Genomic DNA, 66,711 nt, shown 5'->3' with positions numbered 1-66,711 from the left:
AAATTCAATAGAAAACCTGAATCCACTCAAATTTATAAAACTTATGAAATTTTTATGCAAATTTTTATCCATTATACAGTGATAGGCCAATAGCGACATATCAGTGTGAAAGTAAAGCAGCACAACAAGGAGAATGGGAAGCCACCCAACTCGGAGCTGAAGACCGTTAGTTTAGACTGTGGGTTGAAGAAATTGACACTTAATTTGCGCAAAGGAACTGGTGGATTGGCTTTACCCTCTACTTGCACCATGCACAAGATCATTCATAATATTCATATATATATATATATATATACAATTCATGAGCCTGTTACATATATATTCTACCTAAGCTAGCTCAGAGGAAAAGCAGAGAGAGAACGCAAATTTAACCGAAAGAGATTGAGAAGGGAAAGAGAATGTGAAATTTGAGCACTATTTGCAAATGCAAGGCAAAAAGTGGGAAATAGTGCAATATATATGTATACATACATACATACATATATATATATATTTTATGGCGTTGGGTTTAGAAATAGTGCTGGCAATGGTGGGGCTGTGGGGGAGGTGGTTGCGGCCATTGCTGATGACATATGCTGCAGAGATGCTACAAGCGGTGGGGAATGCTATTTACCGGATTCTCAATCGCAGAGGCATGCCTTCTTTTAATGTTCACTCTGCTTTTCTTCCTAATTACTCTGATTCTTTTGTACATCCTGATATCTAAAAGCTTACAACTTAATTAACTTCCTGGGTATCAAGTACTAGTGCGTTTAACTTTACCTTTAATTCTTCTTCTGGTACTTTTAATTTTGGCAATCTTTACCTTTTATATATATATATATATATAGTTGCAGACTATATGTAGTAGAACTGTATAAATGGCCATCCCTATTATATAGTAATTAACAGTACAGTTTTGGCATCCATTTCTTAGAAAAATTATTGTTATAGCGACATATAATATTTATATAATTAATATGCAGTTAGAACTTATCATAGATTTTCTTTCTTTTCTCATCTGAAAGATCACAGATTACATATAATCCAGCATGAACGCAGTTGAATCTACCATTCAAAGGTTGCAAGGACTATTACTTCTATTCCTCCATTCTTTTTCTGTATTCTGCAAAAATCCAGCATGGATGCTGAATTACATCTAATCATGGAGCTCGAGAATGGAAGATCAATAGAGTTATCATTGTGATGGGAAAGTACTTTTTCTGAGGAAAGTCATGTATCGGCCAAATATAGAAAAATGAAGGCTATGTATCCGAAGAAAGTTAGTTAGAGCTAATGGTTTATCTACTATTTCTCTAAGATTTAGGACTTTGTCCAAATTTCTTAACCAACGTGTACAAGAAAATGATAAAAAATAAAAATAAAAAAAAATAAAGAAAGAAAAACAATGAATCTAGCTAGATCTTAGCTACAAGGTAGGTAGGATAAAGTTAGGCATGTTTTCAAAAGGTCTCTGTCAAAATGAAATTGGTTCTCAGATTTCCTAACCATAAAAAAATTCATCCCTCCCCCACAAAAACCAAAAAAATAAAATAATCAAAGAAGCAAATAGTTTTATAGAAATAAAATGAGCATCTTGTTTCTATTGTAAGCTTATGCTCTTGAATACAATTTATAACTGCTAATATTAGGAATATATATAAATAAATAAAACTACAAAATTGCTGAGAAGTTGTTAGGAAGTCAAGTGAGAAACAGCAGTAGCTGCTAAGAAGGTGAAACAGCATTTTAAATTTAAAAACTATAAATGTATTATATAATTATTGTACTATTCTTCCTCTTCCTGCCAAGACTAGTTAATTATGAAGATATGCATAGCCTGACAGATGTTCATGTAATGGTTACTGTCAAAGTCATATTAGTTATTTATTGTTTAAATTAACCAAGACCTAGAGGATATCAATGTTCTGATAATTAGAATATAATAAGGTTATAAATTAATCCCTTTGGAAAATGTAAAATTGAATTAGACTGTTTTAAATTAATTTGGTCAAATAAGATTCGATTATTTCAATACAGTCAAAATTTTCTATTTCTTGTAATATACATTTACAATTATATTCAAGTCCGTACGATTTTACTTTTTTTACATATAATTTAAGTTTTGACGTTTAATTTTATCATTTAGGCTAAAAAAATATAGGCAAAATCAGCTCAATTGCAAGAAAGCAAAGATTAACATTTAAAACTTACTTTTAACAAAATTAAATCGTTTTAAACTAAGCCTTTCGTATAACCTAATCACCATTTTATATTAGATATTTAATAATTGATAAATGTTAAAAGTTTTTTCTTGTTTAATTAAGATTTTCATATTAAATTGCTGATTGATGTATTATTTTTAACATTTGATATATTAATACGATTCTACATGATAACAGAATATTTACTATATATATATTATAATTAATTAACTTCATATACACAGATAGGGAATTTATTTGATCTGCATATGCATACAACATGTGCTCCCTGTGTTGGACTTTTTAATTTATTTTGGCCTCTATGTATAAATTAGCAAGCTTTTCAAATTGACTAAAAACATTAATTAAACTGGTTGCGAGTTTTTAAAAAATTCCAATTGACTATGGCTATTGAGTATTGACTGCCTATAAAAGTAATTGCAAAGATTTTAAGACTATTTCAAAAAAAAAAAAATGTCATTTTATGACATTCTTTCTGATTAGGACAAGTGACTTTTTTTTTTTAGGTAATTAGCACAAGCAATTGATCGCGCGTTTTTTGATTTCCAAGCTTTTATACTTATTGACCATGTCTCTCTCTATATATATATATATAACTTTAATTTCATATATTTTGCTTCCGACTTTTACTCAATTTAACTAATATGTTCTTCTATTCACCAAAAAAAAAAAAAAAAACTAATATGTTCTTCTTAACTACGAAAATATATTTTCTTCAGTCCGTGTAAGCAGAACCTGTCCCTTCAAATAAATTACTCTGGAATTTCAAAATTATTCAATATTTATGACAGAGACTAGCGCGGAGGGGATTTTGGAGCTTTATTTACTTGGCGTGTGAATAATTTACCAAAAAAATAATAATAATTAAAAATATAGATAATAGTATATATTATTTTTTATTAATATTTGGCATATTCATATTCATATATATATATATATATATAGATATATATATATATATTTAGGTTTAAATAAGTTTTTTAATATAAGGATCAATATAAGGATTTTTTTTTTCTGCTTTTTAGATCGTATCAAAAGTTAATTTAAAATTATATTTAATAATCAGTAAATTTTTATTTTTTTAAATAGAATTTTAATATATTATCAAATTCATATTTTATCATTTTTAAATTTTAAATCGTAATTTATAATTGATTCAATGGTTATCAAAATTAAATATTAATTTAATAAAATAAAATAGATCTTATTTTAGACTAACTTGTATATATATATATATATATACATATTTTACAAACATTTTGATAGGAGTAGGTATATTCCTCTATTATTTGGAGCATGGTAATCTGAGGAAAAATGATTGAGGGGTGATTCATAACAAACATCAACAGTTGTTGCAGCATATTATGCAACTGTTATTGATTGATTATATGATTAACCAATAAAGCAGATATATTTAGGGATTAAATTTATTAGTACATATTTTATATATAAGAATCTATATCTCGCAACCAATGCCGCAGAATTTTCATCGCATATAGTAGTGGTAAGAAACTAAAGAGTTACTGCATTAGAAATTTAATTTACCGTAAATGGCCCAAAAAAAAAAAGATTTATTCTAAAAGTATTACTAGATTGATGAGTTTATTTGCTGAACTGATACTGTTAATAATAATTGATTTGTATATATGAACAATACTCCACGGTCTATAGGTATATGTTTTTGTAATTAATATTTATAACCTTTTTAATTAATCATGTTCTTTTAAAATGTAATCTGAAGAAAGATTAAGAAACTAAGCATTAACTACTCTACACGTGGGATGTGGCTTTAAAAATTGCTCAGGAAAACCTTTGTTTCAAAATATCAATTTATTACAAATTTGCATTTTTTCCCTTTTTTTTTTTTTTTTTTTTGGGCTGCGATATTACAAATTGCATTGCTCTTTAACAACTATTTCCAACTAATTCGTTAATCAAAGCATCAAGAGATTAAACAAAGAAAAAAAAAAAAAAAAAAAGAACGCAGAGAGCGATCGGCACTTTAATTTATTGTTGAACTATGTACTATCAGTACACTTTACATTATTATATATATGTAACACTGCTGCTCTGATCTTTGTGCAAAGTAGCTTTAATTAAAGTATAATATATAATTATTAGTTACAGAGAAACAATAAAACAATTGGGGGAAAAAGGAACAAAATGTAGTCTACATAATTAATTCACAGACAAGTGATTTATATGCAGAACCAATGAAAGTGATTGATTAAGGATAATTTATTGTTAATGTGGGGAAATAAGCACTCTGATCGGTGATTATTTAATTTATTATTTGTAAAGGGTCAATTGAGTTTTCTTCTGTCTCTGAACCTGTTCCTCATCCTCAATCTCCATCAAGCTGTGTATGATAATATCCGAAGCACTTGTAACAACATCTGAATAATTCCTGCATCATCCAAATTTAAAATAAAAATAAATAAATAAATAAGGAATTATAATCAATTAATGTTAGAATTATGTAATTCCCAAAAACCAATTGAAAAAAGAAAAAAAAAATTAAAATCCACACGCCTGAAAAGCTTAAATTTTGTAATTTTCTTTAGCATGAAAAAAAAAAAAAAAAAAAAGTTATCGAGGATCTTGGATGAGAGAATTTTTATACCCTTTTGAGGAGTCAAACGTGAGTCCGACGGTGTTCTTAGCCTCTTCAAGAGCCCATTGGAATCTCTTGAGGTCTTTTGTGGAACAAGATTGCGCATTTCCCTGATCCACACGGAGCTGTGAAGGTTTAATGTCGCAGAAAATGGGAATCATCTTCTTCTTGGACTCCATGATGAGAGCCAATTCATGGAGGCAAAAATAGGATTCACAGTAACGTGGAGAGAAAACTGCCACGCCTACTTTGCAACTCCTTATTGCACTGTCAATTTTATCGAAGAGTTTGTCACCGGGCTTCATGGTCTTGTTATCCAAGAAAGACCTAATGTTCAACCAGCAAAGATGATCGTAAAGCAAAGTTCCGATTGTTCTCTTTGTATCTGTTCCTCTATGGTTGATGAACACTTCGGGTTTTATCATTACCCGTTTAGCCATATGTGTTGGGTTTCTTTGGTTCACAAGGTAGCGTTGGAGGTTCATGGCGTATCTGGCTGGTGAGCGATACATGGTATGCTTCTCTTTTTTTTTCTTTTTTCTCTTCAAATTCTTGAAAGACAAAAAACCCTAATTTTCACTCTCCCCAGATCTTTTTTTTCTCCTTTTTTTTTTTTCTCTTTTCTTTTCTTTTTGATGTTTTTGAGAATATTGCACCTGGGTTCTCGTTATTGCTTTATATATAGGGGTTTGAATTCTATATTCTTCAAGGCTTTGTTTCCTGATAAATTCTATTAGCATGCAGAATGTTCAATATTTTCTAGGGAAAACTTTTTACTTTCAAAGTAGTATTCAAGTTTGAAGAGGGGACTGCTATTCGCTGAAAGAAAAAATTTTGAAAATCAACAAATTAACCAACTGTTTCTTTGATTTGACAGGACATAAGAACGCATTTTTTTATTTTTAAAATATTATATATTATATATGAATTTATTTTTTTTGACCATTTCTAAAGCAACTAGTCCAGACCCGAAGTATGTGCATTTGCACTAGTACTCCTGATCCTTCAAACACGTTTTTCTCTCTCTCTTCTCATGTTGTGGCGACGCATGCAAATATAAGTATTAATTTTATACTCACAAATTTGACACAAATTTAAAATAATTAACCGAGTGAAACCAAAAACACATAGGCCACCAAATTAAATATTATTGTAGTATTATAGGCATCAATATGTTGATCAAATAAGATGATACAGTAACATATCATTATACTATTCACATATTTGTAAAATAAATATAAAAAATATATTAATAATTAAATATTATCACATCAAATAACTAAGTGATTTTAGTATTATTGAATTAAATATCATGGAAAAAGAATTATCAAACCGAATATATAAAACCAAAGTAAATTAAACTAATTTGAACAGAAACAATGAAAACGTTAATAGGAAGAAAACGATCGGAAGAAATTAACATGATATTTTTATGTGATCAGATGATTATAGGTTTTTTTTTTTTTTTTCCAGTTTTGTTTCACTGTTGTATATAACATATCTCATTACATCATTGATGTTTCATTTTCATTGGTAAAATAAATAGAAATTTAAGAATTCCACTTGCATTGATTAAAGTTAATAACTTATAAGACATTGTCTCTACACATCCTAGACAAGATCTCAAATTTGAATTATTACAGTTGCATTAATTAAAGTTATAACTTATAAGACATCGTTTCTACACATCCTAGATAAGATCTCAAATTTGAATTATTATATAAAATAATGGCGTGTTGAGAATATATTTTCAATATAAGATGATAACATATTAACATGTCAAATATTAAAGGTAACATGTGTATTGATTTTGGAGAAAAAAAACTTTAGTTTCCATTTGAAAAAAGAGCAAATCAAAACCGGCATTGCTAGAAAATTCTCCCAGCAGCTTAATCAATAGAAGTCGACCATAACCATCCAAAATTCAATTACCAATAACTTACAAACTCTGTTCTCTTTAGTTTAACCTTAATCTGACCTTTCAAATTAACATTTTGGTGTCTTTGTGTACCAACTTAACAAGCCTAAATTATAGACCAAATGGCTTTAACAAATTATAAAACAAAGTACAAAAACAGACTAAGGAAGTTGTCTATACACATCCTAGACAAGATCTCAAATTTGAATTATTATATAAAGTAATGGTGTGTTGAGAATATATTTTCAAAATAAGATGAGATCATATTAACATGTCAAATGTTAAAGGTAACATGTGTATTGATTTTTGGAGGAAAAAACGTTAGTTTCCATTTGAAACAACAACAAATCAAAACCGGCTTTGCTGGAAAATTCTTCCAGCAGCTTAATCAAAAGAAGCCGACCATAACCATCCAAAATTCAATTACCAATAACTTACAAACTCTGTTCTCTTTAGTTTAACCTTAATCTGACCTTTCAAATTAACATTTTGGTATCTTTGTGTACCAACTTAACAAGCCTAAATTATAGACCAAATGGCTTTAACAAATTATAAAACAAAGTACAAAAACATACTAAGGAAGTTGTCTCTACACATCCTAGACAAGATCTCAAATTTGAATTATTATATAAAGTAATGGTGTGTTGAGAATATATTTTCAAAATAAGATGAGATCATATTAACATGTCAAATGTTAAAGGTAATATGTGTATTGATTTTTGGAGGAAAAAACGTTAGTTTCCATTTGAAACAACAACAAATCAAAACCGGCTTTGCTGGAAAATTCTTCCAGCAGCTTAATCAAAAGAAGCCGACCATAACCATCCAAAATTCAATTACCAATAACTTACAAACTCTGTTCTCTTTAGTTTAACCTTAATCTGACCTTTCAAATTGACATTTTGGTGTCTTTGTGTACCAACTTAACAAGCCTAAATTATAAACCAAATGGCTTTAACAAATTACAAAACAAAGTACAAAAACAAGCTAAGGAAGTTGTCTCTACACATCCTAGACAAGATCTCAAATTTGAATTATTATATAAAGTAATGGTGTGTTGAGAATATATTTTCAATATAAGATGAGAACATATTAACATGTCAAATGTTAAAGGTAACATTTGTATTGATTTTTGGAGGAAAAAAAATGTTAGTTTCCATTTGAAACAAGAGAAAATCAAAATCGGCTTTGCTGGAAAATTCTTCCAGCAGCTTAATCAAAAGAAGCCAACCATAACCATCCAAAATTCAATTACCAATAACTTACAAATTTTGTTCTTTTTAGTTTAACCTTAACCTGACCTTTCAAATTGACATTTTGGTGTCTTTGTGCACCAACTTAACAAGCCTAAGTTACAGACAAAATGGCTTTAACAAATTACAAAACAAAGTACAAAAACAAGCTAAGGAAGTAACCTCTCAGCCAAAGTACCTTTGCATGGTTTCGGGTTTGGCTTGTTAATGGCTAACAGTTGTCATAATTCTCTAATAACATGTTAATTAATGATTTATCATGTCAATAGGTACTTAACATAATGGGGGAACTATGTTCTTTAGTGAAAAAATATGCTTTAGAAATATTAATAATTGGATTGCTATCTTTTCTTTTTTCTGTTTTCTTTTTTTTTCTTCTCTTGCATAGATAAATGTGCCAAAAAAAATAATGCTTTTAGAAGACTTTTTTTGCTATTTTTAAGAATAATTATATGTAAGGAAGGGGGGGAAAATGACATCAAAGATTAATTAAATAATGAAAATCTATATTGGGAAAAAAAATTCAAAAAAGTGTAACAAAAAATTTAACATATATATTTTATCTTATTAAAAAGGACAACCAATAAACTTATTGCATCGTATTACCCTTAAATTCCGTTTTGCCCATGGTAGAATAAGAGGCAGGCATGTCAAGAGTCTGTCGTTTTTCAGTTTGTGTTCTTTTCTTGGAGTCCATAATGACTTTCTTTTGAACGACAAGGTTCAACCTTTTCCACCATAATATCGCGAGGACATATAAATATAAAATAATGCATGTGGAAAATTTGCATTTAGCATGTGCGTCGTTATGCTAGCTATCTCCTAAGAATTTACTAACAAATTCAAAGCAATTTCCATTAATTATGTTCATACTTATTAAAATTAATAGAATAATACTCCATTTGCGAGTTGATCGTACACCTTAGAAAGGGTTTCTTTGACAATTTGAACAATACATTATTTATAATTCTAATCACAAAATTAAATTTCCTTGAACCGAGTAGGAAAAGTTATTCCTCTGTTTATTATTAGCTTGAAAGACTCTTTGACAAGAAAGAGACATACACCACGAATCAATAAAATATAAATTAGTAAAACTTGCTGCAGAGGAAAAAAAAAATTTTGAATATTCTTAATAATAATACTGAATTTTCATAAATATTTTTAATTTATCATGAACTTGTTTTAATTCAAATAAGCAGAAGAAAGATTTTCTAGAAATTTAAGCAGCAAGTCTAAAATGTGTGTGTATATATATATATATAACTTTTTTTTTAGTGTAGATATCCACAAATTAAAGTTTACAGATATCCGTAAATTTTAATTTGTGGACATTCATATTGAACAATATATTATTTGAAATTTTGTATAACATATTATATGTGTATTTATAAATTAAAAATTTATAGATATATACATTATTTGTCAAGTTAAAAATTTACAAATATCTATACCATAAAAAAATAATATAAATACTACATATTAAAATTAAAGTCGGAAAATTAATTTGTAAAGACAGTGTACGACTGTGACCAAACTGTCACTCCCTTTATTAAGGCATAGAAAGCATAAATTCAGAGTGCCTGTTAATATTTTGAGTCATGAATATGGAATTTTGAAACAAAATTTATCAACACATTAATTCTAGAATTGGCTGTTTTTGTATCTTCATGATGAATCTGGTCTCCTCATTGTACAAATACACAAGAATCATTTCAGTAAATAAATAAACAATCGTATTTTTATTTTTTTTATTTGTTAAATATCTTAGTATAAAGAACGTATAAGAATCGATACATTATTGTATGGAAATCATTGCTCCTAATTAATAGATATTTTTGCTATCCGCCATTAAATTTCAATAATGAAATTCTTCACCCTTGAAAAGATTTTTTTTAAATATTATTAATTTGATCTATATACAGTATATATACATAGTCTCATATGATTTCAAAGTATGGATAGATGATTAATCGTACGTGCAAGTAGATCTTTGTTGACCGATCTCTGTTGGTGCATGTCACACATTTTCCGCCGCTATTTTAAGTGGAAGACAATTAAACATAATACTTGTCTACAAGCCACATACATTAATTAATTAATTAATAGAAATGTCACACAACATGTGGGCATACACGATCAGCTAATTTCAAATTAATTTGAAAAATCGAACTTTATTTTTATTATTAAATTTGTTAACTATTCCATCTTGATTATATATATATAGTATTCCTTACATATTTTTTTTAATAAAAAAGAAATTAAAGTTAGGTTAGAGAGCATTTCATTGTTGGAAATCCTAGCTAGTGTTTAGAAGGCTTTTTTTAGATGATGAAACCTTTTTTTTTTTTTTTTTTTTTTTTTTTGCGTTGTGGGGGGAGGGAAGGGGAGGGGGATTGGGGGTTGGTTTATGGAACGGGATAATATTTTCCATTACACATACATCTATAGGAAATAGGGCAGGTTTCAGATTGAGTAGTGAGTGAGGCACATAGAAACCTAACCATCACTAATCGGCATGGTATGCAGGATCCACATGCATGAGAGCAGTCAGGCAATCTGGACCCTGCAGCAACTTGTAGTGGATGGCTTCTCTTGGTCACTTGATCATTTTGCCCACTATTCTTCTTCTTGCTTCCAATGTTCTCTTTTGTCTCATTCCATGGTGTATTTTCGCCATTGTTATCATGGACTGTCAAAACCGTCAATGTTTTGAAATATAATTAAACAAATGATAGGTATTCTGATATCATGTTAGTTTAAATCAAAATTTTAAAACTGTGGATCAACATTCTCTATAGATATGGAAAATGCAATGCATATAAAATTAGAAGCTTTTGAGCTTACATGTATGAACGTGTTGTGAAAACACACTAGCTGGAATGAAGAGGAGAACGGCAAGGAATGCTGCAATGAAAGAAATCCCCATGTTGTTTTGTGTCTCTCTTTAGGCTTTCCAAATTAGTATATATATATATAGATAGATAAAGTGTCAATTGGTGGTGAAGGATTAGTATTATATACATATAATGGAGGAGGGATGAGGTGGAAGATAAAGATATTGAAGTGTATCACAGGGCGTATAAGGGAAGGGTCACATGAAAATGGAGAGGGCAGTGGAAGTGGTGAAAAATAGCTCACAAGGTTTAGTGTTCCACAATCAAAATGCTTGGTTATTAGTATCACATGGACATGGATGCTGATGATTGATGAATGACGATCATGTTTTTATGAGCCATCCAAACGCTTTTTTGGGTCACTGCTGATGGTCCATTGCCTTTTCTCATCATGTTGGGCTCACTGATCTCTGGTCCAGTCTAGGTAGAGACCAGCACTTTGAATTTTTAATGCGATTTTGGCCCATCAATTTGATGACAACTTTAGGATTATTGATTTATTTTTTTCTTTTTTCTTTTTTATCTTTTGTTTTTTTTTTTTTAAAGAAATATAATTGTTGATTTCAAAATGGGAATTTTACATTCCAAATTAATCAACTTCCCAGATGAAAAAAAAAGTTTCAAAAAAAAAAAAAATGACAGATAGAGATCGTGTTTAAAGAACGAATAATGCCAGAAGACTATACCTCATTGGTATCTCAAACCGTTGACTGTTTAGGATAAAAAATTATGCATACAATTTGGGATTTGAACTTTCTGTTATGCTCAAATCCTTCATAGTTTTAAAAATTCAAATTAAACATAAAATAATTTGGGAATCCTATGTTATTCAAGATATGATACCTTTAGAATTTCTTTCCTCTTTTTTTTTTTTTTTTTTGAAAAAAAAAAGTTACTAGCTATTTGGATCCGAATAAAATTAATTAATGTAAATCTTGTTGTACAGTCTATATCACATTGATTAAATTGGAAGCAAGAACTAAGAATTAGTGGTGGTTATTGAACACGACGAACATTCTATGAATGCCACAAAATCTTTTAATATGAGTTACAAGTCAACCGAGAAAATTCTTGGAATAATTTGCATCTGTTTATGCAAAATGCTCGCACGTACAACTATAGGTCAACCTTTTGCAAAATCATTAATCAAGGTCATTTTTACACTTTGGTGAATCATATTCTTGGTACTTGACCATATTCTGAACGGAGGTGAATGAAATTTATAGAAAATCACTTTTTGCTTATTAGTAAAAGGAATAAAAAGTATACAAAGGTTACATTATATATATGCTTAATTAGCTAAGATTTCACATCTTAGGATCCAAAGAGATTGATGAGATTATTATTGTGGGTCATGTGCGATTAATTTTGGAGGTTTTTTGGGTGTTTAATGGTGATGGTTGTTAGGATATTCAAATCAAAATGATTGATCAAAAGAAAACAAAAAAGAGAACAGAAAAATGGACCCGGTGCTGTCCATGGGTGAGATGGGTGTTGGTTCATAATCATCAAAGACAAAGTGTCAAACTATATCCAGCTAAGGTAGGGTACATTACTTTTTCATTATTTGGACTTTCTCAATCCAACCACTCTTTTTTTTTTTTTTTTTTTTTTGGTAGTGTAACATTTTATATAAGCTTGCAATTTTATTGGACTAACTAGTACAAATTTAAAAGGGACGCTTTGCCTGCCTTAATTTGTGATGTTTATGCCTACTCAAATCATAGCATACCCTTGTGTCCCTGCGTAGCATCCACTTAAACATTTGATGTGGAGAAAAAAAAAAAAAGAAAAAAAAATACGTGTATAAAATAGAAAAAATAAATAAATAAATTCTACAATCTTGAAATTTTTTACAAAAACATGTGAGTTTTTGTTTTCTTTTCCTTTTTTTTCCCTTTCATTTTAGATTTTATTTTTTATTCCTTATTCTTTACTCTTCAAGCAAAGGCTAATTAAAGGAGGTACATATAACTTAAAAAATAATAATAATAAAAAAGGAGGTACACAGAAGCCCACCTTTGAAGATCCTAATTTGGAGCACTTAATAGTGCTGTTATTCAAGGTGCCTCAATATAAAAGCTCAAATAATATCCCAAATCGATCACTTGTTTAACTATCTATGATGATTTTTATTCAAATATATTGTGATTTATATTTTATAAGAATATTAAACTTTTTTTTTCCCCCCCCTAAGAGAAAGAAGCGTTGTTATTATCTGGTGAATATCTGTGTTTGAAACGTCGGCAGTCTATTTGTTCTAGTCTTCTCGTGGATGCCAAAACAATCCAAAAGCAGAAATTATTATTGATGTTAATTAGTTTCCTTCAGTCAGACTCATTAGAAGATTATAATGATCAAGGTTAGCCAAGCAATTTAGAGTCTCAAAATTATTATTTTTTTATTGACCAAACTAAATGCAGATGGTCTTTGATACCAAATTTGTAGGATATGCACTTCAAAAGTTTGAAGTTAAAGAAACTAGATTAAATTGTTTGGGTAATGTCAAAGAAGCTGGCCATGTGATTGCTACAAATAATTTGCTCGTTAGGTATATATATTCCTGAGGATAAATTAATGCAAACTGTTCTGAAAGCAAAAAAAAAAAAAAAAAAAAAAAAAACCCATTAAATATATGATTATTAATATCTAATTTTATAAAATTTAATAAATTAATTTTGGTTTAATGATGGGAAACTGCAAGTACATCAATGAAAGTGAGACGTAAAGACTCTAATCAAGCTCAATCATTGAGACCCTCCCTACAGTGGGTAGAGAGGCTTTCTAACTATTTACTTAATGTTTACATATGATTATGTAAGAAAACCAAAAGGTCAAGCCTATTATCATGGCTTTTTAGGCAGATGGAATCATTGAAATTCTATCCACAATTGGAAACCAATATCTCTAGTCTATGAGTATTTTTTAAGAAATGTTTTTTCTAATCCTTAATTGATTTTGATATTTTGGATATATGGAACTTACATTGGAATAAATTTATTAATATGTCATTTTGTTATAATTTTTTAAAAATATAATAAATAAATAAATAGCAATTACTATATCTCAGAACCAAAAGAGAAAGCAAAACAAAATTCTTTCTCGCAATTTTTTCACAAAAGAAAGAACCCATGTAATGGAAGCCATCTACCTACGTTCATATATTATATGCTACAATATCTCTAACAATGTCTTTAATGCATGGATTTGCCAAGACGAGACACTTTTTTTTTTTTTTTATTCCACTTTTATTTGTAGCTTCCTTTTCTCTTTGCTTTAACAAATGGAATTTTTTTTTTATTTTTTTTTTGGGGGATATTCCGGCCGGAAATCTGACATCTAATATATATATATATTTTTTTTGGGGTCTTTCACCAATTTTTATTTTTATTTATATTTTGGATCTATATCTAACTCATAACCTTAATAGTGTTTTTGCTATTAAACTTTCCTACAAAAATTTATGGTTTTGCCATTAGATGTGATCTATCAAATTGGCTAAGGTTAGCCAACATGCTTTCCCAACACACAGAAAAAAAAAAAACAAAAAAAACAAAAAAAAAAACAAAAAAACAAAAAAGGTCGGAAAAAATGTGAGGTGGAAATTAATATTTGGGCGGCGTGGAAAAATAAATAATTTTTTATCAGCAATGACTGTTGATTATTCTTTGCCCTCTTCTTCACTCTATTACAGTTGAAGCCATGAAGAGTTTTGACAGCAAAAACTGATAAAGGCAATGCTTTTCACTCACTCACTCACACCCCTAATGTGTATATAATATATCTATCTGTAATTTATTATGTAGGAGTGAGATACACACATACACAAAGAGAAAAGAAAGCATTGCTTTGCTTGGCAATGGTTAATACTTACTGCTCTCTTCATTCACAAGCCTAGGAAAAAACAAAATAAAAATGGAAAACAAACCGACTTCTCAACCACACACTCCGTTGCTCTGCCCCACTGACTCACTCACTCTCTCTCTCTCTCTCTCTCTCTGTTACTGAAGGCAATTACAGGAAACACTTTTTTGAATAATCTCTAAAAGGATATGGGAGCGTGTGAGACTGAGCAAGGAGAGAGTTGGACTTGAGAGTTGTGTGTTTGTCTGTCGGCAAAATTTTCAGGCGGGACCCACCTTCACAGACCATCTAAAAAAAGTCTCTCTCCCTCAACTTCTCCGTGTGCCCCAGCTTCATCACCTTTCGCTGGCACATTTTCTCTCTCTCTTTCTATTCGATTCCATTCCAAGTAGGCACATTCCGAGAAAATATCCTGTGGGAATTCTCCGAAGCCAATGTTGTTTCGGATGAGATCATGAATTCCTGAAACCCCCTCTTTCTCTCTCTCTCTCTCTCTCTCTCTCTCTCTCTCTCTCTCTCTGCTGCCTTTTATCTCTGTTTCTCGCTTGCAACTCTTTCGCAAACTGATAATGGACTCCAGGACTCGTCTTGACCATGTTCTTTTCCAACTTACTCCAACCAGAACCAGGTATTTTCTTCACTAACTTATGCTAAAAATTGAATCTTTCTTCTGGGTTTATGCTAAAAATTGGAACTTTTTATTTTTTATTTTTTTTGGGTTTATGCTAAAAATCGGTGAAATTTGATTGAATTGTGCTTCATTTTGGATTAGATGTGACCTGGTGATCTTCGCTCCTGGGGGTGCTAACGAGAAATTGGCGTCGGGGCTTCTGGAACCGTTTCTATTGCACCTTAAATGCGCCAAAGATCAGATTTCCAAAGGTGGGTACTCTATAACTCTTCGTCCCTCGGGCTCAGGTGCTTCATGGTTCACGAAAGCCACTCTGCAAAGGTAAATCTATTAAGATTAACTTTAGTCAATATTTGTTCAAGTTTCAATGTGTTCGTTAGCGTATTGTTATTGATAATTTGCTACAGTTATCATTGTTTTGATTGATTGTTTCAGATTTGTGAGATTTGTTACCACACCAGAACTTCTTGAGAGATTTGTGACCATTGAGAAGGAGATTGTGCAGATAGAGAATTCAATTCAATCTAATGAATTGACAAGCAGTGCGATAGAGGCTGAATGTATATATTTATTCAATCTCTTTTTGCATACAGATAAATTTGAAAATTTTTATCTTGCTTTAAGACTGATTTGGCTTTGTAAAATCAATTTGGGATGAAGTTGATATATAATTTAAATATAATTGACTGACCAAATCTTGGTATTTTTTATATTTGTCATTTAGTCAGATCTTAATCTAAGCAAAAATATTAACAGTAAATTATGGATCTTTGATTATCCCTTTAACAGCTCAAGTTATAACTAATTTTCTGTCTTCTTCCTTGAAAACAAAAATGTATCAGCTGGTGATGGGAACCTCTCTAAGACAACAACCTCGTCCAAGGTATGTCTAATTTTTGCCAATTATTTCTAAATAGAGTGGACAATGATGTTTGTTTTTTCAAGTTCTTGGAGATAATGTAGACATTTCTACTGTGATGGTGAATTTAGTTGAAGGGTGAAGCCAATGGAGCCACCAATGCTGTACCAGAAGAGAATTCCAAGTAATTTATTATGTTTTCCAATTTCTCATACACAAATATGCACAAGTACACATTTGGTTACAACACATCTATATTCTCATCCATTGATTGTTCAGCTGCAAATAATGGACAGGGTTCGTCTTCAACGTGTTTTGGAAACTCGGAGGGCTGTGCTCTGCAAAGAGCAAGCAATGGCTTATGCTCGTGCTTTAGTTGCTGGATTTGAACCAGACTATATTGATGATCTTATATATTTTGCTGATGCTTTTGGGGCTTCACGTTTAAGGTAGGATTAGGAAAATGTGTTGCCTAGAATGACTTAGTCTTCATGGAAACGAAAATGAGATTAATTTGAACTCTTGGAATTTCATTAACATGAATAGTCAATTGTTTTGTACTATATGACAAATCATGTCGGTATGTCTATCCTTTCCTAAGGAACTTTTCTATGAAGTAAAAATCTCTTCTTGGTTTTTTAGATGCATATTTCTTTGTGAGTAAAACTAGAGTATCCGTTTAAATTATGTTACAACACATCTTTTTTTTTTTTTTTTTTTTTTTTTTTTTTTTTTTTTTGTCTTTCCTTTCCTTTTCTTTTTTGTGGCCTTTTTCTCTTTGCCTTTCGGTGGTTCATGGGATGTATAACCTTTTTAACAGAGTAAAGTCTGTTTCTGGTTCCTTTCAGGGAAGCATGCATAAACTTTGTGGAGCTCTGCAAACAAAAGAATGAAGATAGGCTTTGGATGGATGAAATAGCAGCAATGCAAACCTTACCTCAACCAGAACTGCCATACATTGGAACTTCTGGAATCATACTTGCTGGAGAAGATAATAACCCTAATCCGAATATCACCATAAATGTTAACCGCAATGGTTTTTCTGATGGAAAACCAAATGCCTCCTTCGATCCATCAGTCTCTGACTCAACTACTAGTCATGGAAGTTTGGATGCGAACCAGGGTATGGTTGAATATTTCACAACTCACTATATCTCCTTTTTGATTCGTGATCTACTCTGAATAAAAGTAGCAATGTTTGACTGCATAGCTCTGTTTCCACATTAGCTGTATTGTTTTTGTGAATATGACATTACTACCTTCCGTGGACTTTTGAGTGACACATCTTTGGTATTTTAAATGTGCAGATAATGGTTTACAAACACCACCTCAGACAACATCTATGGATGGGAAGGCTCAAGTGCCAATGTCATGGCCAAACCATCTTCCTCCTCAGTACATGCATAATTTTCAAGGTCCTGTTTTTCAACAGATGCACCCATATCAGGGTTACCTATTTCCTGGTATGCAGGTTCGCCCTCCATATTTTGCAGGGAATATGAAATGGCCTTCAAATGTGGAAGATTCTGGTCGTCTTGTTGATCGGGAATCTGATGATCGTTGGAATCATAAGTCTCGCAGGAGTAAAAAGAAACATTCTCATGGAAAAGTATTGGAAACCTCAGAGCAAGATGGATCCACCGAGCAAAGCGAGTCAAGTTATGAGAGTGAGTCAGATGAACATATGCAGAATGGGAAAAAGAACTCTTCAACAGAGCAGCTGCATAAGAAGATGCATGGGAGGAAATCCTCAAGAAAGGTTGTCATTCGCAATATCAATTATATAACCTCTAAGAGAGATGAAGAATCAGGAAGCGCCTCTCATGTAACTTCATCTGATGAGAATGGATTCGATGAAGATTCCCTCAAACAGCAGGTGGAGGAAGCAGTTGGGTCTTTGGAGAGGATACATAAACCAACTTCACGGCGTCACAAGAAACAAGGTCGTGGTAAGTCCGGTGATCAAGAAACTAAGCATGTAAGTAATTCTGAAGGAGAGAAGAAAAATAACAGCTGGGATGCTTTCCAAAATCTTCTCTTGAGACAAGAGGAACCAAGTACTTTTGATGCAGAACTTCATTCCGTACAAAATCAGGAGGAATACATGTCTATTAAGAACTTTGATGAGGGAAATGCATCAGCACTTAACCTGGAAAAAGAGAAGGTGACAAAGCAACAAGCTGTTTCAAGTGATTCTTTTGTTGTGACAAAAAGGGATATGGGTAATGAGAGTAGAACTCAAGTTGAATACTTTGAGAATGGTGATAATGTTGCCCCAGTTATTAGGAAAAAGGATAGCACATATGAGGAAGTACTGTTTTTGGAGAGAACTGAAGAACTAAGGAAGACCTCCCATGCTACTCTTTCTGACTGTGCCAATGAATCTTCCAGAGTCAAATGTCCCGAGGAAGGGGATTGGTATGTCAGCAACCAACCAAACATATCAAGGAATCTGGATGACAGCAAAGATCCCATTTTGCTTGATGGGGTTTATTCTTCATCTTCAGAGGTCAACTCTTCTCATGCTGAGAAAAATAAGAAAGATGTCCTAATTGATGATTCTTTCATGGTTCAAGATCGATCAGTAGCAGATCAGTTTGATTCCCAGTTAAGGACTGATATAACCATTGTTCCTGAAATTGTTGAAGCTACTCAATATCGAAATGGCATGCCTGAAATTTTGCACAAGAAGTCTGAATCTTTCAATGCCTATGAGCCAGATGACCTTTACATGGTGCTTGAACGTGATTCAGCTGTGGACCAAGCAGTGGCCTCATGGACTCTGGAAATGGATTATGATAACAATATTGCATCAATTGAAGCCAATAAAAAGAATCCTGACAATGAAACAAATGATTCTGAGGGTGTTAAGCAGCCTTCTAAATCTAAGGCCAGGAATGGAGTTCCTGGGGAAAAGGTTTTAGGTAAGGAAGCAAGGTCTAAAGCTGTAAATGGTTCTTTGGCTAAGAGCAGATCTGATATCTTATCAAGGAGCAGGAAACCACCTTCTGTAAGCAAAAGCACAGTCCACAAGAGCAAATTTGAGATGGTATGTTGACAAACTTCTATGCTCTATCCTCTATTGAAGGTTTCATTATTTATCTGAACCTCATCAAGCTGTTGGGACTGTATAACTGTAGCTTTCCAAACAAAATGGAATTCATCCATTTTCTTGGGACATCCCAGAACTTCAAGAATCTTTTTTGTTGTCACGATTTTACCATCACTCTCACTGAATTCATTCTTTTTATTTTCTCAATTCTTAACAATAGGAGGAAGAGAATAGGAGGAAGAAGGAGGAGTTACTACTTGAACGCCAGAGGAGAATTGCTGAAAGGAGTGCTTCCAGAGGGTCTAATACAGCAGCACCTAAGAGGGTTTCAGCAGAAAGCAAAACTGCCATATCTTCCATTAGGAATGAGAAGGTCCAAGATGCTAAGAAATCAAATAAGCCAGTGCCTGTACTCCGGAGTGCCACCATCGAACGCCTTGCAACTGCAAGGACTACTCAAAAGGTGTTGACAACTCAATCAAATAAAGGCCAATCTGTAAAGCAATCTGTTAAGACAAATGGTGTAGCCACAACTATCGTATCACAAAAGGTTCCTCATGCCGTGGATAAGAAACCGAGTCTGAACAAAGCTAAAGCTTCAGAAAAGGACGGAAAGAATTTGAATCGCACACTTTCTTCTGAATCTGACGTCCAGGTAAAAGATGTCACAGAAGCCATAGAAGCATTGCCCATAAAATCTACAGCTGTGCATGTAACACAACCTGGTCAAACCAGTAATGAGTTAGAAAAAACTAAGGCTTTCCACTCTACATCTTTAACCGAGAAGAATGAAGGAAATTTGATTGCAAAAGGAGATGCCTTAGATGACAGAAGCTGCAATGCAGGTTCAGTCAACTTGGATTCATCTATGTCTACCAAAGTTCACTCCGAACAGAAGGATCACTTTATAGGTAATGCTGAAAGATTAACCAAGGAAGCTCCAGATCTTAATGAATATGACACAAAACAGATTCCTGAAATGAGTCTACATCCTATGCCAGCATCACGTTACAAAAATTCGATTGTTTCTACTGTGAAATTTGAAGAGAATAATGGTACAGCGACTGATAACATACCTGTCCCTCATGAAATTTCAGAGATAGAAATCTCTACCCCACCACCAAGTGATGGAATGATCTCAGAAGCAATCTACTCTAGGAAGAAATGGAACAGTGAGGAAAACTCTCCTAAAGCTACCAAAGGGTTTAGAAAGCTTCTTTTGTTTGGACGGAAAAGTCGAAGTTCTAATGCAAATTGATACTTTGTTGTTTACTTAATTCTGTTCCAGCGGCTTGTCTTCATTTTATAAATTTTCCACTTGGGATTCTGGGTTCTTCGAGTGGAGAAGAGATGGACCTGTCAAGAGAACTGATTATATATGGCTATCAAATGGAGGAACTTAGATAGCTCTCATACACGAATAAGGCCTTTGCGTTGCTGCCATACAATGAGTATTGTGTAATTTTCTTAATTTTGGCGTATACTATAGGGAAGGTATAAAATGGTAATGCTCTTTATCTGGTATGGCTTGTGGATTTGTATTGATGTAACACTATTTTTCTGTATTTATTGTATTCTTTTGTTTAAAAATTTGTTTGTATGCATCACAAAACTTTGCAGTGGTCTATTATTAGTTGTTACAATACATTCTTTGACATCTTTGGTACTTCATGATTTATTTTCTACGCCATGTCTGGCTTCCATGTACGTTTTTCTGTTATCTAGCAATATTGCGCCCGGTGAAACATGGCCACCTCAACAAGCCAATCTTTCCATAACAGATCAAAATCTTGTTATTATTGTAAATTAAATAATAATGATAATAACAAAAGACCACTAGGTTTGACAATGAAGTTATATAGAATCTGCTTATAAATCAAAGAACTACAATTTATTGTTCAAAATAATGTTCTCAAGGAAGTTGGTATGTCCAGTCTAACCTACCAATTTTATTAATCATATAGTAAAATGATCAGCATAATCAATAGCCGCAATGATAGGACCTAGAAAATATGAGTGGAAGAAGTTAAGAACTAGCACTGTCATAATGTCAAACCTCTATTGCTATATCCTCCTTGAAGGTACTACACGCTGCCTATTCTCTGCCTTGAGGTCCTCAAATTTAGCTACCACATCATCGTATTCTGGTAGCTTTGGATGGACATGGCTGCAGCAAGATGAGCTTTCTTCTTCTTCCATTTTGAGTTCACTAATCGAACCGTTGGCGTATACTATAGGGAAGGTATAAAATGGTAATGCTCTTTATCTGGTATGGCTTGTGGATTTGTATTGATGTAACACTATTTTTCTGTATTTATTGTATTCTTTTGTTTAAAAATTTGTTTGTATGCATCACAAAACTTTGCAGTGGTCTATTATTATTTGTTACAATACATTCTTTGACATCTTTGGTACTTCATGATTTATTTTCTACGCCATGTTTGGCTTCCATGTACGTTTTTCTGTTATCTAGCAATATTGCGTCCCGTGAAACATGGCCACCTCAACAAGCCAATCTTTCCATAACAGATCAAAATCTTGTTATTATTGTAAATTAAATAATAATGATAATAACAAAAGACCACTAGGTTTGACAATGAAGTTATATAGAATCTGCTTATAAATCAAAGAACTACAATTTATTGTTCAAAATAATGTTCTCAAGGAAGTTGGTATGTCCAGTCTAACCTACCAATTTTATTAATCATATAGTAAAATGATCAGCATAATCAATAGCCGCAATGATAGGACCTAGAAAATATGAGTGGAAGAAGTTAAGAACTAGCACTGTCATAATGTCAAACCTCTATTGCTATATCCTCCTTGAAGGTACTACACGCTGCCTATTCTCTGCCTTGAGGTCCTCAAATTTAGCTACCACATCATCGTATTCTGGTAGCTTTGGATGGACATGGCTGCAGCAAGATGAGCTTTCTTCTTCTTCCATTTTGAGTTCACTAATCGAACCGTTGGCGTATACTATAGGGAAGGTATAAAATGGTAATGCTCTTTATCTGGTATGGCTTGTGGATTTGTATTGATGTAACACTATTTTTCTGTATTTATTGTATTCTTTTGTTTAAAAATTTGTTTGTATGCATCACAAAACTTTGCAGTGGTCTATTATTATTTGTTACAATACATTCTTTGACATCTTTGGTACTTCATGATTTATTTTCTACGCCATGTTTGGCTTCCATGTACGTTTTTCTGTTATCTAGCAATATTGCGTCCCGTGAAACATGGCCACCTCAACAAGCCAATCTTTCCATAACAGATCAAAATCTTGTTATTATTGTAAATTAAATAATAATGATAATAACAAAAGACCACTAGGTTTGACAATGAAGTTATATAGAATCTGCTTATAAATCAAAGAACTACAATTTATTGTTCAAAATAATGTTCTCAAGGAAGTTGGTATGTCCAGTCTAACCTACCAATTTTATTAATCATATAGTAAAATGATCAGCATAATCAATAGCCGCAATGATAGGACCTAGAAAATATGAGTGGAAGAAGTTAAGAACTGGCACTGTCATAATGTCAAACAAAGCTCTATTGCTATATCCTCCTTGAAGGTACTACACGCTGCCTATTCTCTGCCTTGAGGTCCTCAAATTTAGCTACCACATCAGCGTATTCTGGTAGCTTTGGATGGACATGGCTGCAGCAAGATGAGCTTTCTTCTTCTTCCATTTTGAGTTCGCTAATCGAACCGTTGAAAGAATGCCAACCCTTTGAAGAAACCTTGCAGTGATTCTTGCTCACAGAATCCAACGTGGATAGACGGCGATAATGATATTTGGGTACAACCATTTTGTCATACAAGCTTTTCACGGTAATTAGTCATGGAAAATCTCCTGGATGTTGTATTTTTGTCCCTTGAGTCCAAATCATCACCATAATCCTGATTCCTATACTCATTTTCAATATGGTACTGCTTTCAGGAGTTTTAGGCATACCATGTGAAGAAGTCCTGGCTGATGATGGCTCTGTCTGAGCTGCAGTTTTCTTGCTGTGGAATGAGTCATCAGGACCAGTCACTATAAGGTCACCATCTGAAAATGAACAATTTAAGCCATTTTCCTTGCTGTCTCATACTTCGAAGCTTGTATCCCAATTCCATTGTTGTCACCACAAGTTGCATTCTGGGCCATGCGTTGTGTAGAACAATTATTCGTCATGTACAAATTAATAATTAGAGTTAGAAACTTGTTGGCTAACATTTAATTATAACGCACCTGGTGTTGCTTTGTGAAGTTGTTTTCCACAGGAAGAAAATATTCCTTGGCTATATCCCTGATTAATATGTGTATCTCTCCATCGGGAATGGAGTTTATACATAGATTGTCAATTAAATCAATATCCACAAGATTCCCATGTAGTAATTCGACGTTAAGAATTTCAAACTCATAACCAACTAGATCTCTGAATAAGCTTCGCATCAGTTGTAGCTCCGGTAGCTCACCACATCTTGAGGCAGCATATACCAAACTTGCCACTGCTTCACCAACACCAATTGACAACTCTTGCAGGTTTCTGCAAATGGAAATGGTGAAATTCAGCAATATTTCATGAAATATGTAATGAAAGAACACAAAGGAATAGTATTTGTATCCAAGATATGCACCTAAATTTGCATACATGGGAAAGGCTCTCCATGATGCGACAACAAAATTGGTCAATTTGGTCATATGCAGCCAATAAGCACTTGTCCTTATAGAGCTTCTTGACCTATAAATATGATGATCCGAGAAGTATGTATTTCATGAACAATATGATATAATTTACATCAGTTTTAGCCTGTTTTATGCAAAACCCACTTGCTATTGCAAGAGTTTACAACATTTTGGTATCGAAATCTGCTTTATATAGATTAGACTGACTAATAAAACAGAAGGAAATACCCTAGTTGATGCTCGCTTTAGGTGGCCATTCTGGAGGAGCTGAGCAATAGCAGCCCTTGATTTTCTTATGATAGTATCTTTCCTATTCTTCTGGACGTTTAATTGAAGTTGAAATTTCTTTATTTATGCTTTTGCTGCAATAGGAGCACAACCAGTGAATAAACAGTACAAATTGAAGATTCACAATCAGCAGAGACAAGTTATACAAATATGTGTTTACTATACATGTTTGCACTTCATTTTACTAATGAGGTTGCACAGTCCATAGATAATCCACTACTTTTCAACAAACTACATATTTATATATAACAAAATAAAAATAAATAAAAATTAAGGGAGAGAAATGCCATTCAGACTATTGATTGTTTTTAGATGGTTGAAGATGAAATCTTGGACAGTTTAGTTCTATAAAAAAAAAAATTCAATTTTTTAGTCAACGCATGTAAAAATACTTTTTTAATCTGGTATATGACTTTACCACTTGCCTGTTCTTCTCCATTTTGAGGCTTTGGTCCATACAAATGCACCAACAAGTGCTTCATGATGATTTTCTTGGTTTTTTTGGTTTTACTTATACCATATGGTTTTGTTTGAATTTTGAAAAAAATTCAGTTCACAGAAGAAGAAAATATAGAATTCAAATATTGAATTCTGGCTTCGGAAGTTTGTTGGTGTACACACAGATCCGTGGATTCAACCATTTCTGTAAAACTGGTTGTATAGAATATCAAATTAAGCCAAAAATATTAAAACATCTTTCATTTTAGGAAAGATTCTTTGACCAAATAAAAATCAGTATCACATTTTCTCATTTCGGAATTTTATTATTCCTTTTAAAGCTAATTGTTACCGGCAAAACAGGGTAAGAAAAATAACTGCAACAATTGGAAAGTTCGTAACAAGCTATGAAAATAAAAGTTTTTGAGTATGTACGATTTATCAAGCATTGCTTGTTAATATGTTTCAAAAATGTTTTGTTTATGGTCTGGATCCAAAACCCAAACCCAATGCCCATGCCCAGTTAGTGTTGGCGTTCAGATTTCATCTTGTTTTCTAAATACACTAGAAAAAAAAAACTTTATACAATCAATAACCATTTTTCATTCTTTTGACCTTTTTCTATTATTTTTGGGCAAGAAAAATCATGGTATGATACGTTTCTATATGGGGATGACCCACATAAAAGAACGGCCGAGATTGTAGCCAAAAAAATAAATAAATAAAAGAGGAAATAGGGAAAAAAAAAAAAATTGGTAAATTAGGAAGTAGAGAAATAAAGAGATTAGTGATGTAATTATGAGGTGGAGTGGGATGTGATCCAGTGTGCATGGCGTATTGGTGTGGACAGCGAAAGGCAACCAGACCGACACAGAAAGCAGGGAGGCTTCCAAAATATCTGTCGTGTACTCCACGCTTCGTATCAACAAAATCAATCAGATCCTACGGTTGGATTTCGTTGCCTTACCACCTCATAATTATTATTTTTATTTTTATTTTTATATAAATAAATAAATAAAGCATGTGAACTTTACGTTAAAGAATAAAGATGGGATTTTTATTTCAAAAAATAATAATAATAATAAAATAAAGATGGGATTTGGCTTCTGCATCAACTCTCTCTCTCTCTCTCTCTCTCTCTCTCTCTCTCTCTCTCTTTATTTCCCACCGACAACGAGTCACATCACATCCATCACAGGCGGTTGTAGTTATTTTCTGGTGTCTTAGGCATATCTTTTAAATTACCAAATTACCCTATACTGATAAAGTCATGGAATTGAACTAATAATAATAATAATTCAACTAAATTAGTGGCTGAAAATAAGAATGAAGAATGGTAGTTGTGATGCCATATAAAAACTAAGCAAAAATAACTTCTTTTTCTTTTTCTTCTTTTCCTGTTTTTTTATCTCTTATTTGCATTTCTCATTCTTTTATTGTCGTTATTCTTACAATTAAATATTTTTTATGCTTTTTCAGAATATATCATTATTAAGAACAAAAAAGATTTTTAATAAAAACAAAAAATTTATTGAAAGGTGTCATCTGATGTTTATAGGTTTTTAAAATGAGTAGAACATGCACACTTATCGTATAAAGATTTTTGGAGTGTGTATATTTGATTATTTCATGATGTCCCAACTCCCAACTTTGATGTATAACAAAATTAATTATTTTTTTCATTGCTGATTTTTTTTAAAAAGGTTATTTTTTCTATTTAAATATACGCAAAAAGAGTTCATATATGGTATATTGATATTTTTTTTTATTTTTTGGGAATGGTATATTGATATCTTTTTAAAAAATGGATTTTGGGAACTCTGATTTGACCTTGGAGGGGTAGTTTGGTAAGTTTGGTATTGCCCAGGAAGGTACTCAATTTCAGTCAACTGGTGGGACGTACTTTTCCATTGGGTAAAAAAATTAATTAATTAATGCGTGGCGTAATCTTGTTATAATTTCTTGGCTTTGGGCATTGCACAGCTGTTTTTTCTGTGTGTATTTAGAGAGAGATAGATAGAGAGAGAGACAGAGAGAGTCGGATAGAGTGGAATAGAGTAGGGAAAAAGAAAGCAAGTAGATCTGGGTGAATTCTGAAGCTGCATCACCATGGCTTCAAAGCTGTTGATGATCACAGTCTTAATCTTTGATATCATTGCTTTTGGTTTGGCTGTTGGGGCTGAGCAAAGGAGAAGCACTGTAAGTACTTCAATTCAATTCTTCCTTCTTTTTTTTTTCTTTTTTTTCTTTTCTGTCTCTCTTAAACAAAGAAAACCCCTTTATTGTGTTATTTGCTTGCCTTGCTGAGTTATGTACCATCTTTTGCTGCAAATTTCTCTACTTTCTTTTTTTACTTGTGTGATTTACTTGAGGGGTTTCTGTTTGTTTCCCGGGAAAATGCAAGAAAAGCAATAAAATTGAATGTTTCTTGTAATATATCCTCAAAAACAAGACCCAGATTTTTATTTTTATTTTCTATTTCGGTTGTTGGATCGATAACCCTCAGCATAGCACATTGAAAGACTTGTTTCTTCTAAGCGTCTCCGACCTTTTCCCTCAGTAAACAAGAGGAAAGAAAATTTTGTTTTTTTTGCTATCCATGAAATTGACGAAAAATTTATTTCTCATAGAAAAGCCAACAATACATGCAAACTCTAAGAAGTAGGAATTACATGGGATTCTAAAATGTTTAAGTTTAGAAATTAGTTTTAACAAATTTTGCTGCCTATATTGTAGAAGTTTTATGGGTAATCCAAACTTTTCGTGGCTGGTTTGTAGACAATTAATAGACAACTCTAGAAGTTTTATGGATAAGATCAGTGATATTTTGCTTTGCTTTGATTTCTAGAATGCTTTGCAATCCATTTTGATTCATTTCTTGAGTGAAGTTTAACCAAACAAATTGGAGCTCTTCTTTCTTTCTTTTGCTTTCTTGTCTCGAGAAGATGAATTAGTGAATTAGAACATACTTTCGGATGCTGAGGAAAAAGCAAAAAAAAAAAAAAAAAAAAAAAAGAAAAAGAAAAACAGACATTTGTATTGAGCTTATCATGTCTTTACCGTGGTAGATTACGTAAAAATAAAACATAACAACTTTTCCTTTTTCAATGCTTCTGTCCAGCAGCCAAGCTGAGAAAACATGTTTTTGATGAATGACTTAATCAAAGCATATTTATATATCATATGATAAAAGTAGATATCTCAAAAATCAGTATTTTGTTTGTATTATTATGTATTTTCTGCTTGATTCTTATGTATGTTACTTAATCTCATGAAATATTCGATTGAAAAAAGAAAAAAAACAAAGGAAAATGTCAAAAGAGGAGAGGAGGGAGAAGGGCCACTCAAGACAGCTGATATCAATATTTTCATAATGAACATAATGAAACTAGGCTAAGTGGCAAATGTTAAGAGATTTCAATTAAAATCTAAAAAACAGGATGGCTTTGCCTTCTATATTAGTTCGTAAATGTTCCTTACAATTCCAATTATGTGTTCTATGACAGGCAAGGATTGTTCAGGATTCCGATGCGAATTACAATTATTGTGTCTATGACTCCGACATTTCAACTGGATTGGGTGTTGGTGCATTGTTGTTTCTCTTGGTGAGCCAGGTCCTTATAATGGGGGTAAGCCGGTGCTTCTGCTGTGGGAAGCCATTGAGTCCTGGAGGTTCAAGGGCTTGGGCTGTTATCCTGTTCATAACATGCTGGTATGTTAGTCTACGAAAGAAAACTGTCTAGATCACAAATATGTGCGTAGATTTCTGAATTCATCAATCGATTGTTGTTGTTGTTTCAGATAAACTTTACCACACACACCAGTTAAACCAGGCTTTCTTACATGATCAACCATATTTTGATATAAACATGATTGTTACTCATAAAGTTTTTATGCAAATTCTGTCAGGGTATTTTTCCTCATTGCTGAGGTGTGCTTGCTGGCGGGTTCGGTGAGGAATGCCTACCATACCAAGTACAAGCCCTTCTATAGTGACACCCCACAACATTGCCAGACCTTAAGAAAGGGAGTTTTCGGAGCCGGGGCAGCTTTCATTTTACTCAATGCAATTGTCTCTCAGTTCTACTATGTCTGCTATTCCAGTGCCAGGGAGAAGTTCCAGTCATATGGTGCAGAAACTGGTGTGGGTTTGGGACCCTACAAATAAGATTCATGGATATGACAAAGATACATACTTTATATAATTCAATACATGTGACTGTCTGGATACTCTGCAGTAATTTTTGTCTACTCCATTGCAATTTAAATTGGCATTTTCGTGGGTTAAGGGGGTTTTTAGTTGGTAATATCTGTATTATAGGTGATGATTGTAATTTTTATTTTTTTTCCTTCACGCTACTGTATTTTTTTTTTTTTTTTTTTTTTTTGGGCCTTGATTGTTATATACTTATTAAATAATAGAAAATCATTGTTATGTTCGGAAACCGAAAACCACAACAATAAAACATGTAAAATTTTGTATTATCATTTAGTATTCTGTTGTGGTACTTAGCTCTGTGTGTCAGTCAAATTTGCAGCCAATTATGATTGTAGTTTGGGAAAAGAAAAACAATATCTATTGTAAAGGGAGGCAACATTAAAACCAGTTTTTCCAGGTGGGCAACATGATTTAGGATTTAGACCTGTTCATTTTACAATTTCAATTAGGCTTCACCACACCATTTTATGCAATGTCATCATGAGATCATTCTTTTCTACAAAAGTAGAGAGATCCAAGTCCAACATCCTCATTTCACCAGCAAAAGCAGCTGCCAATATGGTCTTTTAGTTTCATTGAGACCCCCACTAGGTAGGCAATATAGGTTCTCTCTCTTCTCTTTCATTTTAGTCATAACCTGTGTTCCTCTGATGGATCAGATAACCATGATGTTAAGCTAATAAACTGGTATGTATTCACTCTATTCTCGCGTGCCCAATTCAGTCATTGAAGTGTTAAAAGCCCACCACCAAACAAACCAATTATTTGCCACCCTGCAAAGCGAGTGCACATCATAGGCCCATAATTCACACAACTTTCAGACAGCAGCTAGCCGGCCCATAATCTGTCAGTCTCAATTGCTTAAGACTTCTAATTAGGCTTTGGATCTGGCGTTCAAAAATGACTGCTCTTATTATCAGTATCAGACTATCAGGAATAATTCACTAAAAAAAAGTCACGACTATCAGGAATAATCATATTACCATTGAATAATTTACACTCCATCTGGTTCAGTTCCTTATACCATTATACTAAAAAAAATTTTGTTGCTATCTTACTAGGTAAAACATGGTCTATGTTTCCATATTCAGTAGCACTTCTTCCATATTTAATATACCACATGAAGGAAATTTTGCAGAACAGCAATTACTCCGTGTCAGCTTATAAATAAGTCTGTTGGCTTAAACACTTCCTCATTAGTAGCTCCAACATCTTCTGCCTACACCTACACCCTACTCATAGGTTTGGCTTTCAGAAATTTCAACCATTTGTTAAAATCACCAGCAAACTACTGAAAATAACAAAACCAAACCCGTTAAATTTTGCCACAGAATCTGCACCAAACTGAATTAACTGATCCTTCTTATCTTGCTCAGCCACTTTTGTATAAGAATTTCCTTCACCGGTTTAAATGGCCACCACGTAATTAAAAGGCAATGCAAAGTGCAAGTCCTTTTCGTGGATGCAGGCTTTTTCTGAAGGACTACCAAAAGGGCTATGTTAAGTAGTACTACCTTGGCCCTTTGGCCCAAAATTGTAGAGTCATAGTCCCACATTGTACCTGGGGGTTTATAGGAATAGGATGCATGGTTTACTTTGTAAAAGTTTTTTCTGGCATCCTCATGTCCTATCAAAATGTACTTTTTTGACCTTTTTTGCAGAATACAGATAGTGTTTAACAGTTTTACCAATGGAGGATCTATTGGGCAGTTCAAATTAACCAGTTCAACATAGTCAGAGGTTGGAGTCTCTTTTATTAATCTAATTATATTCTGGATTTGAAGTTTTCCAATATGGTGTAAAATTATTTCTCAGAATTCTCTCCAAACAATTTTTTGTGTCAAACTTAACCAAACAACTTTAAGTAAAACAAGACCCAATTAGAGAGAAAACTTGAATATAAATTCCTAGATCCAACTGCCCAGCTTTTATTGCCAGAAATTCTATACAATCTAATAATTGTCTAAACATCTAAGAAAAACACCAGCGATTGAACCTAAACGCATATATGCTTTTCAAACTCGGAGCATTAAAAAAAAGAAAAAAAGAAAAAAATGCAAACATGATTGATACTTTGTTCATGTCAAACCATCACAGTTGATTTTGATGAGCTGAAAAAACAAAAAAAGAAAAAAGAGATAAATCTCATCTAAAATTGTCAACACGCCAACCTCTACGTGTTGTTTCTGCTATACTGCTGCTTCCTTTTAATCAAAATGGGAGTATAATTTAATTATGAAAAGTACAGTGCACATGCAAGCTTTAAATAACCTGTAGAGAAATAATAATATATAAAATTACACAATTATATAGTTATATATCGTCATGTCCCCTCAGATAGCTTGATTATAGCTGCCACATGCTCTCAGCTTTTTTACAGTCTTTGGTCCTTTTCTTTATTATGAAAATTCCTAATTCATGATATATACATATTTACATGAACTGGAACATTTGTGTATCTACCTCATTTTCTTGTTGGGATTGGCCTGTTATTGAGCTAGCCTCAATATATGTTATGGAATTGGTTCCTTTTCTTACTTCTTTTCATCCTTCTTTGTATTTGTTTTATTTTTTAGTATGAATTGTTCATGTTTAATTCAAAAGCTACTTTCATATGTCATTTTAGTATTTTATACAAATTAAGCTTTTTCAAAAAAAGAAAAAATGAAGAAGCATGGATTTCTATATATATATTTGCAAAGGATGAAAACATATATTGAAAGCAATCTCTTTAACTAAATCAAGTATAAATAATAGTTTATAAATAAATAAAACAAAAGAAGAATTTGGATCAAGTATAATATGTTAAAAAATAACAAAATAGGTTTGAAGCAATTAAGCATTACTTTCTGTTTTTTTCTTTTTGGGTGAATAGCAATTAAGCATTACTGATAGAAGGACTTGCTTTTCTTCACGCGGAAATGGACACCAAACCTTGACTTTTAACATCCCACGATGAGATTTAGACATCCACAAAATTCAAAACACCTACACTAATTTATATTCTCAAGAACCAACCAAAAAAAAAAAAAAAAAAAACTAATTTATATTCAACAAAGAAGACAATACACTAATTTATAAACCATTATTTTTGGTCCACCTCCTAGGAAAACCCTGTTTGGCTATATATGAACTAAAAATTTATTTTTCGTTCTTGAGAAACATACTTCTAATTTAATGATGGCAATTTGACAAATAGTATATACTAAGGCCACGTTAAGGACAAAATAGTGACCAAATTCAAGAAGCTCCGTTTATAGCAAGTGATCCGTTAGGTTAATTACATGTAAATTTATATAAGTATCTGCATATACCAGCAGGAAAGGGAAAAAGCAGAAGTTTCATGTGAAAATTAATATATATATATATATATATATATATATATATATATATATATATATATATATATATATGTATGTATACATATGTGTATGTATGTATATATATGTACATATCCAGACGGGATTGTCTGCGAGCAAGTAATCTGTCACCACATCAGCTTCTCGGAAACATCTTTTTTTTTTTTTTTTTTTTTTCTCGGGTAAATGAAACATCTCATTCTTGTTAAGTATGATCTGGGCCTTGAAAAACATATGCATACAGATCAAGTATAATATATGTCAATGGAAATATATTCATTACCTAATGATTAATTATATATACCAATAGGTATTACAAGATCTTCATGCTAACTTCTCAAGTGTGTGCACATATATATAGTTGGATTTAATTGGTTAAATATTATTTGTCCGTTGTTGCAACACATGTGGGGGATGAATATATATATATATATATATATACATATATATTAATTATCTCTCATACATTACAAACTGAATATGGCAGTGGATGACAATTTTGATGATGAGGGGAATATAAATGATTTTAACTTAAATAAAAAGCATGTTATGTACAAGTAATAGCATATACTAATTTGAAAGTTTTCTCATCCTTTTTTTTTTTTTTTTCCCCCTTTCTGTATGTTAGAATTTGTATAAAAGAATCCCTTTTTCAAGCTCAAACAGGCTGTTGGGAATCAAGGCATGTGTATGTGTCTCAATGTATTAAATAAAAATCTTGCCAATGAGGGGGTTTAGTGATTTATAAATATTAATATTTCAGATGGTGGGGAAGCATATAAGATGACAAGCAAAGCATAGTGTAGGGTAATGGGCAGGATGGTCCCTTTCATATCCTTAATGGAATGTCAATCAGAAACACCACTAATTTGTTTTTTATTTTTTATTTTTATTTTTTCTCCCTAAGGGGTAGTGGAAGCATTGTGCCACTCACTGAGTTTGACCTGCACTGAAGCCGGCCTATCACATATATATTGCACATCCCATTTATTTATAGACCCCGTATAGTACAAATGAATTTACAAAATATATGCAATATATTTATATAATTATAACATTATAATTAAAAAATTCATTTACCGAAGTGAATTTGGATCATACTATTACAAAATAATAATAATGATAATAATAATAATAACTCTCACATAATTGTTAAATTCCATTGGTATCTTAAAAAAAAAAAATTTGTTAAATGCCATTGTTAAGGTGAAATTGGGATAGCTTCGTTAACATTATTTATCTACACTTTCTTCTTCTTCTGCGTTTTTTTTTTTTCCCCTACTTTTGTTCTAAAATAGTTTATTCGGTGGTGTGCCATGTCATGTGAGTTATTGTTAGACATGTTCTGTGCAATATGCAAATGTGGGTATAACATAAATGCATAAAATGTCATATAAGCTGTGAAATCACATAAATTAAAATTTTAAAAACTTCACAACATTTTTTTTTTTTCCCTTTTGCATCTTCGGAATAGTAATATTTGACACGTTGCATTTACAAAATTAATCTATTTGATGCTCTCGAGTAATATACTTCTAAACATCTGTATAATGAAATTTAGAATAGATAAAGATATATGAAAAATTTAAGGGAAGAAAGCATTCATTTATTTAAATTAAATTGTAAAAATATAATAATAATTAAAAATAAACAATAAATAATGAACGCAGGCATTTTTGCAATCCAACCACCATCAACAAGTATCATGTGAAATTATTAAAAGAGAGTGACCCCATGGAGTTTTAGAAAGGCATAGATTGGACATGGATTGAAGTCCATGTAGGCCATGTGTCTTCATTTCTTCATTATATGCCGTCCTTTATAACCTTTGTGTAAAATCCTTTTGACAATCCACTCAACTCATCATTCATCAACCACTTCTTCTGGGCCGTCACATCCTATCATTTCTCCATTACCATTGTTCCTCACCTTCAATCCGTTTTCAAAAGTTTTCTCCTCTCTCTCTCTTATGTGTATATATATTTTAATCAAAAATAAAAATAAATTTGTACATAAAAAATTATCACCAAAATATCATTCTTTTACTCCATTCTCTTTCTCCATTTTAACATATGTTTGAAAAAAAAAATAATAATAATTATATAATGGAAACTTCTAAAAAGTGATATTGAATTCAATTCAACCAATACAAAGATTTCGAACACATTAGGTGCTAGAGGAATGGTGCCCCTAAAGCCACATCAAGAATTAATTCCTTTAATTCCTCTTTGTACAATTAAAAAAAAAAAAGAAAAAGATTTTGAAGAAATCTAATTAAAGCTTGAAGGAATAATGGGTTCGCTCTCAACTCTCAAATCATGCTTAAAAGAGCAGCACTGCAACCGTACGTTTCAATGGGACCGGACTTTTTTTTTTTTTTTTTTTTCTGTGGTGGTTTGGATTTTTGGTTGGGTTGGAATTACATCCATGTAATGTGAAAGAACACAAACAAACCTTTTTTTGTCTTTCATCTTTTGACAAGACCAACTGTCTAACGTTTTAGCTTTTACGCACGTCTTGTCCGAGTTCCATTCACTCGAAAAAAACAATTATTTATTTCGCCATCACATAAATATTTATTAATAAATTTACTATTATTAAATTTTCAAGTTTTGTCAACCCTATGATCCATCTGAGTTGACTTCCCCTGTGCCCAAGTTGCAATCTAATCTATGTCACACCTCAACCACTCCAACTCTCTCTAAAGTCCAAACCTTGCTTTTGAGCCGACCAACAAATTTATTTCCATTTATTAATGTTATGGGGTCATTTTGGCTTCCATTCTTTTCTGTTTTTTTTTGGTTGTGTAATGGCTTCCATCTTTTTGTATAGGTTCCGTTTCTTTAGATAATTGATTTCTTAATTAAGCTTTTGATTTAGTTCAAATTGTGACAAATAACAAGGAAATCCTTATTAATTAGAAAGCGTAATTCTCAATTTTATTTTTAGTTAATGTAGGTATAGAATTCGAATTTAGAATCTTAGCACCAAGAAAAAAGTTGCAAGATTGTTTTCAATAAAACTAACAAGTTAACGTGAAAATGATAAAAAAAGAAAAAAAAAAGAAAAAGAAAAAGCCAAGATTCTGTATGAAAATTAAATGCAGCATTAGGTATTTATCGTTATTTTAGTGCATATTCCATATAATACGTGTATTATTGATATTGTTAAATCCAAGGCAAAGCCAAAACGGAAGGTCATATTTATTTGAACAAGGGAGTGAAAAAACTTACCAGGGGCTTAAAATTTAACGACCAGCATGTTAACCATGAATATTATTGTATTGATTATTACCCAAAAAAAATGAATATTACTATATTGATTTTAGCATAAAAACAATATAATAGCACAAAGCTATCCTAATGTTTGTCTGTCTCAAATATGCAGGTCTTGCTTGACATTGTTCTATTTTGAGGTGGTCTCTGCCAGCCACCGCCGCCTACACCGCCCCAAATCTTAATTTCTTCGTAACTTCGTATTATAATATCTCACTATTTTGGTAATACAACCACACGAGCTCCAAACTTCATGTGCAAGAATTGAGTTGTAATGCATATTTTGGAACAAGGTCAATGTCACCTTTAGCTGGAGACCTTGTAGAGCTAAGTGACTTTATTATAGGTTAGTTTAATTAATAATGATAACAAAATTAATAGACAGGCAAATATCACTAGGAAACTAGTAGGCATGTTTCGGTGTAAAGCTCGGTCATCAAGGTATATATATATATATATATATACACAAATGTACATATATATAGGTAGTCTATATAGCTATTATATATATATATATATATATATTTTTATAGCTACTATATACACATACTTCGGACTTTGACTGTCCATACAATGAGGAGATTTCACGGAAAAGTATGAATTTTTGCATACGTAAATAAATAAGTAAATAAGAATAAAAAAGTTGTTCAAACTTAAAAACAAAAACAAAACAAAAAAAGATTTTTGTTATTGTAAAATTACAAAGATTTGGATTTAAAATCATTATATAAAAACTAATAGACTATTTTCGAAAAGACGAAGAAATGTGAATAGTGCAGCTCTTTAATGCATAATTTAAACTTTAGCATAAAAATATAGTTTTTAATGAAAGAGTGGATGGTGGGTTGTTAGCGGAACTATAAATGCTGCAAAGGAATACAACCAAGTTAACCTGCAGAATATGATAAATTGGTTACCAAACTCAGAAATGAGAATTATGTCTCTGTTTGACTTAGTTTCCATTTTAAATGTCCATTAAAAATCTAATATCCAATCTAGCCTCAGACCAACTTCCATACCCTAGTTAATTGGAACCCTAGCTTCAAAGGACTGTGACCCAACAATCCAGTCAAATTTGGAATGGCTTTTCCTTCGTTCTTTTTCTTTTTGTTGTTTTGCTTTCTTCCTTGCCTTCTTAATCACGCATTACTTAACCATTCCCTTTTGGCCAAAAGTCAAAAAGGATACATACATCTACAATTTTATAATACAATTAATTATCAAATTTTGAATGGTAACGACTCTTTTTTTTTTAGTTTTTTTCCCCAAATCGACTAAAAAAAATTTATAATTATGTATGTGTTGGATAATTCTAAATTCTAAGCAAACATTTTGATTTTCTTTATTGGATAAGAAAATGTCCAAATTCAGAATTTTTATCGGAAAAAGTAGTAATTTTCCCACTAAAACTATTCCAAAACGGATACCAAGCAAGCACTAGTATTTGTTTCAAACTTTCGACCCTTTAATTATGGTGATGATCCAATCAATATCCCCAATTATAGGCGTTTGCGGGACCTGTATAGTAGGACCCACATGCAGGAGGGAGGGGCCAAGCCATTCTAGATGAGGCAAAAAAGAAAGAGTTTTTTTCTGCAATATAAAGTGGCAAAAACATTAATAAGCTGCTGGTCCATATGTCAAAAAATATAATTTAAAAAGAGAGGAAGAGAGAGAGAGAGTAATTATAATAATAGTAATAAATTGGTCCCAAAAGCAGTTGTGACAGGCATTGGGGTGTCACACTCAGATAACAGTAATGGGCTGGACAGCATGTGGGAGATGAAGAGTATAGCGAGTAGTTGGCCAGACTAGGCTGTACTTTTTTCTGCCATTTACTTTCCTGGGCCTATTCTTTCTCTTCAATCAACTTTAGGCCCAGATATCATAGCCCATTTTACTTTTTTTTTTTTTTAATATTAAAAATTGATATACTCAACGAAAAACAGTGCCTGGTACTTTTTTAGATTTTTAAACCATGAATAAAGGACCGTTCTTCATTTGTTCTGCACCGCTTTGTTTTTGGTTCCAAGGCATTCCCTTCATTTTGTTCTTTTTCCCCTTTCAAGTTCAGAGACTTTGAGAGAGAGAGAGAGAGAGAGAGAGAGTTCTTAGCTGACAATCTAGCTAGCACCATTTCACATGCCTATCGTCATTCTTTGCCTCTCTCTCTCTCTCTTCCATAAAAAAATAAAATATAAAAAGTCATCTGCATTGGATATTTTCACTCCCATTTGGATGACTTTTATTTATTTCTTTTTTCAATAAAAAAAAACCTAAAATTACACTTCGGCATAAAAAAAAAAAAAAAAAACAAAAATCCACATAATGGTGAGAAGTTGTAACGAATGTAATTAGTACTCAAAAGGAGTTTATAATTCTTAATTACTTCATAACTCGCCTGATCTCACAGTACTGAATCACTGGTATCGGTTATGTATTAAAATTGGGTTTAATTCTTCCAATCATTAGATTCTGAGTAGAAAAAATATATATATATATATATATATCTTTTATTTTATTTCATTTAGTATCTTCTTACAAATAATTTAATAATCTAAACCGAAATTTGGTTTACAAGTTAAAATGGCTATAACTTGGACTCAGAGTCACTGTTAAATATGTCTTCAATCCCCCACAATCTACTTTACATATATCTTAGTTATTTTTCTTGCCGACGGTTTATATGCCTTGAGTACTGTAGGAATTGTAAATCAGATTTTGAACATTAAAAAATAATAATAAAGAAATAAAAAACCATAAGTCCATCACAAGACTCTCAATCTTAGTGGTCAAAAGGAACATGCTGTCCCTTAATTAGCCCCAAAAAGAAAAAACAAAAGCAAACTAGTAGAAAATTTGCTAATCCCTGCTTAATTGAAGGAATCCTATGCTTTTTTTTTTTTTTTTTTTGTTAAATGAATTATATGTGATATAATCAAGGGAGCTAAATATGTGTTGCCATTTGGTAAATTAGAATTATAAGGTGCTTAGTATTATGACTTTCCTGAAAATTCTGACAATTGGCTTCTTATGATTAGCACCTGCTAGATGCAAACAACTTTTTTTTTTTTTTCTTTTTAAGTTATTCAATATTTTCTCTATAAAATTATACAGGGTTCATTTGAGAATAACCGGAAACAATTGATTTATAACAGATAGCAAAAAGAAAAAAAAATATATACATTGAGAATTTGCGAGAAGATGAAGGATTTAATTTGAATTATATTATCTTAATATATTTCTTTGTTGATCTAGTAGTCTGATATTATATATTGTATCAACAATGCATGCAATTAAAAGTGAAAAAAAACAAAAAAAAAAAAATCATAGATGAAGAAGGAAAAAAAAAACAAAAAAAAGGAAAAGAAAGGGACAACAACAACACCAACGAAAAGAGAATCCCAATTCTTTGCACCAAACTTGCTCGGAATACTAGGAAGAGAAATTAAGCCAGAACAAACACAGCTAATTCCATTGCAAGCAATCAGTAATTACAAATTTTGGTGGTCAACTTTGGCATCGTTCTCTTTGTCTGCAAGAGGCTTATATTCATTTATCTATTGTTTTAGCTTCAAATATTATATTAGAAAAAATTTCTCATACAATAGGCCTTTAAATGTCCTCTTCCATTAAGTATCTCTCATATTTCAAATTCAACCGCAATGAATTAAATACCACCATTTTCATAATATCTATTTTTTTCACCCTCTTCAGAATGAAAATATAAACCTTTTTTAATTTCCTTATTCACATGTGAAATGCACATCTTTATTATAAATAAAAAAAAGAAGAAAAGAAAAAATAAGTGCATATTACAAGGGGACATATTGCAAATAACTTGGTTATTGACAAAAGACATAATGATTAAGAAATAGAAAGGGGAGGTTTTTATTGAGGAATGGTCCATGGCACTCTCATGGGGTAAAATACTATAAATCTTAAAAGTCATAACAAAACCAGCAAAACCAAGTCAAATGAAATAAAAATAAAAAAATAAAAACAAAAACAATTTGCTACTTGATAACACATAGAGTTATGACAAAGGTTCTTGTGTTTTTATTTGTTTTTTTTATTTTTTATTTGTTGTTAAAAGATGTGTGTAATCATTCATTTTTTGTGCATTCTTTATTTGTCTCTTAAAACTGAAAACCATTGTCTACAAAATGCCATTACCTGAACGCAAAAGATTAATTATTATGTCAACCAAAGGTTGTAGCAAATGGGGTTGGTTTGAAATTATTGCAACATTAAAATAAATAAAATGAAAAATCCAAAAAAAATTGGGAAAAAGAAAGGGTATGTGGAAAGGCATAAACATTAATTTTGAAAGAGTTTTTTTTTTTTTTTTTTTTTTTTGGGATAAAAATTAAATTTGAAAGAGTTGGTTAACTCCCACCCCCATCAAACTCAAAAATCCTATTACTCCATTTCAGTCCCCACGAAAACGCATAACAAATCTCGCACTTTTTCCCCCCATCCGCAGAAATTTTTATTATTATTATTTTCCAAACAATCAATCTTTAGTCCTTAATTACCATCTCCAAAATTTTCCTTTCCATTTTCTCACATATTTTCTATAGAAAATCTCTCTCTCTCTCTCTCTCTCTCTACAGAGCAGCATCTCTCTCAAACCCCCGAACCCAAACTTCCCAACACACAACCCCAGCAGCATAGGGCTTCGTTCCCATCCAAAAACTCTCTCTCTGAACCCATTATCGGATCTGATTCACAAACCGAAACCCACATAGTCTTGCTTGCCCTTCTTTGTCCGATCCCCATCAAAATTTTAACATTTCCTTTTTTTTGGGGGTGTTTCTGAGACCGACCATTCCGCCACCCCAAGCAGATCGAAAACTGAAGTGGGTCAAGTTTGTATTAATCTCAGAAAACCAAAGCAAAAAGTGGGTCTGATCCGATCGATGTATTGAATCTTAGGGGCATTTTCATTCTGAAATGGGAATGCCCAGTAAACGATGAGCAAAACAGGGGACGAAGAGGACGAAGACGAGTGCTTCTACGAGTCCCTCGATCGCATTGTCTCGTCGTCTTGTTCCTGTTCCACTTCCAACTCTGACTCCGAGAACGACTACGACAACGACCCGAACCCGAACCCCAGCTCCGACTCCACTTCCCCCAATTATGCTTCCGACCACCCTTTCCCCATACCCAAATTTCCAATGGGCGTGTCCAAGTACGATATTTGGATCTCCGAGCCTTCCTCTGTATCCGAACGCCGTTCCCGTCTCCTGCGCGAAATGGGTCTCAGCGGTGACCCGTCACTGTCCCGGGCCAAACCCGATGACAACGACGATCACCATGGACTCAAGGGCAGCGGAGACTTGGGAAGATCGGTGTCTTCGGATCACTTGACCCTTCAGGAACAGCGCAGCGTCGGCGTTTCCGGCATCGTCCGATCAAAATCCGACGGCGGTGGTGATCAGTGTAATTGTTCTTCTTCTTCTCCTACTGTTTGTTCTCCAATTCTTTCAATTCATTCGGTCTCGACGACAGAGACCGGTTCATTTGTAAATAATCATAACAGCCAGAACTGTATTTATAAATCGCGGAGTGGTAAAAGCAATGGATCTCCTGTTACTGATGCCTCTTCGCCCAATAAACCACCCTCAGGGAAGAACAGCAAGAGGATGGTGGATGAGATTCGGAGCAATTCCATTTCTTCGAATTTGAATCGTGAATCTGGGAATAGGGTTGGTGGTGGTGGGGAGGTTGAGGAAGATTTTGATTGCAATGGGGGAATTGACAAGGTCAAAGATTCATCCCAAGTGTGTACCATTAGGAATCTTGATAATGGGAAAGAGTTCGTAGTGAATGAGATTATGGAAGATGGTACTTGGAACAAGCTCAAGGAAGTGGGGACTGGAAGGCAGTTGACGTTGGAGGAGTTTCAGATGTGCGTGGGACATTCTCCGATTGTTCAAGAATTGATGCGGCGGCAGAATGTCGAAGAGGGTAATAAGGATTGCTTGGACTCCAATGTCAATGGAGGAAATGGGGGCAATTCGAAGTTGAAGAAGAGAGGGAGCTGGTTGAGAAGTATAAAGATTGTTGCAAGCACCGTGACTGGTTATAAAGATAGACGGAGCAGCGACGAGAGGGATACCTCGTCGGAGAAAGGCGGCCGGAGGTCGAGCTCTGCCACGGACGATAGTCAAGATGTTTCATTTCATGGACCCGAGAAAGTGAAAGTCAGATATTATGGGAAGTCATCCAAGGAACTTACAGGTCTTTACAAGAGCCAAGAGATTCAGGCCCATAATGGGTCTATATGGAGCATTAAGTTCAGTCTGGATGGGAAGTATCTGGCAAGTGCAGGTGAGGACTGTGTCATTCATGTTTGGCAAGTTCTGGAGACTGAGAGGAAGGGGGACCTGTTGATGGAGAAAACAGAAGAAAGTAATTTGAATTTGTTTTTTGTTGCTAATGGGTCGCCAGAACCAACTTCGATGTCACCGAGTGTTGACAACCAGCCAGAAAAGAAGAGAAGAGGAAGGTCATCTATTAGCCGTAAATCATTGAGCTTGGATAATATTGTGGTGCCAGAGACCATATTTGCACTATCCGAGAAGCCCGTTTGTTCATTCCAAGGACATCTTAATGATGTGCTTGACCTCTCATGGTCCAGGTCCCAGGTTAGTTACTATTCTGGTTCTCTGTTCAGTGGGTTTGCGTTTTCCTTTCTTAAAGTTTAGGTTTTGAAGAATAATTTAAGCCTTTACTCGCTATGCTAATGCTATTCGCTAGATACCTATCCGGGTGAAAGTACAAATGTAATTAACATAAATGCATCCTCTGGCACAATGAGTTCGTTCATGAGCCTTGGCTTGCCAAAGTGTAGCCATACCTGATGAAATATAAAATTATGTGACCACCAGTTAAAAAATTCACGAAAAGAAAGCTTTGTTCAAGTTGATAGTTGTTTTAAATTAATTTGTCTTGCTAGGATGGTCCCTGATTGTGTGATTTTTATTTTCTATTTGTTATGACACCACTGCCAAGTCTTATTGGTTCTTCTGGCGCAGGAGAAGTCTCAAAAATACTAGGTCTTGGCATATCATTTAAATCTTGTCGCTCAATGTGGTCTGTTAAAAAAAAAATGTGAGAAATTGCAGGGATTAACTTTGATACTGCTTTAGAGTTTGTTTTTAATGGTTTTTATCTCAAGAGTGAAAAGTTAGTTTGTCTTATTGATAGTAAATAAAGCTTGGTTGTTGCGTGATCTCTCTTAACAATTTAGCAACTAGTTAACTGGTAGGATTGCTCACAGCCATAGAATGAGACAGTAAATGAAGTTACTGAATAAATGAAAGATAGCTCTGTCAAGTTATATGTTACTAATAATTTTGATAGTAATAGGGAAAAATTGAGTATAAGGATGTACTTACATTAGGAGTAGACACGTAGCTAAAAGATCAGAATGTCAGAGGCCATGTTTTGTTTTTCCATTGATGAAAAATGCATGTTAGGATCTCCTGTATGTAATTGCAACAACTTGATTATGTTCTTCAGAAAATTTGATATATTCCTAATAATGCAATTGTTGGAGGCAGCAATATATATTTAAGAAAATGGAATTAAGGCAAGGGATAAAAAGGATTAAGCAGGAGTTTGGTTTCCTGAAATTTTCTGTTTACTCTATTGATATAGATCTTAATGGAAGTTGACCGTGTAATGCATTACATATCTTATTAGAACATCAGCGGAATGTGGGTACACTCACATTGTTTTGAATTATGTGTTGTAGAAATATATATATGCAGAATAACTACTTAAGCACCTTTCTATGTTATTCTCTTTTTCTGCAGCATCTGCTCTCATCTTCAATGGACAAAACAGTCCGGCTGTGGCATTTGTCTAGCAAGTCTTGTTTGAAGATCTTTTCACACAGTGACTATGGTTAGTTTATATACCATTTCTTTTAAGCTTAAGTGTTTTTCATTTGGTCTCTGGCTTGCAGTTTTTGTGTAAAAGGCACTGATTTATACACTCTTTTTATGGTGACACCCTATTTGTTAAAATACTGTAAAATCAAGTTTTATACTCGATTGCAGAACTGTAGATTAAGTTGAATACCATCTGTTACAGATTTCTTCTTGGTTCTCATAAATTCTAATGGTTCCCTTTATGTAAATGAGGGTTGTACATAATTGTAGGATACAATTTAGTCTTTATCTCCTATCATTTGTTTCTGATGAAAATTTATTGTGTATGCCTCGATACAGTAACTTGCATCCAGTTTAATCCTGTTGATGATAGATACTTCATTAGTGGATCACTTGATGCTAAAGTTCGCATATGGAGCATCCCTGATCGTCAAGTGGTCGATTGGAATGATCTGCATGAGATGGTCACTGCAGCTTGCTACACGCCAGATGGTCAGGTTGGGCCAAGTTTTGACATGTTATTTTACAGTGTAGATAAGTTAAATTTTAAGCTTAAGAATTTTTGTTGATTTGAAGGGTGCATTGGTTGGTTCATGCAAAGGAAGCTGCCGGTTATACGATACATCTGGTACAAAACTCTCTCTGTCTCTCTGTTCACACCAAAACCCGTATGTTTGAGTAATGTTCCTTGTATCCCTGACAGTGATATTTTTTAAAATGTTTCAGAGAATAAATTGCAAGAAAAAAGTCATATTAATCTGCAGAACAAGAAAAAGAAATCTCATCACAAAAAAATAACTGGTTTCCAGGTAATATATTTGCTTACCTCTTTTACCACAAAGAAATATTTAATGAATACCCCAATCACATTCTGCATTCCTCCCTTTGCTTAGTTTGTTCCATGTTTTAACTTTGAGCAGCAAGATTGCTTGATTCTTTTCAGTTGCTGATCAGTTTCAGTGAACAGTTTGCACCAGGGAGTTCATCGGAAGTACTTATCACTTCTGCAGATTCACGAATCAGGGTTGTTGATGGTGTTGATCTGGTTCACAAGTTTAAAGGTAAGCTTGATATGTCATCATTCATCATTTTTTAGCTACAAGCAAATGCGTGATATTTGAATATTTTAACGATGCAAAATATTATCATTCATCATCTTTGACAGCATTAAAATACATGATACACCAAGTATATGTTTCTTTTTCACTTTTAAAAGGCAATCAGGTTTCCGTGGTGTTACTGTGTCAGGTTCCCTTATTTCATTGAATGGACTTTTGCTCTTTGATTCTCAAATCTGGGACCTTATTTTCTGTCTTCCCAACCATTAAGAAATAATAACGTAGGAGAGAATATTTTCCTGAGTAGTTATATCTGTTATTGTACTAAGTAGCATATGCATTCAAGTGCTTTACAAATTTTAGTAGTAAGTTGTTCTGATTTTTATAACAGGGTTTCGTAACACAAATAGCCAAATTTCGGCCCACCTCACTGCAAATGGTAGATACGTGGTTTCTGCTAGCGAGGACAATCATGTATATATATGGAAACATGAAGCTGATTCCCGACTTTCAGCCAAAAAAAAAGAAGCTGATTCCCGACCCAGCAGGAGCAAAAGTGTAAGTGTCACTCAGTCCTATGAGCACTTCCACTGTCAAGATGTAACAGTGGCCGCCCCTTGGCCTGGGATGGGTGATCCATGGGGTCTACAAGATGAAGAACAAACCGAGCTTGGCAACAATCTCGACGAGGTGTCCACAGCCAATCACCCCCCTACACCTGTTGAGGAGGCCATAGGTAATGACGGTTCACAATCAGCATCCGGCTGTTCTAATAGCCCTCTTCACGGAACCATTTCTAGTGCATCCAACAGTTACTTCTTCGATCGAATCTCGGCTACATGGCCAGAGGAAAAACTTCTTTTAGCAACGAGAAATCGAAGCCCCCGTGTTAGTATTGATTTTAGCAATGGGGTAGGCCAAAATATGTCAGCCTGGGGTATGGTGATCGTAACTGCTGGTTTTCGAGGGGAAATTAGAACTTTCCAAAATTTTGGATTGCCGATTCGGATTTAAGGGGGCTGAAAGAAAATAGGACCCTTGAGCTTGGGGGAAATGATTTGGTTAAATACTAGAAAGGTACCGCACATCATTTTCCCTGGTAGTTGGCAAAATTGTGTACAGAGAGAGATATTGGGTGAGGTTTGTAATATTAGCGGAGTTCCATTTCTTTCCTCGTGCTTGTGCCTGTCGGATTTGAAGATGAGATGGGAGTCTTTCCGACTGTGCATCAAGAAAGAAAATAGATTTGTTCCAAAAAAAAAAAAAAAAAAAAAAAAAAAAGAAAAGCAAAAAACTACACCATGAATTTAGAAACCGATGGATTTCTATAATCGGGAATTGTAGAGTTTATGAGCATGCAAAAAAAGCTTATTGAATTAAAAGTGAAAATTCTTTTACGATTTCTTTGAACTAGTCCTGGATATTTGCATGGTTTGGAGACACAACTAGGAAAATCTGCCCTATATAATGGGATTGCAAAATAAGCTTTTATATTTTCTTGCAGTATCTATGCAAGCAATACACTAATAATGTGCTATTATGGGTTCTTCCAGTTTCTTACCAATACGTACTTAAAAAGTATTGCCAAAAAACAGAAAAAAAAAAAAGAAAAAAAAAGACACAAATAGAAGACCACGGGAAAGGTTATTTTTGTATATACACTATCTTTGCAAAAAACTATTATCCCCGTTAACGTGTTTATGTTTTTGGGAACCTTCTTTTACCGGATGATTCATTATCTTTTTCAAAACCATGCCACTTCTCTTTGTACGCTTGTCGCAATTCCTTATGCTGGTCTAGTAGAAAATATTGATTTTTTACTTTTTGATGTTCTATCTCTTTTTAATATTTGCTTTTGCCAGAAAGATGATGCCAAAACTCTCTCTAATCCACAATTGTGGCCCCATTTATTGTCCATCATTTTCAGCATTTTATGTCCAGCCCATAACCGTAAGGAGTGGAGCGTTTTGGGGAGCGAGCCAAAAATATCCCATCCTAGGCCCGCAAGACCGTATTCCTTATGCGGCACAAAAAAAAAAAAAAAAAAAAAAGTTATATATATATATATATATATATATAAAAATATCATAGGAAATCCAAAACTCAAATTCTGATTGGTTGCTTGAAATTGAATAGGCAGACTTACATGCTGCAAATTATCTTATCCTCCCATATCCAAAATGCACTATTCACTCTTTTTTTCTGTCATCAGTCTGTCAACAGCACACTTAATATAAATACAACCTGCCTACTCTTTCAGAGTCTTGGGCTCAGTTTCACTTCCCTCTTCCTTCAATGTCATTCTGAACTTGAAGAGAAAGGCTTTCAAAAAACCCAATTCAAAGTGGTTAAAGGAGCTTTACTTTGCCAAGAGTTAAAATGGCTCTCCAGGCTGCTGCTTTGGTTCCCTCTGCTTTCTCTGTCCCCAAAGAGGTTTGTTACCATTTTTCTCTTTCATTTGGGTACGAATCTTTTCTTCTTGGTATAAGGAATAAGATGAGATTGATTTTATGCTTTTGCAGGGAAAGTGTAATGCATCTTTCAAGGATTCAAGTCTGTTTGGAGTCTCATTCTCAGAAAAAGCTGAATTCAACTCTGCTGTACTCAGGAGCAAGGTACTGATTAAGTATTTCTTTTTTTGAACTTGCAGAATTTTACATTATTGGATATCAAGTGCGTTAAGTTTCTCTTGTACTACTGAAGGCTATGAGTAATTAGTTGAAAATTTTATATTTATTCTGAAGTTTCTGGTATGTATTATTTAGTAGCTCAGGGGTAGAAAATGTAAGCTTTGGATTTTCTAGCTTGAATGAGATCATAACCCTTGTTAGTATAACTTGACTGTCTAATTTCAAGTTGGATTGAAAAAGTTTGGGGTTTTTTTTTTTTTTTTTTTTTTTTGGTTTTTTTTTGTATGACATAAATTGGTTTTGATTACAGAGAGAATTCGACTTAAGAACTGGGTCTGTTAGAGCCCAGACAACAGCCACAACAACCCCAGAAGTTACCAAGTCTGCACAAGAGAGGAAGAAAACTCTAAGAAAAGGCAGTGTTATCATCACTGGTGCCTCATCTGGTTTGGGTCTAGCTACTGCCAAATCTTTGGCTGAAAGTGGAAAATGGCATGTGATTATGGCTTGTAGGGATTTCCTCAAGGCAGAGAGAGCCGCCAAATCTGCTGGCATTCCAAAAGAAAACTACAGCATTATGCATTTGGACCTTGCCTCCCTTGACAGTGTCCGGCAATTCGTCGATAACTTCAGGCGATCGGAACGGCCACTTGATGTGCTGGTCTGCAATGCTGCTGTTTATCAGCCAACTGCAAAAGAGCCTTCATTCACTGCTGAAGGTTTTGAGCTCAGTGTTGGGACTAACCATCTTGGTCATTTCCTCCTTTCAAGGTTGCTTCTCGAAGACTTGAACAAATCAGATTACCCATCAAGGAGACTTATCATTGTGGGCTCCATTACAGGTATGAATCAAAATGAGATATTATCTTTCTAGACGTTGTTGAATGCTTTGGCAATGAAAGCTTACTTCTTGGGCTATTTTTTTTATGATTCAGGGAATGCCAACACTTTGGCTGGGAATGTACCTCCAAAGGCTAATCTTGGAGACTTGAGGGGACTTTCAGGAGGCTTAAATGGGCTAAACAGCTCTGCCATGATCGACGGTGGAGAATTCGATGGAGCTAAGGCCTACAAGGACAGCAAAGTATGCAACATGCTCACCATGCAAGAATTCCACAAGCGATATCACGAGGATACCGGAATCACATTCGCTTCCCTATACCCTGGCTGCATTGCTACAACTGGCTTGTTTAGGGAACACATTCCATTGTTCAGGCTTCTGTTCCCGCCATTCCAAAAGTATATCACCAAAGGCTATGTATCAGAAGAAGAAGCAGGGAAAAGACTTGCCCAGGTGAAAAAACAAACTACCCTTCTGTGATTATAACATGTTGCAAATGTTTTTTTTTTTTCCCTCCCTCCGCCAGAGATTTAATGGGTTTATTCTGAACCAGGTTGTGAGTGAACCAAGCTTGACAAAGTCGGGTGTTTACTGGAGCTGGAACAAGGACTCTGCTTCGTTTGAAAACCAATTGTCTCAAGAAGCTAGTGATGCAGAGAAGGCTCGCAAGGTGTGGGAAGTCAGTGAGAAGCTTGTGGGTTTGGCCTAATTTGGGGCTTGCATTTTCACGTTAATTAATCGAGGATGGTGTGGCTAGCGAGTTAGGGACCAAGGTCCGTTATTGAGTGCTGCGTTTAGTTTCAGATGTTGTGCTTTCTGTAAACAAATGTTCTCTCGTAGATGAATAGGTGTTTGTCACATTTTGTCAATAAAATCACTTACCCTTGTAGCAAAGTTTATCAGTTGATTTCTTTTCTTGTAAAAATGGATTGCTGGCGAGCCAATAAAACGAGTCAAACTACCCCATTTGTCAATATAAATTACAGGAAAAAAAAAAAAAAAAGGAAGGATTTTTTAATCAAAATTTAAGGAAAATAAACTATCTCACCAATAATTTTGGAAATAAACGTCACACGTGGAAAAAAAAAAAATCATTATGAAGGTAGTGGAGCCAGCCAGTATCCAAGCTCGCAATCGACACTCCATATCCATAGCATAATAGAGATTAGATTCAATTCGCAGGCATAAAACAGTCCCCTTGAGAGCAAAGCATGACCAAATACTCAAACACATTGTTTCTTTGATGCCATTTTTTTTTGGGTGAATGTTTCTTTCATGCAATATCACAACCAGGATGTTGGTTTGGAAAAGTTACTTCTTTCATATACAGGCAAAAGTCTTGGTCTTATACAAACAGGTCAACAACATTATATGGCGTAAATGCAGTTCTAGTTAGATTTGCTATACAAACAAGTTAAAGTTCATAACCAGGAAACCGGGCCGTACTAGTTAGATTTACTATACAAGCAAGTTAAAGTTCATAACCAGGAAACCGGGCCTTAGATGGTTCAATCATGTCTAGAAAGAGGTAAGCCATTCCTCCAACACCTTCAAAGAGTGAATAGGGCCGATCACCCCCATGCATCCTTCCCTCTGAAATTAGGATTTGTGCTCTATCATGCAGAAAGCAAGTAAATGCTTTTGCCCTATATAGATATTCCTCATTACCTGTTAACCGATAAAGCGCAAGAAACACATAGGTGTTTCCACTGATGCCATGACATATTCCAACTCGCTTTAGCAAACCTCGTCTCCATACCACCTCCCCTGCATCCTTAGCAGCTTGCAGAAAATCCTTATCTCCAAACACCTAAATATTAAAAAACATTTAGAAAAGGAGAATAATGAAATTTTGAGGTTGTTCCTACCCCGTACAGAAAGCGTGTAAGAAAATACACTAGCCAAGCTGGTTTTATAAATAAAGAATCAGTTTAATACACTGGCCAAGCTGGTTTTATAATTGAAGAAACAATTTAAGACATAGAACCATAGAACATTCCTAACCTCATTTAAGGACTGCCAACAAAAAAGAAAGCTAATCTATTCACAATTAATCATCTTCAATCACAAGACAAATTGAGTGCCCACAAATGGAAGTCACTGACAATTCTCCGACAAGAGATAAACGTTTGCATAAAAGACATCAATTCAACATTCACTAGTAACCCAAACATTTAGTATGATAGTTTTGTCTAATGATTGCATTAAGAAGTATTCCAAATTGCACTGTTTAGCAAAATATTAAGGACCCAAATAAACTGAGCAATCCCATCAGCAATGGGCCAAAAGTTGTTTTTCGTTTCTTAAACCAACATGACTACCTTATGCAAAAATATTCTTCAATAAGTTGTTATCAAACAACAAGCCTGATAAAATTTACCTCAGCTGCCTTCACAAGGGTAAGAGCAACTCCAGGAGCACCATGACACCAGTGCACAAGACGGTCAGATTCGCTTCCTTCACTTGAAGGATAGTTCCCACTAGGGAAACGGTTCTTAATCATGTAGCGTAGCGTGCCTTTGACATCCTCAACTTCATCTGGTTTCAGTTCCATGTCCATCAACACATGCATAATCCCTGCCAGTCCATGTGCAGCGCCCCAGTACTTCTTCCCATGCCACTCATACATCAATGGGCATCTTCCCTTCTTGGCCAATTGTTTACCAGCCTTTATAATCTCATCCACAACCGATCTCTAGGAAAATTTTATTTCCAAACTTTTAGAGAATTGATTCGATCCTTTTAAAAAACAATCAAGTTGACAAAACATGAAATTGAAAGTAGTCTTACCATGCGAGTATGAGAAATTGTGTTGATACCAATATGATTGTTTAGGAATGAAGAGGCCCATAAAAATCCTATTCTCCCATATAATAATTCATTTGGCAAATCATTAGACAGTTTGATCTGTTGTTAAAGAGAGGGAAGGGAATATCAGAACTGTCAAATTAACACATAACAACTCCAGAAAGGAAATCGGTCAACAAAGTAGGACAAAAATTATAGAGCAACTACCTCTTTGAACTGTTTTAAGTAGTGCTCGAGTAGCCTTTCATCACCAGCATGCTTTGCTGCAACAGCACCAAGAGCACAAACGCCAGCTCGCCCACAAAGGAATGTGACACGGCTGCAAACCAATGCATCATGTTACTGAGAAGTGGAGTTAAAATACTAGTTCCAAAGGCAGGCAAGCTAGGAACGAAAACAGCAATTTCAGACGTTCCCAAAGACCCCAGATTTCATAATGCTCTCATTTGCAACTCCATTGCAACACCGATCAATCCAAAGAAAGAAGAGCTATGCATATATTCAACCAATAGGAGCATCAAAATTTTCACATAACAATTGCAATAGAATTAAAACCAAGTACTGATTCCGTCATTGGGCATAAATCTTGATCCAAACTTCTCAGCTCAAAAAGCGAGTGCAGAGCACCTCACCTAGAATCTCTTGAAGTAGAATCACAAGCCTTAACAATATCCAAGCATAACTTAAGATCACCAGGATGCTTGGTAACTTGGTAAGCTTTGAAGGCCAAGAAAGCAGTACCAAGCGCACCAGTGTAGACAGTATAATCTTGTATTCGCTTTCCACTTAAACCCCATGTCTCCCTAACCACCTGAAATCCAAAAACAAACAGGTAAAAATTAATGGGCAGTTCTCAAATCCCAAAATAGAAAAGGAAAAACCTTTTTTTGGTGGGCATTTCTAAACTCTTAAAATGCCAGAAAACTTGAATTGTACATTAATGAAGGAAGTACCGTTTCTTTGAGATCCACAGCCGACTTTTTGAGTGTGTCGGAGAGTGTTCTGTATGGAAGCGACAGAAGCTTTGTGAAAGAGATTTCAGTTCTTTCAGACGACGACGACGACGACGTGTCGCCTAGCGGTGCTTCCGCTACAAATTCCGGCATGTCGTTTGGGAAGAACCGGTCAGCCATCTTTCGTTTGCTCAAACAAACACACACACGCACACACACACATAGAACGAAAAGCACAGACTGTGGCTCTCTCCACCTCTCTCTCGAATCTACTACTTGGAATCTGCACAATTAACTAAAAAATGGAAGTCTTTTTTATTTATTTTTTTTTTTTCTTTACAGATATTTTTACAGTAAAATCTAATTTATAATTATTAAAAGTTAATATCGTATTTTGTTGAAATATTATTATAGAAAGAAATACTGTACGGCTGGCTTGCTTTTGTTTTTTAATATTTTTTTATTTTCTCGCTTATGGCCACGTTGAACCGGGTTCAAAGTTTAACAAATAAAGTTAGAGAGCCGGCCCTAGGTTTTTTATTAAGTGTTATAAGCTTACGGTGTTTGCTGCGAAGTTTGGTTTGGTTATCAGAGTTGGATTTTTTGATGGGGAAGAAGAGAAAACACAGTGAGACCGCTATCGCCGTAGCACCGGCGAAGAAGAAGGACGAAGCGGCTCCAGAGAGACCCCAAAGAACGCTTTTTGGGTGGAAGGACGAGAAGCACAAGAATGAACAACTTGAAGAAGAAGAACAAGAAGCAGCAACTCATTCCACACCTCTCTTTAGGAACAAAGAGAAGGTTCTAGTTACCTGTTCCCGCCGCATTAATTTCAGGTCAGAAAACCCTAAACAAAATAACAATCATTTTTTATTTTTTTATATATATATATAAATTTTTTGGGTTTGTGATAATCTGTGCTTTTGGTTTTCAGATATCGGCATTTAATGTTGAATATTGTGTCGCTTTTGCCGCATTGTAAGAAGGATAACAAGGTCGAGTCTGCTGAGAGTAAAGGGGCCACTCTAAATGAGCTTGTGGAGCTTAGAAGTTGTTCGTCCTCTCTGTTTTTCGAGGTGTCAACACTTTTCGTTTTTATTTTTCTTCAATTAATGTTTAGTGCATAATTGTATTCTCAGCCCTTTAAGGTTATTTTAAACTAATACCGGTAATAGAGGGTTCTGTTTGAGTTTTTTGTCATAGTTGGTGGTATAAGTTTTCTTGTTTGCCATGTGGGGTTGATTTTCTGTACTTTGCTATGTGTCTAGAATCAATTTTAAACAAATGGGGTTTAGTGTTTTTTTAGTTTTTAGCTGATTTTATACTTCTTCTTCTTCTTTCGATTTCAGTGCAGGAAACATAAAGATCTTTACCTATGGATGGCAAAATGTCCCAATGGCCCATCTGTTAAATTTTTAGTTAATGCTGGTAATTCTAAATATGTTAATTTCCTATTTAATATTTCTTACCATTGCTATTTGAACCATTTCATATTTTTTGTTAAATGAGAAAATTTTTGCGTTAGAAAGTTTAGTCTTTGGTGAAACTGCTCAAATTGAAGCTGTTTTATGCTATTTCAGTGCACACTATGGAGGAATTGAAGCTTACTGGAAATCACCTAAAAGGTTCGCGACCTATCTTGACGTTTTCATCCAATTTTGATAGCAATGCTCACTGGAAACTTTTGAAGGAGATGCTCATTCAGGTATTTCTATTTTATTGCTTTCTTTGACACAATCAGTGCCTATCTTAACTTTTTTCTTTGTTTTCTCCCCTTCCATTCATTGATGAATGCCTTAACTAATTTATTTGTTCTAAACGGGCCATTGTTTGAAAATTCACATAAATCATGCATAACTGGTTTTTAAGACTATCTATCTGGAGAAATCAGTTACATGGCTTTTAGCATCTTTCCTTTAAATTGTGTGGTTAAAGTGTTCTAACGCGATGGTTGTACCGAGCATTATTTGGGATCTGAGTTAAGTTGATAAGTTCTTGGAGGGTGCTCCTTGCCTGTGTTGGCTATTGAATGTGGATTGTGATAATTATGGTTTGTTGTTTTTAATCAGTCCTTGCATCTGCTGCCTCATTCTTTCCTTCCTTCTGTCAGATATTTGGAACTCCGAAGCTGCACAGAAAAGCTAAGCCTTTTCATGATCATGTCTTTGTTTTCTCCATTGTTGATGATCATATATGGTTCCGGAACTATCAGGTGCGTAACAGATTAAATTTTAACAGTTCTAATAATCTATAGTGTGTTTCTTGAAATCACTATATATCATGGAATCTTATAAACTTTTGGTTGTATAAAATATTAAGGCTTAGAATCTTTTCAAATTCAATGATAAAATTTGTGCTGGCATATTCAGATTTTATTGGTAAACATTTTTAACATCCAGATCATTAACAAGTGATTTTCTTTTCCTGGAGGTTATACAAGTGAGGAATATGTGCATGAAGAATCAATTTTGGTGTATGTTGTGGTCTTTTTGAAGTTAATAATCCTTTAATGGAACCGGCATTTTTGCATTCTAAATTTCCAGTGAGATATGAATTGGAAATAATATGGCTATAATTACTGCTGATAATGTCAGTATCATGTTTCTGGCCAGTTACTATTTATGCAAAGGGCTGTATGTACGTGTGAACAGGTTCATCTGGATATCATATGCAGAAGTATAAAACATTTACTTTAGATCAATACGATGTGGATAACCATCTTTGGAAAAATGTCCTTCCAATAGCTGGTCTAGAAAGCCTTTTCATCGTTCTTATGCTAATATATGTAGGACCACCTCTATTCTTACAATTATATTGGCAGTGCAGTGGTCTGGAATAATTTCTGCTTATCACTTCCTAATATGATATTTTCCTGTCATTTAGTTATTGTGGTGGACTGGTGCTTCTTATCAAAAACTTGTTGCTCATCGAGTTGGTATTTTTTCTTTGTTTGGGTACTTTTATGCAGACATCAGTTCCTCATAATGAATCAGATAAAATTGCTCGAGGTGGTCTAGATAACATGACCCTTGTTGAGGTTTGTAGTTTGGTTGTTCAAATATTATTGATATATGTCATTGGCTAGTTTTTGCTTGTAATTTAACTCTAGAATTGTTTTTTTATAGGTTGGTCCACGGTTTTGTTTGAATCCTATCAAAATATTTGGCGGCAGTTTTGGAGGCCCAACACTCTATGAGAATCCCTTTTACGTATCACCAAACCAGGTTAGAGGATAGTCTTTTTATTTTTATCTTATGGATTGAGGTTCTTAGAAACCCCACTTTCATGTCTGCTCAACCTGCATTTGTAATATTATACATGACATACAGATTCGGGCGCTTGAGAAACGGCAAAAGGCTGGGAAGTATGCCAAGAAAGTCAAAGCAAAGACTAGGAGGAAGATGCATGAGCTGTCAAACCCATTGGAGCCTGATGAATTTGCTGATATGTGGAAGGAATGATCTTTTTTCATCCTCTTCCGGTAGTACAGAAATGGAGTCTAGAACTCCTGTTTTATTGAGCTCTGGAAATGACAGATTTTGGTTAATTGCTGGTGTCCTTCCAAATATTAAATTTTGTTACCGAGTTTATTAGTTTTATATATACAAGTTGGAATTTATTTTAACAAACTTTTTTCATCACTTGTGATCGTTTAACCTCAGGTGGTTTTGATCGTTGACTATATTTAGATTATTAACGTAGTGTTTTGAGAGTAGGAAAAAAGTTACAGAGAAAAGGTTAAACTGTTAAAAGGAGGGAAAAGATATAATTGTATGGAGAGGTCAAAATTGCATAGTATTACAATATTATTGTCTTGTTTCTCCTTAAATCATAGAACATGATTTTTGTTCATTTGGCAATGCCTGCGGATTGTAACTTTTAGGATTTAGATCAGTGTAGTTTCTCCGGTGATAAATGTTTTCTTATAAATTAAACCCTTTTCTTTGACTATTTATCTTTGCTTTTTTTATCTGTATAATTAATGAGCCAATTTAACAGTCACTAATTTCTTAGGCATAATTTTAAGAAGTTTTTATTGAATTGATGGACGTGGAAGCCAAGCACATAGCCTAACTGTCTAAATAATTCAATCCTACGTTATTTTCACCTTTAACCAACCCCAAAAATTTACGTGCCTAACTTAAAGTCATACTGTATTGGATTTATACGATTACTTAATAGATTTTTACTGAATATTAATTTTAATATTTTTTTCCTTCTCTTTTATAAGGGGTCATCCAGTTTTACATAAGGCCCATTTGAGAGAGATTGATTTATGAGATTTAGTTTTTAACGATTTAATTTTTTAAGTATTAATTTTTTTTTAATTTATAAATAATTAAATTTAATATTATATAATAAATTAAAAGTGAATATGTATTTAAAAAAAAAATTCAAATCTATTTTATATGAAATTCTTAACATGATAGTTATATAGAAATAATTTTTTTATATATTTTTTTATATTTGTGAAAATCTAATTTCTTCGATCCAGATTTTTTTCACTATGTTTGTTTTTATCCAAAAATACCGTAAGAGAAATGCTAATTATACAGTTTCATAAATTTTTAAATACCATAATGCCCATGTTAAAATTTTCAAATGAAAGAGAAAAGAACTAGTTGGACTAATAAATTTTTAAATACAAAGAACCCAGATGACAACAAGCCATTACAAGATTATATTCAGGCCGATCTCTAAGCTTTGTCCTGTTCGTATGTCAAGGCGGTCGTAGTTCTTGAGGAGGATCGGCTACTGGGGAGTGCAATACTAGGTGTAAAACTCTGGAGCTTGATCATGAAATCGTCATTGTTTTAAGCCGGGTTTGCGTCTGTGCGATTGTTGAGTTGGTTTTGGTGTCTAATGCGGTGTCATCTTTCGCTCGGTGCTTCTTATTCTTCTTCTTTGACCAGGAAATCTTCTTCCACAATGCCGCCTCTCCCTTATTCTTGATTGGCCTTTCATACCCAAACGTAATTTACATCTTCATCAATTTTAACCAACTCTCTAGCTCACTTGCATAACTCTCTCTTCCGTTTCTTTACCATCATCTATAATTCCTATCATCATCATCTAATTTCAGAGTAAGGGAATCAATTGAATCTAGTAATGGAATAGATTAAAATGAAGAGTTGGCTTTGAATGTCATAGCTTTTTTACTATTATTTCTGTAAAGGAGATTGATATATGACAATGATGGAGGTTCAATGGGATTGAAGGTCTTGAATCTTTTGGATTCGGCCATGGAAGCAAAGCAGAGGCTTTGATCTGCGTGTGAAAGGAAGAAAACTAACTCTGGAAAAAAAAATTAAATAAGGATATTTTGGTGATTTAAATATGCAGGAAACTGTATATAGATGTCTTTGCATTGCGAAAAGAACTACTCTTTACACAATCCATATATTACGAAGAAAAATCATTATATTGAGAAAAAATAAATAAAATTGGGAAAAATTAGTTTTAGGTGTTAAAATATTGAAAAAAAAAATTAAAAGATTAAATTAGGGAAAAATTTTAAATAGATAGAAATCTTTACTTGGCAAAATAGGAAAAAGATATCCAAACACATAACTGGAGAAAAAAAAAAAAAATTTAAGTGGCCAAAATGAAAAAAGAAAAAAAAATTAATGGAAGGAATTTTTAAGTGGCAAAAATGAAAAAAAAAAAATATATATATATATATATATATATATAAAGATTAAATTGTTTTAGAAATTTCAGTTGGCCAATTGGTCACTTTAACCATCTGTTAAAATTTATATGGAAGGACTTTGTAGGAGAAGGTCGCATAAAGACCACCTAATTTATTTATTTATTTACTTTCATATATACTGAATAAAGATTTGAGTTGGTTGATGCTCATCCATGGTCCATTTTTAAAAGTAATTGATTTTAGATGGTGTAGGCAGTGTTTTTAACGTGTTCCATTTGTTTTTTGGTTTTTGGTTTTTTTTACTAAATTTATTTGCTTCAATAGTTTGTTAATATGAATTTATAATAAATCTAAAAAGATAAAGGAAAAAAAATAAACATCAAATAGAGCACAATTTAAAATTGTAGTGATTTTTATTTTATTTTTTTCTTTTTCTTCTTCTATATTTATAATTAATTGATATGTTCAATAAACTTTAAATAACACTAAGGAACAATTAATGTAAGTAAATTACATGCAATTTAGAATAAATATACAAAAATGAAGATGCTAACAAACGAGGCCTAACTATCCATTGTTTGCCATATTTGAAACTAGTTGGCTCCTAACATAACTATGTTTTATTTTTTTATTTCAGTTTAGAAAACTTGTGAATGAAAAAAACAAATTTGCTAAAAAGAGAAAGGCTATGATATATTATAAGAAGATTGCGACTACAAAAAAAAAAAAAAAAAAGGAGGGCTATTGAGACAGTCAAATCAAATGTGGAGGAGAGCTATACCACTATCAATGCTTGTTCAAAAATTAGTAGATATAGAAATATAAACTTGGAACCAAAAAACACAAAAAGAAAATTAAAAGCTGTTTATATTGACACTATGAGAGAGCAATAGTGAAAAGTCTAATTAGAGGTCCAGTTCAAGTGGGTGAGCAAAAGGATTGCGAAAAATTGCCAACATTATTTGTCTGATAAATTTGATTTTTATATTAATATTAGTTAATATTATTTAATGTTTATCGTTTTATAAATGTGAAGGTAATTATTACATTGTTTAACGAGTGTTATTAGGTTGTCGGCCACTTTGGGCCCATTAGAGTAGAGTTGGAGGTTTCATTAAGGCGTTATTAGGTTGTCGGCCACTTGGGCCCATTAGAATAGAGTTGGAGATTTCATTAAGGCGTTATTAGGTTGAAGAGTATTACCGTAACAGCTAGGAAGGTATATTATTTTATTTAGGAAGGTTCATCATGACCATTCCGTATGTAATTGAAAATGTTCTCTTTCTTTCATTGTCCTTTTTTTTTTTTTCATTACCGATTTATCACAAACTCAAACCATGCCACTTACCAATTCGACTCAAACCATGGCACTAACCAATTCGATTCGATCTCGACCGCTTGTTCTTTGACAAATATGGAGATCCCATAAAACGATGAGGCAGATAACACCCGGGTAATTTATAATTGGTCACTTTTTTTTTAATGGTTTATATTTAGTAATAATTGTCTTTAACGTTTTGAGTTGACTTGGTTCAGTTTGATATAGTTTAGTGTTTTAACTCGGTTTAAATTGATAAGGTTTGGTGTTTGGTCAGGTTTTCCACCAAATCCAACATGTTGGTTTGGATTGACGAAAACACTAGACCAAATCGAAATGCATCATTAAACATAACTAAAACCGAATCGGTTTCGATTTGCTTACTCTGTTTGGAAGAGAGAGAAAGAGAGAGGCACTGGTAGGGAAACCCAAAATCAAATGTGGAGGAGGACCATATTACTGCTTATACTTGTTTTAAACAAATTAGTAGATTTAGAGATACAAGCTTGAACAAAGAAAAACGAAAAAACACAAATAGGAAATTAAAAGCTGTTAAATAGAAGAGGCTAATTAAAGTTCCAGTCAGTCCAATTGACTTCACTTCCAACACGTGGAATGCTGTTAACCCTCGTGTATTTGTCGACTTTGAAGTTGGCTCCACACATGGCACCTTCACTGTCAATCCTAGGCATTGCTTTCATCTTATTCATTGGATGCTCAAAGCTCATCAAACCACCTTCACTGTGGAACATACACCCTGCAACCCACACCCACAAACAATCTTATTATTATATATTATTCTCCTTCAAAAATCTAAAACAAAGGATCTCATTTTAAAAAAAATTAATAAATTCACAAAATTAAAATAAAATAAATTTGACACCTGTTGGGAAAGGAGCAAAGGATTTAGCACAGCCTTCTTTAATGATCTCCAAATCATCAGAAATTACAACAGAACCATCCCCTGCAATACCCCAGTACAGTTTGACTCCACCATCAGAACCCAGAGCAGCAAACACGGTACCAGCCTTGCTGTCGTACACAACAAATGCAAAGCTTCCATCCATATCCTTGAGGACCTGATCAGCCGGGTACGGACCACGGTCTCGGAGGGTCCGATAAGCTTCTATGAGAAACATGGCCTCGTTGGAGCCCTTTGACAGACCATATTGCTTATTCAGTACGCAAAGGTTGTTCAAGTTCCCCAAGAAGATGCAGTATATGTCATCACACCCACAGAACAACCTGCAAAAAACAGAAAAACCACAGACCTGAATTTTAGTTCCTCATCATGAATTACTCAAAACAGTGAAAACAGAGAGAAACAAAGAGGTACCTCTGTTGAAGGGAAGGACGTTGAGGTGGGATATAGGCGAGCACAGCAGCAGTGGCAAAGGTCATGGAGAAGGTGTTTTGAGGGTTGCGAGAGAGGAAGTCTTTGAGGGTTTCTTGAGGGAGCTTTGGCTTCTTTGAACCATTGTAGGATGCAGGGCTGTTAAGCTCCTCTGGTGGGTGAGCAAAAGCTTTGTGAAAAATCGCTAACATTTTGTTTTATTTTCTGATAGATCAAAATTACACCAGCTTCTTCTTCTTCTTCTTATTCGTATGCTTTTTTTTTTTTTTTTTGGGATGATGACGAAGGTGATGGAAAAGTATAATTTTGCCGGTGGGGTATTTAAATAGATAAATGGCAGTGGTCCATGACAAAATAATGATAATAATAAATTAATAATAAGGGTGATTAGGTGGCAGTGTTATCTGAAAAGGAGCAATTGGAATTTAGTTGTGATGGATAAGGATTCTCGTACTTCAAGATATTCTATTATCTCTCTCTTTTTTATTTTTTTCTTTTCTTTTTTTAAATTAATTTTTTACTTTATTGTTATTATTATTATTATTTTGTGTTTTTTGGCTAGAGATTTTTAAATGTTTTCCTACAAGAGGAATTTGTTGCCATTTCATTTATTTTCCAAAAAGAAAAAAGGAGGATCGCTGCCTCCAACCCTTGTATATGGCTGCAAATTACAATTAAGGAAGAGATCTCTTCACTTTATGCTTCATGGGTTATGTCATGCAATTTGTCGCAAGGAAAGAAAGTCACAATTGGTTTACATATATGTGACTCAACAACAGGGATTGAATATTTACATTCATATGTTTTTTTAGTATTACATGAAAGAAAACAGGATCGATAGCAACAATGCACAACACAGAATGATGAGATCAATAAATTATATTATAGTGGTGACAAAATGTTTCAAGAATAATGGCATGGCATGCTAACTGCACGATGAGTTAAGGTTCTGTTTGAACAATTAATAATTGGCCATTTTTGCCCTTCAGAATAGAAATAAAATAAAATTCAAAGCCAAAACTTATGATGTAGTTTTCTGTCAATTCTCAAGGATATGTTTTGATTGGTCGTATGGCAGAATTCAAGTCATGCATTTCAAGTTTTGGACCATCTCTCACCTTCTAGATTAACTATTATTGGTTTAGTATCCCTTTTGGATGTGTCTTTGTTATTCATTGAATTTTAAGCTAGAGCCATGAATTTGTACAAGAATTAGGGATTTATTAAATTCCAAAAGGCAAGCCACATCTCGTCAAAGAAAATTGCATTATATTTTGTGGATCGCCCCATGAAATTGACAAATCTAACCACTTTGTTTTTTTCATCAATTAATCAAGGATCGACAAATCAGCAAGTCAAAGTTACTTATTTTTATGCTGAATAAACAAATGAAAGTTAAAAAAAAAAAAAAAAAAAAAAGAATCATTCATAATTGTGCAAGAACACACAACAAGACACAACAATTTCTTTGGTGGATCAACGTCAGACCGCGTGCAAAAGAGTAAATTTATTATTATTATTTATTTTATTTTGTCTTATTAGTTAAAAAAAAAAAATTAATATTTTTTATTTACTGTCGGAGAATCGTAGTATGGTGGGCTGGGCTGGTAGTCTTATCCAAAACCCAGGAAAATCATGACAGAGAGATAAGGGTAAAAAAGTCTGCGGAATGTAGCAATTAAGTTGTATGTTTATGAGAATCCTGTGGATGGAAAAGCAGTCCAGCAGCCTGTTTTTCTGCTTTTAAACCAATCTATCTGATTGAGGTTGATTCATCTTCGACTTCGACTTCAAATTCAAACATGGAAGCCAAAACAAAGAAAACAAAAACTTTAAATTCAAAGATGTTTCATCATTAGTGGACCACATAATAATTCTATCTTCAACCCAATCCTTACCCATCCCAAAAAACAAAAAAAGAAAAAAGAAAACAACAACAGCAATCCTTATCCTGCACTCCTCCCCACCCTATGCTTTCCCTCAACCTACCGACTTTCAGAGGATGCCAAGGTTCCATGTTTTGTGGGGCCAAATTGTAAATTTTTTTTTTTTTGGATGATCTTGGTGTCATTGATGATACCATTTTTACTCCGTATTAAAATCCCTAAAAAATTGTTAATTTATTTTTTAAAAAAATAATCATCAAAATAGAAGTAATAATATTATAAAATATTTTATCAAAAAAATAATATTAAAAAATATATTTAGTGTAACAAAAACTAAAATATTTCTCTAAAAAAATATTATAATCAAATAAAAACATAATTTAATATGTAAGATACAATTAGTAGACTACAAAAGAAACCAATGAGAATTGAAAATGTTACAAAATACTACCTAAAACAGATACTAAGCACAAAAAGAAATAACATTAATACTTTTCAATAAAGCATAACTATACAATAAATAATTAAGTAATATTGAAATTTTCCTTGCTTGACTAAATTTTCTAATTAATATCAAGAAAAAAGTAAATTTTTATAATTTTAGATACTAAATAATTTATATAGATATTATACGACAATTTAAGGGGGACAAATATGTAATTTAAGATAATTATATAATTAATATTCTAGAAAAATTCAAATAATTATATATTTGTAAAAAATAAATTGAAAACCTTCAGGGGCCAGGCTTTTACAATTAGAGTGAAATTGTTCATTTAGACAAACTAAAGATGGTTAATAACTTAGAGTGATAATGTGTATGTTGATTAATAGAAAATATAATAAGATGGTTCTATTCAAATATATATATAGTTTGCTACAAGGGTCCATCTCAATGAGTGATCAATCTTATTGTTCCTAGTTATCAAACAGGTTGACTCAATTAATATATCCTTCTCACACCCATCTACACCTATAGGATTGTAGCTCAAAATTTATTCTAATTATCAAATAAGATTAGCTTAATTAATATATCCTTCTCACTTCCACCCACACCATTAAGATTATTATGGCTCAAAGTTTCAATAAGACCCATACTATTTCTCTTTTCTAGGCATGTCTTGCACTTTTCAATTTCCATGCGCCCATACAAGAAATGTTCTTCTCTTCAACTTCTTTTGTCATTCCAAACCCCAAACGAATCAAAAGATATTATTGTCCTAAAGAAACAAGACATTAAAGAAGGGCCTAGAATTATGAGGCCTGTGGCCTACAGATAGTACGGCCCAAGTAGGTTTAGATATATAAGAAAATTTAAGATTTGTCATTAACAGGCCCAACACAATCCATCATCGGTTGAACGATACCTCACACCTCACGCGCACAAAAAAACAAAAAATCTGAGTAATTTTTGGACTTTAATGATTCAGTAAAGATCATTTCATTTTAATTTTATCACATAAATAAACATTGTTTTAGAATTACATATTTTTATCCCAAAAAAAAAATTACAATTAAAAAGAAAAACTGGCAAATTTAAATTTTTATTGGTCGAGAGACCACCAAACAATGTTCAAGAAAGTTTCATTCATTCATGACCGACTTTAATTTCGATAAAACGGTAACAGCCAAAAAGTAGTTTTATTATTATTATTGTTTTTAAGAATTATTAATGGTACAATTTCAATGCTTATTTATGAGCCCCCCAGTCTTAATGTGTTTTTTTCAGTCTGATGGAATAAAGAATTCCCACTTGGGGGGATGAGATAGGAATATCAAAAAATTCTTTAGAATTCACCAATTGGTCATTTGACCCATTAGCATTAGGATTGAGAATTAAGAAGCATTCACGTTTCATAGTCTACTGCTCTGCTTTAATATTCCCTCAGTCTTCCAGAGAATAATCTTGCCCCACTAATATAAACTCATCATAATTCATTTTTCAGCCTTCGAATATTCAACCTTTTTTTTTTTTTTTTTTTTGGGATATGCTTCGAATATTCAACTTATTCGCAATGATTGTGTACTTTGATGTTGAAAAAACAAGTGTCCAAATTTTTATTTTCTTCTTTTTGCAAAAAAAGAAATTTATAAGAGATTTTTATTTATTTATTTTTTTTTGAATCTTAAAAATCATTGTTTGATTTTAATCAAAGAGTGGTTATAGAAACCTAATTTATGATAATGAATCTTAATAAAAACCTTATAGTCTGTTTATCACCCAGAAAAAAAAGAAAAAAAAAAACTTTCAGCCTGTATGGAAATGATTCCATACACAAAAATATATTTATATATATATATATATATATATATATATCCTTTAGAGAGTGACTCTTGCACCTAGTTGGTGTTACGTGTCTCTGCTCGGACCTCTCAAACACACTCTTAAATTTAATCACCAATTCTCTTATATGTGGTGGAAGTGAATATTATTGTCATTGTCTAATTCTCAAACATTTTAAGAATGCACCAAGTATAAAATCTATAAGAATTTTAATAATTATTAACAAAAGTTTAAAAAGAAAAACGATAATAATAACATATAATATATGAATATTGTGTCTTTTTTTTTTTTTTTTTTGTGTGTGTATTGATAAAATGTATTATTGTGTCTTGATTCAAAGGTTTATAATAAAACTTGTGATACAATCGTTCAAACTTGACTAAGCCAAATAAAAACAAAAACCACAAATAATTTTTTATTTTATTTTAACAAAGGTGTATCAGTATCTTATGGGGAAAACAAAAAAAAAAAAAAATCAATAATTTCTCAAACGACATTGCACGTCGCGAAGAAGAACCCAAAAGTAGCCGTACTTTATCAGGATCGTTCATGTGATTAAAGGCTGTACTATATAGTATAGATAAGCCACCGCTCATTTCACCTCTCTGCGCTGTCGTTTTGCTCTTCAAAGAACAACTCTGTCACAACCACATGCCTCCACTTGATATTTGCTTTTTTCTTCTTCTTACTTTTGTCTACTTATCTGTCACATGTGAGACGTACGGACATGACAGCTCATTGAAACCTCACTACTTTATTTCTTTATGCCTAAGTTCATGGTACCAAAAGAATACATGTGGGAATTAGTCATTTTCTCTTTCTTTGACCTTTTGGAACTTTCTGGTCTTTTTGGAATTCCAAATTCTATCATTTTCTTTTCATATGGTGAACCTATCCATAAAGGTCATAATTAGACTCACAACATATGTATTTTGTACACATGGGTTCTTCTGTTTTTTTGTCACTAGATTAATTTTATCTTTGCAAAAACAGATATTGTAGTTTATTTTTTCTGATTGATTTTCATATATAAGTTGTTATGTATTGGACCGTGTGTATATGATTTTGATTTCACATCTCTGGATTTGTATATAAGATATTTACATATGTTTTTATGATCTATTTTGGTCAAGTAAGTTGGCTGATGTCTTTTTCTTCATCAATACACCGAAAAAAGCAGATGTATGTCAATTTTTCAACAATTAAGTTAAAACAAAAAAGGCAAATTAACAAAATGACAAAATACCTACAGGTTGGGTAATTGATCTCCGAAAGTGATTATCAACCATGACTAGCTAGCCATTTTTTTTTTGGGTAATTGATCTCTGCAAGTGATTATCAACCATGACTAGCTAGCCATTCTTTTGTTTAAAAAAAAAGCCAGCCGTTCTTTTTCTCTTTCTCCTCCTCTTCAAGTTCCTTTTTGTCTCCCCCTGGTTTATTTTTGTACGAAAGAATATGTTTTTATATATCATAATGTACAATGGAAACAAAAACACAATAAACTGAACTGGCTTATCTCGGTCTGTATGTATGTGTGAGTTTTTATTATTAATTTTCTTTAGTTTTTTATTTTTTTGTAATAATTATTTTTAATTACTTGGATCATAAAAATTTGACTAAATTAATGAATTTGAAATTTCGCTGTCATTGTACTGTTACATGGAGGCCAGCTTTGTGGGTGTGATTTTGATATGTTACCAAACAAAAGGCCGTACACCAATCATCAAAACAAAAAAATCTTCCAAAGAATCTTGCTAAATGTTACTAAGGTTATATGTACTTCATATTATAGGCATGTGATAAGCTACATGTACACCGGCATGATCAATCAATGTTATATCTGGACATCTTTAGCCTCGTACTTCTTCAAAAAGATGATTATCCGGAAGAATATAAATAATATATTAAAAAGAAAGGAAAAAATTAATACAAAGGAGGAAAAGAAAATAATAATAATAATAAATAAGACAATAGCCAAAAGAGACCCGACCGGCCTTTGTTAAAACCCTGTTAAGCAAAAGTTAAAAGAAAATTTTAATAGAAAAAAGGAGCACCGGTTGTACAAAAGAAATTCAAACTAGCAAAACTTATAATTACTATGCCCATTAACATTTGCAAAGTGACAAGTAGAACAAAAAACAGGCAACGAAAACCACCAACTATTAAATGAAGATGACACTGCATACCGATATAAGCATTTGCCACACCATATTACCACCTATGAAGATATGAGAAACTTGAAACCCAATGCTAGAAATATAACAAATATAGTGAGACCATCTTGCACGAAGCTTCCACGGAAACATTCAAAGACTTTGAAGACATGAAGTGTATGACATACATTGAATCAGAATCAAACCACAAACTGTCCCAAAAGAACTTCATAGCATTTTCAATGGCACAAATCACAGCCCAAAGTTGTGCTTCAAATGCAAAGACCACCTCCAAAATAACAGCAAAAGCACC

At 33.2% G+C, this 66,711-nt stretch overlaps 9 protein-coding genes and 1 long non-coding RNA gene across 12 annotated transcripts; 5 read left to right on the top strand and 5 right to left on the bottom strand.

Moving 5' to 3' along the window:
• Positions 1 to 4,343: 4,343 nt before the first annotated feature.
• LOC107432428 (probable 2' cyclic ADP-D-ribose synthase BdTIR) lies at positions 4,344 to 5,473 on the bottom strand. Its single transcript, XM_048466164.2, has 2 exons — positions 4,828 to 5,473; positions 4,344 to 4,611 (listed from the first exon to the last, which is right to left on the bottom strand). The coding sequence occupies exons 1-2, from the start codon at positions 5,328 to 5,330 to the stop codon at positions 4,494 to 4,496; spliced, it is 621 nt and encodes a 206-aa protein (XP_048322121.1). The 5' UTR covers positions 5,331 to 5,473; the 3' UTR covers positions 4,344 to 4,493.
• Positions 5,474 to 10,324: 4,851 nt separating this feature from the next.
• Positions 10,325 to 10,947, bottom strand: LOC132800087 (uncharacterized). The gene is made up of 2 exons (XR_009634989.1): positions 10,837 to 10,947; positions 10,325 to 10,681 (listed from the first exon to the last, which is right to left on the bottom strand). It is a non-coding gene; the product is annotated as an uncharacterized LOC132800087 (long non-coding RNA).
• Positions 10,948 to 14,713: 3,766 nt separating this feature from the next.
• LOC107432429 (COP1-interacting protein 7) lies at positions 14,714 to 20,947 on the top strand. Of its 2 annotated transcripts, XM_048465093.2 has the most exons (9): positions 14,714 to 15,378; positions 15,523 to 15,702; positions 15,817 to 15,941; positions 16,224 to 16,264; positions 16,372 to 16,424; positions 16,537 to 16,689; positions 17,089 to 17,363; positions 17,548 to 19,289; positions 19,513 to 20,947. In XM_048465093.2, the coding sequence occupies exons 1-9, from the start codon at positions 15,320 to 15,322 to the stop codon at positions 20,548 to 20,550; spliced, it is 3,666 nt and encodes a 1,221-aa protein (XP_048321050.2). In that variant the 5' UTR covers positions 14,714 to 15,319; the 3' UTR covers positions 20,551 to 20,947. The 2 variants fall into 2 exon arrangements, with proteins under 2 accessions (XP_048321050.2, XP_048321051.2); XM_048465094.2 differs by lacking the exons at positions 14,714 to 15,378; positions 15,523 to 15,702; positions 15,817 to 15,941 and having other exon boundaries at positions 16,218 to 16,264; positions 16,520 to 16,689.
• Positions 20,948 to 23,170: 2,223 nt separating this feature from the next.
• LOC125419323 (uncharacterized) lies at positions 23,171 to 24,453 on the bottom strand. Its single transcript, XM_048465095.2, has 3 exons — positions 23,926 to 24,453; positions 23,537 to 23,834; positions 23,171 to 23,443 (listed from the first exon to the last, which is right to left on the bottom strand). The coding sequence occupies exons 1-3, from the start codon at positions 23,955 to 23,957 to the stop codon at positions 23,369 to 23,371; spliced, it is 405 nt and encodes a 134-aa protein (XP_048321052.2). The 5' UTR covers positions 23,958 to 24,453; the 3' UTR covers positions 23,171 to 23,368.
• A 2,226-nt stretch (positions 24,454 to 26,679) lies between these two features.
• On the top strand, positions 26,680 to 29,192 carry LOC107432456 (uncharacterized). Its single transcript, XM_016043604.4, has 3 exons — positions 26,680 to 26,899; positions 28,207 to 28,412; positions 28,610 to 29,192. Exons 1-3 carry the CDS (start codon positions 26,810 to 26,812, stop codon positions 28,866 to 28,868), a joined length of 555 nt encoding a protein of 184 aa, XP_015899090.3. The 5' UTR covers positions 26,680 to 26,809; the 3' UTR covers positions 28,869 to 29,192.
• Positions 29,193 to 39,954: 10,762 nt separating this feature from the next.
• Positions 39,955 to 45,915, top strand: LOC107432447 (uncharacterized). Of its 2 annotated transcripts, none has more exons than XM_025066583.3 (7): positions 39,955 to 42,206; positions 43,380 to 43,470; positions 43,797 to 43,954; positions 44,034 to 44,085; positions 44,184 to 44,266; positions 44,401 to 44,518; positions 44,907 to 45,915. In XM_025066583.3, the coding sequence occupies exons 1-7, from the start codon at positions 40,530 to 40,532 to the stop codon at positions 45,527 to 45,529; spliced, it is 2,802 nt and encodes a 933-aa protein (XP_024922351.2). In that variant the 5' UTR covers positions 39,955 to 40,529; the 3' UTR covers positions 45,530 to 45,915. The 2 variants fall into 2 exon arrangements, with proteins under 2 accessions (XP_024922351.2, XP_015899081.2); XM_016043595.4 differs by having other exon boundaries at positions 39,956 to 42,206; positions 44,425 to 44,518.
• An 848-nt stretch (positions 45,916 to 46,763) lies between these two features.
• On the top strand, positions 46,764 to 48,880 carry LOC107432449 (protochlorophyllide reductase, chloroplastic). Its single transcript, XM_016043597.4, has 5 exons — positions 46,764 to 46,948; positions 47,038 to 47,130; positions 47,456 to 47,987; positions 48,081 to 48,439; positions 48,540 to 48,880. The coding sequence occupies exons 1-5, from the start codon at positions 46,895 to 46,897 to the stop codon at positions 48,693 to 48,695; spliced, it is 1,194 nt and encodes a 397-aa protein (XP_015899083.3). The 5' UTR covers positions 46,764 to 46,894; the 3' UTR covers positions 48,696 to 48,880.
• Positions 48,881 to 49,206: 326 nt separating this feature from the next.
• LOC107432448 (lanC-like protein GCL2) lies at positions 49,207 to 52,036 on the bottom strand. The gene is made up of 6 exons (XM_016043596.4): positions 51,748 to 52,036; positions 51,427 to 51,605; positions 51,002 to 51,113; positions 50,777 to 50,893; positions 50,367 to 50,681; positions 49,207 to 49,796 (listed from the first exon to the last, which is right to left on the bottom strand). Exons 1-6 carry the CDS (start codon positions 51,925 to 51,927, stop codon positions 49,458 to 49,460), a joined length of 1,242 nt encoding a protein of 413 aa, XP_015899082.3. The 5' UTR covers positions 51,928 to 52,036; the 3' UTR covers positions 49,207 to 49,457.
• Positions 52,037 to 52,291: 255 nt separating this feature from the next.
• Positions 52,292 to 55,376, top strand: LOC107432439 (ribosome biogenesis protein BRX1 homolog 1). The gene is made up of 8 exons (XM_016043583.4): positions 52,292 to 52,583; positions 52,682 to 52,823; positions 53,097 to 53,175; positions 53,328 to 53,452; positions 53,858 to 53,959; positions 54,716 to 54,784; positions 54,873 to 54,971; positions 55,077 to 55,376. The coding sequence occupies exons 1-8, from the start codon at positions 52,354 to 52,356 to the stop codon at positions 55,206 to 55,208; spliced, it is 978 nt and encodes a 325-aa protein (XP_015899069.2). The 5' UTR covers positions 52,292 to 52,353; the 3' UTR covers positions 55,209 to 55,376.
• A 3,765-nt stretch (positions 55,377 to 59,141) lies between these two features.
• Positions 59,142 to 60,365, bottom strand: LOC107432450 (stem-specific protein TSJT1). Its single transcript, XM_016043598.4, has 3 exons — positions 60,055 to 60,365; positions 59,602 to 59,963; positions 59,142 to 59,475 (listed from the first exon to the last, which is right to left on the bottom strand). The coding sequence occupies exons 1-3, from the start codon at positions 60,261 to 60,263 to the stop codon at positions 59,285 to 59,287; spliced, it is 762 nt and encodes a 253-aa protein (XP_015899084.2). The 5' UTR covers positions 60,264 to 60,365; the 3' UTR covers positions 59,142 to 59,284.
• Between the last annotated feature and the right edge of the window lie 6,346 nt (positions 60,366 to 66,711).

The sequence above is a fragment of the Ziziphus jujuba genome, chromosome 11 (assembly GCF_031755915.1).
Source record: "Ziziphus jujuba cultivar Dongzao chromosome 11, ASM3175591v1".
Lineage (NCBI taxonomy): Eukaryota > Viridiplantae > Streptophyta > Magnoliopsida > Rosales > Rhamnaceae > Ziziphus > Ziziphus jujuba.
Note: the sequence above shows the minus strand (reverse complement) of the source record. Positions and strands in the feature narration are given on the sequence as shown.

Excerpts from the sequence above, each read along its gene's own strand:
- LOC107432447 (XM_025066583.3), top strand. The coding sequence starts at position 40,530 with ATGAGCAAAACAGGGGACGAAGAGGACGAAGACGAGTGCTTCTACGAG. Across the intron at positions 42,207-43,379 it reads TCTCATGGTCCAGGTCCCAG|CATCTGCTCTCATCTTCAAT; the intron begins GTTAGTTACTAT and ends CTTTTTCTGCAG. Across the intron at positions 44,086-44,183 it reads CCGGTTATACGATACATCTG|AGAATAAATTGCAAGAAAAA; the intron begins GTACAAAACTCT and ends AAAATGTTTCAG.
- LOC107432448 (XM_016043596.4), bottom strand. The coding sequence starts at position 51,927 with ATGGCTGACCGGTTCTTCCCAAACGACATGCCGGAATTTGTAGCGGAA. Across the intron at positions 51,114-51,426 it reads TCTACTTCAAGAGATTCTAG|CCGTGTCACATTCCTTTGTG; the intron begins GTGAGGTGCTCT and ends ATTGGTTTGCAG. Across the intron at positions 49,797-50,366 it reads CCCTTGTGAAGGCAGCTGAG|GTGTTTGGAGATAAGGATTT; the intron begins GTAAATTTTATC and ends TTTAATATTTAG.
- LOC107432449 (XM_016043597.4), top strand. The coding sequence starts at position 46,895 with ATGGCTCTCCAGGCTGCTGCTTTGGTTCCCTCTGCTTTCTCTGTCCCC. Across the intron at positions 46,949-47,037 it reads CTTTCTCTGTCCCCAAAGAG|GGAAAGTGTAATGCATCTTT; the intron begins GTTTGTTACCAT and ends ATGCTTTTGCAG. Across the intron at positions 47,131-47,455 it reads CTGCTGTACTCAGGAGCAAG|AGAGAATTCGACTTAAGAAC; the intron begins GTACTGATTAAG and ends TTTTGATTACAG.
- LOC107432428 (XM_048466164.2), bottom strand. The coding sequence starts at position 5,330 with ATGTATCGCTCACCAGCCAGATACGCCATGAACCTCCAACGCTACCTT. Across the intron at positions 4,612-4,827 it reads ACGTTTGACTCCTCAAAAGG|GAATTATTCAGATGTTGTTA; the intron begins GTATAAAAATTC and ends TGGATGATGCAG.
- LOC107432456 (XM_016043604.4), top strand. The coding sequence starts at position 26,810 with ATGGCTTCAAAGCTGTTGATGATCACAGTCTTAATCTTTGATATCATT. Across the intron at positions 26,900-28,206 it reads CTGAGCAAAGGAGAAGCACT|GCAAGGATTGTTCAGGATTC; the intron begins GTAAGTACTTCA and ends GTTCTATGACAG. Across the intron at positions 28,413-28,609 it reads ATCCTGTTCATAACATGCTG|GGTATTTTTCCTCATTGCTG; the intron begins GTATGTTAGTCT and ends AAATTCTGTCAG.
- LOC125419323 (XM_048465095.2), bottom strand. The coding sequence starts at position 23,957 with ATGGAGAGCCTTTCCCATGTATGCAAATTTAG. Across the intron at positions 23,835-23,925 it reads TCCCATGTATGCAAATTTAG|AAACCTGCAAGAGTTGTCAA; the intron begins GTGCATATCTTG and ends TTCCATTTGCAG. Across the intron at positions 23,444-23,536 it reads ACTTCACAAAGCAACACCAG|AATGCAACTTGTGGTGACAA; the intron begins GTGCGTTATAAT and ends CGCATGGCCCAG.
- LOC107432439 (XM_016043583.4), top strand. The coding sequence starts at position 52,354 with ATGGGGAAGAAGAGAAAACACAGTGAGACCGCTATCGCCGTAGCACCG. Across the intron at positions 54,785-54,872 it reads ATAACATGACCCTTGTTGAG|GTTGGTCCACGGTTTTGTTT; the intron begins GTTTGTAGTTTG and ends GTTTTTTTATAG. Across the intron at positions 54,972-55,076 it reads TTTACGTATCACCAAACCAG|ATTCGGGCGCTTGAGAAACG; the intron begins GTTAGAGGATAG and ends CATGACATACAG.
- LOC107432429 (XM_048465093.2), top strand. The coding sequence starts at position 15,320 with ATGGACTCCAGGACTCGTCTTGACCATGTTCTTTTCCAACTTACTCCA. Across the intron at positions 16,425-16,536 it reads GTACCAGAAGAGAATTCCAA|GGTTCGTCTTCAACGTGTTT; the intron begins GTAATTTATTAT and ends AATAATGGACAG. Across the intron at positions 16,690-17,088 it reads TTTGGGGCTTCACGTTTAAG|GGAAGCATGCATAAACTTTG; the intron begins GTAGGATTAGGA and ends GGTTCCTTTCAG.
- LOC107432450 (XM_016043598.4), bottom strand. The coding sequence starts at position 60,263 with ATGTTAGCGATTTTTCACAAAGCTTTTGCTCACCCACCAGAGGAGCTT. Across the intron at positions 59,964-60,054 it reads CGTCCTTCCCTTCAACAGAG|GTTGTTCTGTGGGTGTGATG; the intron begins GTACCTCTTTGT and ends TGTTTTTTGCAG. Across the intron at positions 59,476-59,601 it reads CTTTGCTCCTTTCCCAACAG|GGTGTATGTTCCACAGTGAA; the intron begins GTGTCAAATTTA and ends TGTGGGTTGCAG.